General features: G+C 36.3%; 2 protein-coding genes across 2 annotated transcripts; both read right to left on the minus strand.

Annotated features, from left to right (window-relative positions):
- Window positions 1-8,485: 8,485 nt before the first annotated feature.
- Window positions 8,486-15,841, minus strand: LOC113081464 (pannexin-3-like). The gene is made up of 6 exons (XM_026253526.1): window positions 15,421-15,841; window positions 13,526-13,717; window positions 11,635-11,777; window positions 10,634-10,848; window positions 9,740-10,473; window positions 8,486-8,890 (listed from the first exon to the last, which is right to left on the minus strand). Exons 2-6 carry the CDS (start codon window positions 13,707-13,709, stop codon window positions 8,832-8,834), a joined length of 1,335 nt encoding a protein of 444 aa, XP_026109311.1. The 5' UTR covers window positions 13,710-13,717; window positions 15,421-15,841; the 3' UTR covers window positions 8,486-8,831.
- A 1,112-nt stretch (window positions 15,842-16,953) lies between these two features.
- Window positions 16,954-39,555, minus strand: LOC113081463 (homeobox protein PKNOX2-like). The gene is made up of 10 exons (XM_026253525.1): window positions 39,315-39,555; window positions 37,347-37,483; window positions 25,605-25,776; window positions 23,845-24,030; window positions 22,293-22,428; window positions 21,795-21,892; window positions 19,804-19,923; window positions 19,539-19,615; window positions 19,200-19,378; window positions 16,954-18,268 (listed from the first exon to the last, which is right to left on the minus strand). Exons 1-10 carry the CDS (start codon window positions 39,399-39,401, stop codon window positions 18,027-18,029), a joined length of 1,434 nt encoding a protein of 477 aa, XP_026109310.1. The 5' UTR covers window positions 39,402-39,555; the 3' UTR covers window positions 16,954-18,026.
- Window positions 39,556-59,509: the final 19,954 nt, after the last annotated feature.

Here is a 59,509-nt window from a genome sequence, read left to right on the forward strand (position 1 = left end):
AAAAACAAGATTCACAACGCATCTTCTTACAAAGATTGACAGATAGACTTGTCATGTAAATTCCATAACTACATGTAATCTGCAATATAGCTTTATATATTACATTGACACTGACTGGAATGGCTGAGACAAACTGATTAGATGAATAAAAAGGAAGAAAAACACTGTAAGGTTTATTAAGAAGTGCAAATGAAATGGTCTGCCTATGCACATATGCTCCTCTACAAGTGTGATCCTGACTTCCGAAACCCAACACTTACATATCTTATTTACTTTGTTTTTTTTTTAGAAATGAATTGAATGTGTTAACCTGAATGTGTAAATTGGGATATTTTAAATCTTATATAGAGAGATATTCCATATCCAGTACATCTGTATGTTTTTCTATTTTACAGGTTTATAAAATAAAATCACTCCTGTTGTGAATCACGGTCATGACAGGCCCCACAATTTCATTTTAATACTGACACAATAGTAAAAAAAAAAAAAGCTGCCTTGTGACTCTGACATCATTTATGAATAATCTGAATTGTCATACAATAACTGACCCAGCCTTGCAGTTTCCTCTCTTTTTTCCCTGTTTTCCTAGTATGGATCTCAGGTCCTCATCTAGAACGTCTGCACACTTGTTACCAAGGAGACTGCACACCCACATCCTATTGTATTTTTGGGAGCAATTAACGTACCAAAGACTTGTTATCCTGTTTCTTTTTTTTTCTTTCCTCTCTCGTCTTTTTTTTCTACATTATTTTATGTATTAAACTGTGGGAGCAAAAGTCTCAAACAATGAAAATTAAATGAGACACAATTCTTTATCTACAAATTAAATAATCTATACATGTTTTCCCACTGTCTATGCCAAAAAAAAGCATGACGTCTTTAGCAAAGACACCTTAATTTGAGCAACTGCTCTGTCTGGTGGTTATTTTAAGTACTACAAGTGAAGATCAGCCTGTTAGGCTATTTAAAGAGTGAGATGATCTATTGTTTTAGTAAGGTGGACAGAGTTTATCTATCTTTATTCTTTATCTGCATTAAATCAAGAAAACACACTCTAAGATATCCACACACAGCTCCACAGGCACCAGAAGTATATGCCAAGCCTTATCTAACATGAGTGTGACACGTTTGACCTGCTTGACTGCGTCTGGCCGGCCTGGATTACTGCTTCCAGCAAAAACTCAAATTTATATTTATGAATGCGTGTAGATAGTCAGTAAACAGTTTAAGGCCATAATAATGGAATCCTTTAAATGCATTCACTTCTTCTTGATATACTGAATTTCATGACATTATCCGAAACCATTTCCGACTCTCGAGAAGAAGAGAAAAAAAAAATCTATCTTTTTGGCCTCATTTAAAATGCCACTTCAGGGAACTATTATTATCAAAGGACATCAAAGCATGACATGCAGGTGCTTCTCTGCACTTGCTGTGGTCGACTGGCCAACACTTTAGAAGCGGAACTGCTTCAAGGGCTGCTTCATGCTGGTATTGTAGATTCAATCCTTAAAGGGTTAGTTCACCTAAACATGTCATGTTACTCATCCTGATGTTGTTCCAAACGTATATGCTGTGGTCACACTTTATTTTAAGGTCCAATTCTCACTATTAACAACCATTGACTATGACTTTTGACTCAATAAACTCCTAATTTGTTGCTTATTAATAGTTAGTAAGGTAGTTGTTAAGTTTAGGTATTTGGTAGGATTAGTAATGTAGAATACTGTCTAATAATATTAATTAAAATAAGTACTAATAAAACACGTTAATAAGCATGCAAATAAGAAACTATAGTTAATTCTGAGAACTTGTCCCTATACTAAAGTATTATGTGTTTATTTTTTGTAGAACATAAAATTAACCTTTATTTTTAATTATTTATATATATGTGTGTGTATATTTATATACACACACACACAATTAGTTGAAAGTAACCATGTAACCAAAACATAAAAGTTGTCTGTTTTACTTGTGCAGTATATTGCAAGTCTTCAAGTCACAAAACATTGTTAATACTACATTTGAAGCTGTTACAAATCATTAAAGTCAAAAGTCATTAATTGTTTCATTCGGTCATTAAATGTATGCATTTTATTTTATTGATATATTTATTAAGAAAGGTCACATTAAAATTATATAAAGACAATTTACATTACTCATTACAAAATATTTCTATTTCAAATAAATGCTTATCTTTTGACCTTTTCCACTCATAAAATAATCATAAAATATTAGACCGCACCAAAGTTATCATTAATATTAATGAGAAATGTTTCTTGAGCAGCAAATCAGCATATTAGAATGAAAAGACCATCAGACACTAAAGACGGCTGCTAAAAATCTTTTTCACCATCAAAGGAGTAAATTACATGTAAACTAAATCAATTTTGTGTTAACATAGAAAACGGCTATTTTAAAATTTTAATAATTTCACAATATTATGTTTTTAGTATTTTCATGGTCATATAAATGCAGCCATGGTGAACTTCAGTGATGTCTTTCAAAACATTCAAAACATCTTACTTTTGAAAGGTAGTGTATTTTAACAGAAATGTTCTTTTCTGTTACACAGGACAGTATTATTTGATCCTTATTATTATTATTATAAGCAACTAGAATAAGAACAATCTTGTTTTGTACGAAATAAAATATGTCATGACTGCATTTTAACCCTGAAAACCTTCTAGACAAAAAGAGGACATGATTTAAATTCAGTGTAATTTCAGAATTAGTGCTTTGGTGATGACAGCTGTTCACCACTTGTTGGTTTCTCCCCAGCTGTACAGCGCAAGGCTTTGCAGACGTGTTTTGTAAATCACAAGTGTACACCTCTAAGCCCTGAGCAGCTGCTTTCTTCCAGGTGTCAGCGGGACACAACAACAACATAAATATTCGATATATATATATATATATATATATATTATATATATATATATATTTATATTTACGCTCATAAGTACACGTCGCTGTAGTGTTACTCATCGCTGACAGATAACATCTAAAAACTTGCTAAAGTCTAACATCAGTGGCACGCTATACTTGGCTCAATGAATTTTGCAACAATGTTCTGTGTGTTCATATTGTTTCATTAAACAGTTAACTGGAAACAGTTTGTAAAGCATTTATTCATCTTAGTTAATGTAACTTTAAAAAAAAGGGTACTTTAGATATAAATTTAAATTAACAAAGATTAGCCCATGATGTACCAGAGCTATTAAAGTTAAACAAAACTAAAATTGAAACAAAAACTAAAACCATAACCAAACTTAAATAAAACATTAAATAAAATGCTAAGTCAAATACACTTTATAAAATACAGAAAAGCTTTTTATTTCAGCATTTCTTATTTTAATTTAGTTTACTTGATGTACAAATTACTAAAATTGGAAAAGAAAATTCAAAATATTATTTGAAATAGTAATAAAACTAAATTATAGTAGAAATAAAGATACTTGAGTGTATTATCTTCCAGAATATCAGGTGTGTTTTTTTTTTATTTATTACTCACATTAAATATCAAATATATTTTGGTTTAATAAATAAATATTTGAATAGTTTAATAAATATCATTCAATATATACTTAATTACTTTACGCTCCATAAAAATATCCACATTTTAATAAAAATAAAATAAAAACAATTCAAATTTAAAACGTTCATTATAGAAATCAATTTTTTTTTATTATTATTATTATTATTATTATTATTATTATTATTAATTAGTATATCTGGACACCAAAAATGAGCATCATATCATTAACTCTAAACCTGGATGGTACACTGACACCTTATTATTTTGTAGATAGAATATGGTCTGTTGGGATCCGATTATGCATTTTCAGCGGTTCTCAGTGATTACCAGTTATGACATTGGACCCAACCTTGCTCCTTCCTCTAGCTCTCAAACATAAGTCATGTGAGCAGGTGTTCCTCTTCCCTGCCTATTATCAGCCTCCACGCAGATGTGAAGCCGCTGGGAATAAACAGGGAATATCTTCACTTCGTACACCACTCTAAGCAGCCTGTCATTCACCTTTATTTCTGCTTTGTTGAATGACTGCAAGGTCAGCTTCTCCCCCCATACAGGTTGACATTACACCGCTCAGATAACACGCATTCTCTGCGCTGTCACAGCTCAGAGGCAGGAATTACAAAGTTAATGCGCTCAGACTAAAAAAACTGCACTGTGTTTGAATCAAACTGGCATTTCCTTTTAAGCTTTGACGAGGCCATCTGAACAGCGATGCCTGAAAAGATACTTTGTACTTATAGAGTGTTTTCTTTAATCTGTGCAACCTTAAAGCAGCAGTTCCTTAAAAACGAGGTCTGAGATATCGATCTTGTCATCAGCTCATGCGGAGACCCAATAATGTACATTGTGCCACGGTCTAGATACTTTTCACCTTCTATTTCAGCTGTGGCGAGCAGCTTTTAACAACAGTAATCAAGGTTTCCCAGGCAGCAGCAGAGCATGACAGAGGTCCTTGCTTATTGTTTTCCTCTCTGCTTCTTTTTCCCCCCAGCTCTCCTCTCTCAACAAGATTAGAGATCCATTACTGAATCATGTTGGGCCTAAGCAAACAGTCCCGCTTTGTCCCACTCATCCCACTTGGCACATTCAGCATCCATCATCACACCAGTTCACTTCCCTTGATATCGGTACAAAAAGCCCACATCCGTCTTAATTGGACATTAGCTGAAAATCACTGAAAATCAACCTTTGCTTCAGTACGACAACAACAGATAAGAAAGGTAACAAACAAGTTGACGAGAGGAATAATTGGCTGTCGTTTTCCATCCCACCGTTTGTTCTCACCAAGCTCTCTAGACAGGAGGAAAAAACACAGGAACTAATGTCAGTAGACCACAAATGCAAAGAGCGAGAAAGATGGGAATCTGAAAGCAGCATCAGGGCTTATAGGGAACTTATATATGATTATATTCTATTTTAATGGAAGTTTTAATATGCTTCTAATCATTCATCATTAAGTGCAAGCATTACATTTCTGCACCACCAAACACATCTGAAAATCGAAGGCTGAATCCAAAATCACACCCTATACCCATTCACTATTTCCTACATTACTCAAGTTCAAAACTTTTTTAGCATGTTTAAAAAACAGCCACACAACTTACCAAAGTGCTACAAAGGTTCAAGAAAATCTGAAGATAAACTAAATTAAACCATTAGGCAGGCTACATGGGTCAAGCTTACATCATCTGACTCTCAGCTGATCACATCTACCTATAAAAAAATGACATCCATCACGGCATTCCTATATAAGCTCTATTCAGTTTTATTCAGCATTTTTTTTTTTTTTTTTTTTTTGCTTTTTCAGGAGCAAATAACCCCCTCGATCCCCATCTCCTCTTTTCGCCAAAGTCAGGACTTCGCTTTCTGGTATTCCTTGTTGAATCAGACTCCTTTTATCTTGAATAATGTTGTTTCACTTAACTATTAATAAGTACATTAATGATATCTGCTTTGTTCACCATTTTCAACAATTCAACAGTAAGCCAACAGTAAGAATCCAACAACAGAATTCAACAGTAAGCCAAAATAGGTTTGTTCAACTTGTGGTAAATTTAGTATGGTGATGTTTGAACTAGCATATTCTTTCATGCTACTATGAGGAAAATTAAGAATGCAAAAAAACATCTATGAGCACAAACTGAACTGCAACTAAATTAAAAAAAATGTATCTCAGTTATTTCCCTGTCATACCCTGGAAGTCACCCAACATTCATGGGTTAAGTTTACTGATACAATCCAATGGAAACCACCAGTATTGCTCAATGGATAGGCCCTCTTTTACATTCTACATTAGGACATCCAGTATTGAAGTAACTCAGCATATTAATAAGTATATTGATTGCTTTTATGACCATGCATAATATTTTAAGTAAGATAATATCATATTGAGTAAATAGCATAATATAAAGTAAAATAACACAATAATACTTATACATGTTATGTTAATTGTTTATTATAGATAGCACGTAGCCCTATAATGAGCCATTCAAGCAGACGCGACAAATCTGGCTGTGTATTTGCATCTTGTGTCAAGAGCCCTGCGTTTTAAAGACTTTGTATCAAATGAAAACGGTTGGAACTTTTAAAAATTCTGCCTTACCTTAAAGCCGACGATGATTTGCGGTTCGCGCGTGCAGGCCTTCGCTGGTCTTTAACAAACAAACTTACTCTAACACTAGACACATGAAGCTCCTAGCGGGTCAAAACTAGAATTTCGACTAGAATCGGTTCTCATTAATTAGAACAGAGTATAGACCCTACAATTTAAACAAAAATACAAATAGGCCTAGCACAGACTAAACAAAAAATGCCAGTGTGTACAACAACCATTGACGTAATTAGTTAGTCACGTGGCCCTTACCAAGCCTGGCATAACATCTAATAAATTAATTCAGATAATAAAATTATTAGGGTAAATTCAGGTTATTCAGTCATCTCAGTGGTGTCCCAGTTTATTTACCTGAATTTACCCAAACGTCCTTTAAAACTGCATTTATTTATCCAACACTTTTTGTCTTTGAATGCTAATAGACCTACAGGCATGTTCTAAAATACGATTTATTAAGTTCTGTCGAGCTGAAGTAAATTTAATATATATAACTAAATCCTGCCCTCATGTGGACATAGTCTGTAATTTTATTTTTTTAATTTCTTTTTAAGTTGTCGCTTAAAATCCCATTTAGAACGGACCAAATACATTATATCAACACAAGGTCTGAGGAATCAAGGTATTTTATGCTTTCCAGTCCTATCTGTTTCATATTCAAGAGTGGGCCACATATCTGTAGCATAAAGACCAAAGGCCTAATAACTTTCCAATTAGCGTTTCTGGTTTTGCCCTTTCAGTCTTCTCTTCTCTAGAGCTGATTTACTAGTTGCTGTTCTGGTCTCACCTCTGAGAAGACCATTATAAAATCCTCTGGGCAGATCTCTGCTTCAGTACTCCATCAAACTAATTGAGTTTCTCCTGGCTTTTAGCAGGCTCATTAACTCAACTCTGATCACAGGGCAAACCGGTGTGTGTCACCAAAGATGGTATTAATGTTGTTTTACTCAAGCGACCCCTTCCCTCCATCGGTGTTACAGTAAATAACACCACCTCAAATTGTTATCCTTGTATATGACGCTGCAAGAAGGTGTTTCAGTGTAGATCTTTGAAGAGTGTGGCTCTTGTTTAAGCTACTGAATGTAAGGCGAATATGCACAGCTGTGACCCCCTTTCATGCCTGATTTGAAATTGTTTATTAGATTCAAACCACTAGCATCTAATTTACACTTGCTCAATAAGATCCAGACTGTTTTGCCCATTGCCCTCCTCGGGTTCTGTCTGTGGCCATACTGTGAGAGTAAAGTGTCTTTGAGATCAAACATTGGTGCTGAGCAAATGGATCTCACGCAGAGAGGGCAGCAGATGGACTGGGCATGGAAACAAGTTAGCATCTCTCCAAACAGACTTTCAATGAGCCATGGCAAAAACAGGAAGAGGCCGATGATAGTAAATGATGTAAGGGACACTGGGCTTTTACTCCACTGAATACTTACGGCTATTTTTGAAAGTTAATGTCTGTTCCTTAAAGTGTGATAACTTGCCGCAGCCTGATAGGCAAGTGTGTTACCTGTAGTGAAAAATATGATACTGGAATTTATTTTGGAAGAAAGAATTCACTCAATTGATCCAAAATATTTCACGTTTTGTGACAGGAATGTCTTGCAAACTTATTGTCTTTTAGATGGATGTACTGTATTTTCAGTTTAGCGTTCCCAATACGTCAAACCCACATTTTTAGAGCTTGGATGTGTGAACCTTTAAGCATATACAGTAAAGCTTCACATTGAAGAAGGGGGAAAGTAACATCTTTAAAACATAAGATAAGGAGCCATGGTCTACTGAAAGTTCTCATGGGAATAGAAACTTGAGAAAGTCTGGCAATTATGGGACAAGTTATTTCTCATAGGAGACAGTGATATTTCTCTCTAAGGTATGGGAGAAGAGTGCACAAGTCATGCTATAGAAATAAAAACGGGAAATATGCTCCGTTTATGTTTAGGTCTGATATTCAATTTAATGAAAAATATTTTATATGGAAAATGTCTCTTATGCTCACTATTTATTTGGTCAAAGTTACAGTGAAACTTAATATTGTTATTACAATTTAAAATAACTATTTTATATTGTAATATGTTTTGATATGTAATGTATTCCTGTGATGGCAAAGGTGAATTTTCAGCAGCCATTACTGCAGTCACATGATCTTTATATGCCGATTTGGTGCCCAAGAAATGATTATATACAAAAACGAATACCTTCTATTATTATCAGTGCTTTTTTGGAAAGCACGATATTCTTCTGGATTCTTTGAAAAATTATTTTTCTTCTGACTTCGAGTTTTTGAACAGTAACGTGGAAATGAACAAACAAAGCACAAATACAAAAACATTTTATTTCACTATACTTACAAAAGAGAACAAAAGGTCAAGTAAAGCATCCAGTTTTCAAAGAGGCATGGAATCCACAAACATCAGATAATAAGAATGAAAAGAATAAATAAAGATATAAAAATGCTCAAGTTTAAGAAGGCTAACTATTGGAGGCTTTTCAAATTGTCATGTTCTTATTCCTGAGGTGCTTTCTGTAAAAAAAAATCCAGATTTGTTTGATTCTGGACTATAATAGAGGAGTTTGAGCTATTGGATGTTCTCGTCTGTCTTCATCTTTATTTCATCTCAGAGGTTTAGCTGTTCTACGGGGCCCTCTAGAGTCTGACAGTGCTGCTTCAGTCCATTGGCTGGTGCTTTAGGCAAAACAACATGTTGTAGTCTCCTTCAACTCATGGTACCCCTGGTGGTTATGCTCTGTAAAGAGACAGAGAGTGCTGTTAGGGGCATATATTTTGGGTGGAAACCTGATGTTAAGTGTGAAAAATAAAGTGCACAATGCAGCTGTGAAGAATTATGAAGAATTATTATTTTTTTAAAGCCTCCATTAGAGCAGATACAATTGTTTCATATGTGACCCTGGACCACAAAACTTAAGTTGTTGGGGTGTATTTGTAGCAATAGCCAAAAATACATTGTGCATTGTATACATTTTCATCAGAATATTAATCATTAGGATATTAAGTAAAAATCATGTTCCATAAAGATATTGTACTGTAAATGTCCTACTGTAAATATATAAAAACTTAATTTTTGATTGATAATATGCATTGCTAAGAACTTTATTTGGACTTGGTGATTTAAAGGTGATTTTCTCAATATTTAGTTTTTTTGCATCCTCAGATTCCAGATTTTCAAATAGTTGTATCTCGGCCAAATACTAACAAACCATATATCAATGGAAAGCTTGTTTATTTTATATATTATTTCAAGTTTCAGGTGATGATCGAAAAATTTACCCTTATGACTGGTTTTGTGGTCCAGGGTCACATATGTACATTTTTTATAATATATATTAGATATGTGTGTTGAGAAGCAGACTCATATTTAATCATATTTACTCATATTTGCTATATATGGCTCATTTTTTTGCATATGATCTCTTTTGCATATGTTTTTACACATTCAGTCAGGCCACAAATGATTTCCAACACCATATATCATAAATTTAAGTCACTTTGATGATTTTCTGAACATCCCATATGACAACCACAAAAACACCAATGAGCAAGATACGTTTAAGTATATAGATGAGAGTGACTGTACCGAGCGTCATGTCTTGTTCCACAAGAGGGCGCTGCTCTGGACAGTTCACTGCGTTTCCTCTGGCTGCTCCCAGCACAGTCATGATGTCTACTAGATTTAGTTTGCCCTCCTCTCTGGCCTCTCTAATCTCCTCCTCGAGCTCCTCTGCGGCCTCCGCAGCCTCCTCGGCCTGCTCGCCCATCAGCACACCCTTAGCACCCTTCAGTCGAGGAGGTGCGAGGGAGCAAACAGCCCTCAGGCGGCTATACGATCGCAGCTGTGCTACGTTGGCACGCAGGAAGAGAAGCAGCACGTTGAGATCATTAAGCGGGCAGCCCAGTTTCTGACCGCTCATGAGCCCCAATCCGGGCAGCACCTCGTAAAGGGAGAGGAAGGTTGTGTCCCAACAGAACAAACGCAGCAGGCTAAAGAGAACAATAGGAGCTAGCAGAACATAGACGGCACCGTTAGCTACGCTAATGACCTGGAACACAAGTAGGCCAGTCATTTTACACTGAACTAGCTCAGGCACCCAGGGCTGTTCACGGAGGAGGCCGCTGCGCACAAAGCAGCTGAATTCATCTTGTAGAAAGGCGGAGAGGTGGAAGTAGATCAGGTAGAGGCACGAGGCGGACATGAAGGTCAGGAGCAGGAAGCCTCGCAGGAAGAGCATGCTGACCAGGAAGTAGGAGCCATGCTTGCACTGCATGTATCTCTCCAGCAGGGGGTACTCAAAGTAACGCTTGCGCTTGGCTCTAAAAAGAGAAAGAGAAAAGGAGTTCATTTTTAATATCTGAAAAAAAAAAAAAAAAAAAAAAAAAAATATATATATATATATATATATATATATATATATATATATATATATATATATATTTGAAAATAAGATGTACAAATTTTCAGATTTGCAGATACCTCTCAAGCTCAGCCTGAAACTGCAGTGGGCTTTCTGAGTGCTGTTTTAGGTCCAGGATGCTTTGAGCTAGGCGGACAGAGCGGTTGTAAGACTTGTCCAGCTCGTCAATGATGAAGAACAGGTCAGAGGTCAGGCTGGGCACAGCCAGATAGCGCCAGATCAGACCTGGCAGGTACATCATCATGGCCATGACCAATAAGGAGTATGGAAACATCTGCACAAGCAAAACCATAACCAGTTCTATCATTAGAAAAGCATTTAATGTAGATTTTACCATTGAGTTACCAAGTATTTATTTATATGAATTAGCTTGTTAAACATTACTTAGAATATTTGTATTAATATATGTATTTTTCATTTATTTAGAATATTATATATATATATATATATATATATATATATATATATATATATATATATATATATATATATATATATTAAATTGCATGTTAATTTTTATATTTTACTCAGTTATTTATTTATACTATTAATATTTATTTACTAATTCAGTAATAATAATATATATTATGTATTCATTTATTTACTACATAAATATTTATACATTTACTTATAATTTGTATTATACTACATTGTTTATCTATGATAAACAATGATAACATTTTTATTTGCTTTTGAAATAATATATTTAGTAATAATATAATATATAATATAACTTATTAGAAGTATCAATCTCTCAAATTTGTCTCAAATGTATTAAATAATTAAAATGGACACAAATTAGATAATTGCTGTAAAAGTCAAATTCAGGTTATATTTAAACTTGTGACTCTAGACTGCGGACTACAATAGATTTAGCTTCAGATATCTTCTAAAACTCCATGTAAAATCACATTTATTTATTTTTTTTCTTGAAAATCAAGAGGAGAGAAAAAAAACAATGCTTCCAATTGCTTTTTATTTTATGACGTTAAAAAATAATTATATATATATATATATATATATAAAATTTGTGATGCATTTTCTGAATGTTTTTACTCACTTTATGTACCCAGAGTGAACGTTCCTCTAAGTTCCCATCTGTGTCAAACTCATGGTGCATGAGAGAGTCCCAGCAGTACGTATCCACATATGCTGCCTGCTTTACTGTGAAGTTGTTGGGTGGAAAGCAGCTAATCTGTGGGCCTGGGAGGAAAAACAGAGAAAATGAACATGCTGAGACAAAATCACAGTATTCTAGCATCACTTGATGCTGTATAAGTGGAGAATCTGGGTGGCATGTCTATAATAGCACTAGATCTTTTCCAGGGATACAGATGGTGAAACCACCAAGGCAGGCAGGAAACACCCTTCTGTGGAGAGTTTTGTTGCCTGGGCGAGAGGGTGTGACCCAGCTGCCGAGAGGAGCCCAAGCCCTACTTTATATGAACCACTTAAACATCTGTGTCACCCTCCAAACCTACGGTCAGCCTCCAATTTACTGACTGAACATAACATGCCCCAACCCATGGCTATTATGGATAACTGAGCTCCACCGAACATCTGCAAATTACATGATACCAAACCAGGAGAGATATTCATAGACATCTGAGCTTCCTATAAGCTTCCATCTTAATCTATTTATGCCAGTAAATATACAGTGGGCTCTATCTATAAATATACAGATATATCTATCTATCTGCATGTTATACATATACAGCTAAATTATACAGTATATATATATATATATATATATATATATATATATATATATATAAACATGTATAATTATTATTATTATTATTATTACATATTATATCATATTAAATGAATACATTAACTATTAATACATTTACATTACATTTAGTAGACACTTTTATCCAAAGCAACTTACAGTGCACTTAGGATATACATTTTTTACTAGTATGTGGGTTCCCTGGGAATTGAACCCATGACCTTTTGCGCTGCTAATGCAATGCTCTACCACTGAGTAAATATAAAATCTAAATGATATCTAAATATATACATTTGTGACACTGGTCATGTAATCATGTGAACTACACTGGTAGTAATGTCTTTTGGATCATACTCAAGTCTTGCTAGATAACAAGATCATCAGGTTTTCATAAGGTTGATAATACAAAAAATTTGTATAAAAAAAAAGAAGAAAAAAAAAGAAGGTTCACTAGTGGACTTTTTGATCCTAATGTATTTATTCTTTTTTTGTTGTTGTAGTTTTTTTTTTGGCACAAACTGCATTAGCATGTGATTTTCCTTCCACTGTAAAGTTTGTGTTGATGTATCCTATCAATAACCTGAGTGTTGTCAGACCACTATCAGAAGCAGGGAGAATCAGTCTGCTTGCCTCGCACGTCTCACGTTAATTAGCATATCTTCTCGTTAGTCTGGAATAGAGAGCTGGGAAAGAGCAGACTGACTGTAATTACAGACCCTTGTCATCTCTACACGTCTCTCTTAATCATCCTCATGCCAATTAACATCTGTGTGAGCTGATTGCAGACCAGCTCCAGAGGAACTGATTGCAACCTCAAAGTCAACTGCCTACACAAAACAGACAGTTCTCTCCAATGCACTGTTGGCAGGAAAGCTTAAGTTAGTGCCATTTATAGCCAGCAACTGGCACCCATACCAGTCACTAAAGATTTCTCCCCTGAAAGCGACCCCAGTTGGTTTGAGATGTCCTATAAACTGCTAATAATCATTAGCAGATGCTTAATTCTCATATTGCACCACGGCTTTCCTTCTTAAGCAGTGCAGATAGCGTCATCACATCAGATGAACACTAATTACATCCAGCGTTCCATCAGCCCCAGCCCTCAAGCTAATGGTCAGTCAATTAACTCAAGGGTTTGCGAAATTACTGCAGTGCCAGTGCTGCTCTGGTGTCCTGTGATTCTCACACAGACACTCGGGAGAAGAAAAGAGCTGCTAACCGATAGAAATCTCTCTGGCAAAGGCCATGGATACCAGGAGGAGCGGCAGGCCCACAGAAATGAACTTGATGACTTTATCCAATGGCAAATCCAGCTCCAGGTATCGAATGCGATTGTCCCCATTACTGTCCCTCAGCAGGGCATCAGAGAGCATCGCCTGGGCGGCTGTGTTGGCGATGGACATGCTGGCAACTGTGGATGGCAACAGAAAAACCAAAAATATTATTCTGGTTAAAAGTCTCTTGGTTTAACCATCTGTGCATTCATATGGACATTTTTGCATAAAATATGTACATTAACAAAAATATGAATGTATAAGGGACATCTTATCAAATAGCACTTTGATGATATGGTTTAATAGCAAGAGATACAAGCAGACATAAAATGAATGATTAGTCTTACTTACAAGATAAAGTATCAAATTATGCCTTCCATGAAATTATTCCATTAAACAGTAATTATGTCTTCCATTAAATACGTCAGCAGCTGAGTTCGCATTAACCAAACCATTGATGTAGGCCTACTGCCACTTTAATTAACACACAAGTGCTTGATTATTATATATATCACAATACTGTGCTTTTTACACACTGTGTATGAATCAGAATGATCGTCTTTTTAACTCGTTTTAACCTCGGATTAAGAGGGAAATAAATACTTTTGTAATTATTTACCCAGCCGTGAATAGAGAAGGGGCGGGACAAATTCCTAAACATCCAACTTGTACACTGACTGCCTTACAACGATTGAAAAGTACTATTACTGCTTACTACTTTATTATATTTAGTAAAATTCTTAGATACTAGTAGGCTAATACGTTGCCGCTGTTAATATTCCATACCACAGCAAATACAGCGTCTATTATCTTAAAATCACTGTCAATAAAACGTTCTCAAGCGCCACCAGCTGGTCAATTTAAGAAGAGCGGTAGACATTTTTTTTTTAGTTGGCTAAAAACATTTTGGAATGAATGGAATTCATTAACATACACATTTAACAATCAAATTGGACGTTTACAAAGAGTTTGTGAATCCGGAGGACAGTTTTCATGAAGGTCTGGTTTAACGCTTAAATTACTCCGAATTTTCTCATATATTTACGCAAGGTTCATAAATGAGGCTTGTTGTCTCTCAAAAGAAGTCCACTCTGAATCATTGAAACGTTTCGCTTTTTTAAAATGAATCCCAAGCCGTTTCATGTTGAAGACAACATGAAACACGGTCTGAATGAAAATGCAAATTCTTTCTTTGCCACTAGGTGCCGCTTTTGAAACGGTAAAATCATAATGTTGTGCCTACTTATGCTGCGTTCACACCAAATGCAGATTAGCGTCACCCAAAGGAGGGGTTTGGATAGATGAATCGTTTGGGAGTCGTTGAGCAAGTAAGGTAAGAATAAAATGCATATTATAAGACAATGAAAGTGTTTTTTTTTTTTTTTTTTTTTTTTTTTTTTTGACATTGCATGCATGTCAACCTGTTGTTGGGGACTCCCAGAACCAAAATATGAACCGTTAATTATTACTCATTATAGGGGCACTTTAAACCCAAAAATAGCGATGCATGCCGTTGATGTATTTGTCAACAATAGGCAAATAAGAATTAATAAATTAATTCGGATGTTAAAAAAACTAGCGTCCTGTAATCGTCCAATTCAATGCTACTGACGCGGAAAATATAATACTAAGTGCAAAACATACAAATAAAAAAGGTTAACCTGTTGTTTTCAAATGTACGAAACCCGGAATATTCTGGATTCATTTCTAACCCCAGGTTTAAGGCTGTAAAGTATGAAACCTTTTCATTTTAATCTATGGTTTAGAACGATGCAGGATTAGTAGGCCTATATTAAGTGTGAAAAGAAGAAGAAGAAACAACACTTAGCAATTACAGTACCTTATGAACTGCTTGTCCAGAAGAGGAATGGATTGTGGATCAATCCAGCAGTAAACTGGTCCTGAGGCTGGAGAGGAGAGGGATGCTGACGTGGATCTTAAGTACTGGAGGAGGTCTAAGTGAAACGAGAGGCTGTACTGGGCTGGTTTATAGGGTAATTAAAAGAGTTAGAGGACTTTTAAGCCTGCTGGGGCAAAAGCAGAGAGAGGGAGAGGGTGGAGATGAACTGCAGATCTTCTGAATTCCCTAACATGCTCATCAGCTCTGTGGCACCAATCCACTTCAAATGTACCAGTTATGTGGCCTTTCTTGCCTCTGTCATTTCTCACGTTATTTATATTCTCCAGCCCTGAACAGCCCTGCCTGAGAGTGCATGTACTAGAATCCACAAACACTGTTATTTCAGATGCATACAGACCTTCCCAAGTATAGAGCTACTTAGATTGTTAACCCATTCATGTCCAGAAGACATTTATTTGAATGTACTCTGCAGCTTTTAAGCATATCATTTATAGAAACCTATGCAAACATTCAGATAGAGGAGTTTGCAATCTAAGTAAACATCCAGAATTGGCCACATGAATTAAACGCCTACACATGACACCATTTCCAGCGAGCTGTCTGCTCACATGAAGGTGATTTATAACATCTAAAGTCACCCAAAAATATTGTCCACAGATAGAAAAACAGTGGAGACTTTGGCAGTTGCCAGTGGCCTTGAATAGGTTTTTTAAAAAATCCTTGCAGGAAATCATGAGGTTTTCTTTTTATTCACAGCTGGAGCGTGAGGTTATAGTTATTTAGGTTACAAAAATTATGACCAGAGTAACATTGTGGTTTAAATCATTGTACAGGCCTTGGGTCTATAGAGATTGATACTGCAATTGTTGTTGATTCTGGACAACTAAATCTAAAAGTTATAAAAATAAATAAATAACATAAGACAATATTCATGCACTATAAGCTCTAGTTATAGAAGATATATATATATATATATATATATATATATATATATATATATATATATATATATATATATATACATATATATATATATATATATATACACATATATATATATATATACACATATATATATATATATATATATATACAGTATATATACACACACACACACACACACACACACATATATATATATATATATATATATATATATATACATACATATACACACATATATATATATACATATATATATATATATATATATATATATATATATATATATATATATATATATATATATATATCAGCAGTTATTTTTACCATGTTTTTTTATTAGTATTATTATTAATATCTTTAATTATTGGGTTTTATTATTGCTATTTTATTTCATTAGTTTGGTGTTTTACCTTTACCTTTTTGTCATCTAATATTAGTTTTCATGATTTGATTATATCCTAATTTCAGTGAAGATGGTGATCATTTGATCATTTAGCGACAAATATACATGTATTCATTTGTAGAAGCTATACTGTATATTCGTTTGCAAAATGACACCCACGTCCATTAGAGTCATAGTTTTTAATTATCAAAAATGATCTACTGAAACACAATAGATTATGACAACAATGTATACAAACAAATAATTCAAAAGCTCCCCTATCATCACTTGCTCTGGAAGAACCATTAAAAAAAAACAACCAAGAAAAGGAGAATGAGAAACATGTACTTCACAAAGACCAACTGCAATAACATTCAGAAACATCCTGTCTTTTCTAAACATCACATCAGAAACAGACGATTAAATCTGTAGACACAGTAAGCCGAAAAGCTGAGAAATCTCTTCACAGTTTTTGTTTCGTCCTCCACATAAAATAAAGAGGGGCGTTTCAGGGTGTGATACGCACCTGTAAATATGTCTCTGTTTTTGTTTTTTTCTGCAGTGTTCTTCAGTAAACGTCATTTGTAGGTCCTGCGGTTTCAGAAGGGCACGAGAGATTTGTTCCGTACGTGTAAGAGATGCTTGGCACTCTGCTTCCAGTCTCCCAACATGCGTTGGTTTTGAACGAGGCCGATATTTTTTGCACCGGACGGCATCCTTGTTGATTGTGCCACTGCCTTTCAACAGTTTGGAAAATAAATAGGAAGTGTCTGGGTAAAATGCATCACTATCAAATGTACATACATTGTGCTGTCAGGCATTTCTTTTTTAATCTTCGAAGACTGAATATTTCGTTAACTACAAAAATTAAAAAAGAAAGAAAGCAACATGCCTAAAACATCCACTCGTTGCATGGTTATTAATATGACTGTAAGAGGATAGACATTATGTCATGCTAAGACACCTGAGAACCGAAGAGACATTAAACAAAGTAAGGCTTAAATGGATTATATGCATGAGTAGCATGAGCACTTGGCTAACGGCCCAATGTACAGTACAATGTTCTTCTGTCCTCCTTCAAATTCTCACTTTAACATGAATTTGATTCATTCATCGAGTCCATAACAGCCCCCTCCTCTTCATTCTAATTTGGATGTTCCTAAGTGTCACTAAGTGTCCTCTGGAAACCTTCTGGCGGTGTTGAGATGTGGATGAGTAAGAGTTAAGTCAGTTTTGACATTTTCATCTTTCTGATCCTTTATTCAAGTCCTTCGTTGTGGTTGAGGCCCAGATCTCTCCGAGCCATCTGTCTGCCTCCCTCGATGTCTTCATCTTCTTCTTCGTCTTCCTCCTCGTCGAGTCCCTCCTCTTCCTCCTCTTCGTCGTCCTCCTCCTCTGTGCCGTCCATGGAGTCCTCGGTTCCTCCCAGCATGGCTTGCTGCATGGCCAGTGTGGCGGAGTCTGAGGACAGAGACTGCAGGCCGTCCATGCCAAGAGAATCTGACAAACATACACACACAAACACAATTACGTCTGTTTTGAACTACTGTAACAGGTATTACTGTGAACTGTCAGAAACACGCATCCATTTCAAATAAAATTGGAAAAAATTGCTTTATGTTATTGCTCACCAAGGCTGTTTTTGTTTAATCCAAAGGAAACCGTTTTCTATTTTAAACTATATTACAATGTACGTTTTTCTTATTATTTAAAAGCTGTTTTTCAGCGGCCGTTTCTCCAGTCACATGATTCTTCATAAATCATTCTAACATGCTGAACGTTTATTATTATTAGCGATGTTGAAAACATTTGTGCTGCTTTAATACTTTTTCAGGAAACTGGCTTTTCATATTTTTCTGGATTCTTTCGTAAACATGACTTTCAAAAGACAGCGTTTACTTGAAATACAAATCTTGTAATAAATGTAAATACAATATTTCTTTAATATTTTCACATCAATGCACAAATCACTTAAATGTATCCTTGCTGCATAAAAGCACTAATTTTTAATTTTATTTAAATCTACAAACTCTGCTTTTTGAATGGTAGTGTATATTTATATACCGGTATATGATAAATATTATGTATTGTCTTTAATGTGTTCAAAACATAAACTATCATTTCCATTCCATATCAAGCCTGAAAAAGTGACAGAAATAATTACATAATTTCTGGGAAAAGTCACAAAAATATATAAAGTGGATTTTATATATTTAACTTTGACAGAAGAGTAATTGATTGTTTAAAACCCCTAAGTTAATTCTTTAATAATTAATATTTAGCATACTATCTGCCATTAAAGAACTGAATTGAACTGAACTGAAACAACTGCCACTATTGTCTTCTGCAGAACGGTTTATTTCCCTGCGAAACAATCGGTGTTATATAAAGCACAAGAAACCTGACTAGAGAATGTGTTCATATTACACACTGTCTGAATTGTTTGAGGAGTGGGATCCGTGTGTCTGCAGGACTCCAGCTACGATGGAGTCGGGCCAGAAGCGCTGCGTGGGTCTGTGCTGAGATTTCATCTTCTTGGCTTTGGGAGCGGGGTCAGGATTACTGGCATCCAGCATGGGCTGCAGTATACGCCTGCGGGCATTGATAAACCTTTCAAAAGACAAGAGACAGACAAAGATACGGATAAGACACATGCCAGGATTTCTGCTAGATAGGCTTCCACTGCGTGTAAATCACAAACAAGGTTCATCATTTAGTTTGTGGCCATTAGATGGCGCTATTTTGCTGTGAAGTACACTACGGCTCTTACCAGTTGTTCACCTGTAATAAGGTAAGATTTGTTTGTGCTGCGATCTGTCTTTTCTCGTCTTCTGTAGGATAAGGATGCTGGAAACCAAAAGTAAATGATAAGGTATTATTTAAATAATTTTTTGTCTTTATAAGTAAATGTACATGTTTGGGTTTATGTAAGTTCTAACCAGATATGATTGAAATGAAGTGCATTTTAAACTCCCCAAGCCTCTCTATGGTTTGTAGGGCAATCATGTAAGAAGAAATCCCTTCCTTTTTCTCACCATGAGATGCTGGAAGAGCCAGGAACGCATGATGTTTGTGGCATGTTTGGGAAGGACACCTCTTTTGTTTTTCGATTTCTTGTCATCGCCGTCCAAGAGTGAGCACAAGTCCAGGTTCACCTTGGAAGGAAGAGGGAGAAGAGACGAAAGTGAGCGGGGGAGAGGGGGGGGGAGTTGCCACGGAAACAAAGAGAGTCGCCAGTCACCATTTCTTTGGCAGGGGCAGGAATGCCTTCAGTCACCATAGCAACGCAATGGGAGTAATGATACCTAAAATTAAAGCCAAGGAGGCTACATTTACTGAGGGCTTTCATCAAGTAAAAGAGCTGCGGAAAATGCTGTCAATTTTTCTCCTTTCATCAAACTTGTTATTCGCTCAGAAGGACGATTAATGTAAGGCGAGCGGAAATGCAAAAGTGTTTTAATGGATGCATGCTAAATTACCTATTTATTTTCTTTGGGTTCACGCCACTCTGAGACTGGCATATTAACATTTCAGAGAAGTTTAAGACGCATAATCTGCAAGAGCTCCGTGTGCGAATAAATACATTAATAAAAGAAAAAGAAGAGGAAAAATTAACATTTCCACTTTGAAAATAAGGATAATTAATTTCATGCTACCATTGCCACTGAAAGCCGTAAAAAGCAGCAGCTCCCCACTGATTTTAAATTTTTTAAATAAATAAATAATAATCAAGCTCTAAAAACAACCTCCTCATTACATTTGCAGCTGGGTGTCATGTGGCTCTTTCCTCATTCCTCCACACACACACACACACACACACACACACACACACACACACAGTGTGTAAGTGTGTGGTTCAGGAAGCAGGGTGAATTAATTGGAGGCTTCATGCAGGGGTATTATTACTGAAAGCTTGTCGGAGATGTAGCTATGGGCGGAACTCTATTCCCAGCCTGCGTGTAGTGAAGCGCCTCGGCCCAAAGTTGGGTATCCACACAGACTCCAGCTGTCTATCAAACCCCAACTCACCTGACTCATAGTTGAGGCATTAAAATACAAACTAACAGTTCTAGAAGTACCCATCAGCTTGAACTTTAACTTCGTCAATAAAAAAGTGAGTAATAAAAGAGGAGCAAAATCAGAAGAGTATATATGCGCATACAGAAATTGTCAGCTGAACAAAAACAATTCATAGTATTTGTTGAAATATATATATATGTATATTAAATATTTTATTTATTTATTTAATAATAAAGAAAATATAACAAAAGTATAAATAATTAATTTAATGTAAAAGAAATTGATTTTCAAAAAAAAAAAAAACTAGTAATGACACAGGAACAAATGCAATTTTATATAATATATATATATTCATGATAATTTATAAATTTTATTATGATTTATTTATTTTCCAAATTTTAGGCTTTAATGAAACGAATGGATAAAAAAAAAAAGCTTTTTACTGGATGCATGCTACATTAACAATTTTGGGGGGGGGGGTTATCACCATTCTGAGATTTAAGATGCTTAATCTGCAATAAGCTCAATATGCGAATAAATAAATAAATATATTAATTAAATTAATATAAAGTCATTAAAAATCAACTTAAATAAATGTGTAAAATCATTCTTACATGAATGTTGCATACACTTAATGGGACAATTAATGCATGAATGGACTTATTAATTATTTACACAGAAATCTGTTCTGCTTGTGTTTCTTGCTCTAAATTAATAGGCCTCAAAGAGTCTGCATTAGCAGGCATCACAATATATAAAACATGTATTAAAGTGTCTGAAGCCATGTAAATGCACAACAAATAATATTTATATAATATGTATATCTATCATTTTAAATATTTTATATTGACAGAAAATATGTAAATATATGTTTTGCTTCTTTGTAACAGCAGCGATTCAGTGTTGTAGACATGGTGCTGCAGTTTAGAAATAACTCAACAGATTTCTAGTGTTGAAGTAGTTGATTAGAAGATACAGCCCTGCGAGCATGAGCGGTTACCCTCACCTGATTGTTTTGGATTTGGATGGTTCCATGTGGTAACCCCTGGGTCAACACCTGCCCCTGTGAGGTAACCATTGCCACCGGCTGATACAGTGTCCCACCTGTGGGAATCAGTCACAGACACAGGAGCGTGGTTATCACACACTTTACCTGCCTGTTGAAAACATCCTCTAATTACCCTGCAACACAAAAACAAACCCTTTCACTGCGCCAAAATAAAACAAAAGGGTGTTCGGAGGGGCTCAAGAGGAGAACAAAGAGTTCTTGTTTTGACACTAATTAGCTTGATTTCACAGTAATTAGACATTCTTTATTCACAATGTGAAAGTATTGTTCTGTGTAAAGACAGAAAATGAGTAAAGAGAGAGTTGATAAATAATGTACATGGAAGTCTGCATTAGCTTCCACCAGATGACTGAAATTTGGAAAGAAAAGCGTCTCTGGAAGCTGAGATCTCTGACGTTATAGCAAGTGAAAGGGACTGGTGATCGGCCTCCTCACCTGAGACCACCTGAGAGTTGATAGTGGTCATGGCTACGTTGTTCTGTTGCAGCGAACCGGCAGGGACCACGATCCCAGAGGGGTTTACTGTGCTGGAGACAGAGGTGAGGGACGGGGATGAGTTCTGAAGCAGGTCCTGAGAGGAGGACGAAATGCTGGTTAGTGTCCACGGCTCAGTTAGTTAGGAAAAGAAATAAGAGCTGCCAATTTAACATCTTTGTTTAGTGTTATAAAAATAAAAAATAGCTAAATAACTATTTAAAAATATATATAATTAACACAATCAATTATGACTGTGGTAGACATTATGGCTTCCAATTTAACATTTTATTTAAGTGTGATTAAAAGACAATTAATAGTTCAAAAAGCTATATGTGTGTGTATATATATATATATATATATATATATATATATATATATATATATATATAAGAATAAATAAAATTATAAAAATTTGCACAATTAATTATGTCTGTTGTACAAATTTGGGTATGTGAATTAACTAGTTTAGTTTGAGTAAAAATAATAATAATAATAATACAGACATAATTAATTGTGCAAATTTTTATAATTTTATTTATTCTTATATATATATATATATATATATATATATATATATATAAGAATAAATAAAATTATAAAAATTTGCACAATTAATTATGTCTGTTGTACAAATTTGGGTATGTGTATTAACTAGTTTAGTTTGAGTAAAAATAATAATAATAATAATCACACACACAAAAAAAAATTATATTTATATATACTTCATATTTAGAGGTCAATAAATAAAAACTAAAATTTACCCTTTACATCATACATTATATGTATATATTATATTTACCGATAAATAAATAAATAATAAAAGATTAAATGATCTTATTTTTTTCTTTGCAACAAATTCACTAACGTTAACAATTTTTGTGTCTGTAAGATTTAGCAGTTTCAGAAGGAAATCTTTCTAATTATTCTAATAATTAAATTTTAAATTATTCAAATTTTATGCTTAAGATACATTTATTATTACTATTATTAATAAAAACATTTGTGCTGCTTTATATTTTTGCAATACATTCGTTCAGGATTCTATGATGGAGAGAATGTAAAAAAAAATATTTATTTGAAAGAAATCTTTTGTAACATTATGAATATCTTTAATATTACTGTTTTAATTTCAAGCATCCTTACTGAATTAAAAAATAAAATCTTATTAAAATAAAAATTTTGAAGAGGTAAAGTATATGTGATTTATTCTGATTAATCCGATCATTTAATGGCCATTTGAATTGAATTATAATCGATTGACTGTTCTACATGAAATGTTCAAAAGTGTGTACTTTAAGTCTTCTCACGCAGAGGTCAGCAAAGTTCAGCAGGAACAGCGAGGGCAAGCCAGATGTGACCTTTTGCATCCCCGAGAGAGGAGCTTGTGTTCATGCAAGTGTAAATGTTACTGGTGTGAGAGTTTGTGCATTCATATGACACTGTGTTTATGTGTTAGAAACAACCTTTAGCCTGTAGACTGAAGGTCTAGGGAGATGTGTTTGTGAGTGACCTGCTGCAGGCCGAGGTTGGTCTGTGATGGTGAATACGGGCCGCCCAGGTCGTTCCGGAGCAGATTGTCACTGTGCATCTTGGTCTTGAGGCAGGTGATGTAACGGTTGCAGAAGTCTTTACAGAGCTCGTTCACCTTCTCCAGCTCCAGCAGGTGAATCCGCAACACCTGGATCGCCTTCACCATCTACATCAACAGAGAAGTAGATACAGGAATGAGTTTATGAAGAATTCTTGCATTAGAGTGGTCTTTTTCAGCATTATTCATATTATTATAGTATTTATTCCTATTTTGAATCAGCTTTTATTTTTATATTTCTTTCAGTTTTTAAGTGCTTATGTCTTGCTAATATGTATATATAGTATATTAAGTACTTCAACTTTTTTTCAGGTAGTTGCCAAGGCGAGGCAAAGTTGTACATCTAATATTTATATATTTGATTTGATTTCAGCCTTATTTAAATGACCAGAAATTATATTTAGTAGTTTTACTGCTAACTAACAATAACAAGACTGGCCTAAACAAGAATTTTGCAAGATGCCAATAATAAAAATTTAATTTAAATAAAAACATTAAAACTGGCAAAAAGAGCAAAGTGACAAAATAACATTTGGTATTATAAATAAACAAATATAGTAAATAAATAAATGCCATTGTTTTTAAATATAGCATTTTGAATGTATTTATTTATTTATTAAACTACAATATGTATTTTGAAAACCTATATATTATCCACCTTTTATTATATATTCAAGATGTTTTTTTTAATTATTAATTGTATGAAAAGAGCAGCAAGGACATTCTGGGGAATAACTCCAATCATAGAAGAAAGAATATTATATGTATCTGAAACAACATTAGTATGAGTAAATAATAATATGAATAAAATAAATCATTTGTAACTGAATTATTCCTGTAAATAAACTAAAACGAGTTTACTCAAAAGAAAATAATGCAGTGTTTTTCTCACTTTCTTTCCAACGATTATTTGAGGGGACTTCGCCAGCCTTCCCTGCCACTATTTGCCCGGTTGTGTTGTTTAATGCTACAAACACGTCTGAGTTCTGCTGATACAGTTGGACGCGACTGAACTTTCTGTTCCAGCTACCATTCAAACAGTCAAAGTCAGAACTCAAGGACGACCAAATGGGCTAAAAAATGCTTTGCCAAGGAGGAGATAAATCTGCCAATTACTGCAGCTCGTTTAATCAGGGCTCAGTGCCATCTCTCTGAGGCGAGAAGGAAGCGCAGCGCGGGTGCTATAACTGTCGTGGTGAAGAGTTAGAGAACGGAAGACCCGTGCGTGACCAGTGTGTCGTAAAGCACACAGATGCAGAGTTAATTGACTGAGCAGCGCTAGTCGGCCGAGCGCCCCGGTAATGATGAACAGTGACCTTTTTCCTCCTACTTCCCTTAATTTCTAATTACTGTTAACTGTCTTGCAGGGCACAGAAGAGGAGAGATGATGAATATGAGGAGGAGAGTTAAAGGAAACGAGAACAATAGAGGAAAAAAAGAGCTAGAGTGTGGACAAGAGGTGGCCAAGTGTCATTGTGACTAACACTACTGACTTTCTATCTGCAATAAAATGTCACTTAGTGTCATGTTTCCATGCTGTTTGATAGTTAAAGTATCTCAAAAGATGTTTAAAGTGCAAATATGCCAGTAGAGGGCAGTGCAGATGTGACATTTCGATATAAAGGAAGTAAACAGGTTTTTAGCAGCTGAAACTAGAAGAGTCAAAGCGAATGAGCGTTTACCAGGTTGTCTAGTTCAGGGTCCTCGCTGAAGAAAGGCTTGTGGTCCTGTTCTTGCTGGTGGACGAAGTTCTCGATGTCGACGTCGAAGCTGGCGGAGGTGATGCATTCTGATCCCTGCGTGGCTTGTTCACACTTCTCAAACAGCAATGCCAGAAGAGGAAAAAGAGGATGCCTGCAGGACACAGACGGCTATTATTACTATTTTTAAACTATGCAGTATGTACAGTATACTGTGGTCAGTATGCAAATGTAAAAAAAAAAGTCCATAGTTTCAACAAACATATTAAGAGGCATAACTTTTTCAACACTGATATAAGAAGATCTGAAGGATCACGTGACCGTGAAGACTGAATAATAAATTACATTAAAATATATTGCATTTTTTTTACTGTATTTTTGATCAAATAAATGCAGTGTTGGTGAGCATAAGAAACCCTTTCAAAAACATTTGTAAAAATCTTACCAACTCCAAACTTTTAAACGATAATGTATGTTCCACATATTGTGTAGGAGGTTCAGAGGATATACTGTGCAGTATGCAATAAGCAGTGTTTAATAAGTTAACCAGAAAATAACCAGTCTCTTAGCTTCAGGCAGGATGGATGACAGCTGAATATAAAAGCTTTGTCATCTTCATCTGATTGTAGGCATAAGCTCCGTCTAAAGGTTTCTTCTAGCAAGTTGACATTTGTCGTGTTAACAGCATTAACATTTCCTGTATCATCAGAGAATGAATATGTTTGCACTGGTTTAAGTCTGTCTAGAGAGAGGCTTCTGCTGAAGAGCAAACCTAATGAAAGCTAAGATTCACTCAGATTAGCCTCTTGAAAGCTAAGCCTAGCCCGACATGCTGAACTCTGATTAAATTAATAAGAAAACAACATCACCACAAATGATTAAGGGTCATGCTTTTTCAATGAGGACTATCATAATGCATCATATCCAGACTATAAAAAAAATTCATGTGCAGTAAGATCATAATAATAATATAGTATGTTTCTTTAGTCATAATTAACAATTCCTGGTTAGTTTTGAATCTGTTCAACGAGGAATCATGACATTCACTGAACGAATGAATCTTTTTATTCACTCAATAAAAAGATCCTGTTCATAACAGTCATATGTTCCCAGATCGGACATATTTGCTTGTGCTGTTTTTGTTGCATGCAAGAAGCACTATGTCAAAATAGTAATCAAAAAAATGCTCCATACTATCCTATCCTATGTGATTTCCTGTGTGTATATGTATTGTTTTTTTCCTTGCAGAGTCTGTTTGAGAGACTGAAAAGGCTGTGGACTGGGTGAAGGGCCCAGGCTCCGGCTGTAACCCACCACTCTCATTTGCAGCCTTTAATAGCTGGCTATATTAGACTCTAATCTGCCTGATCCCAATTTAATGCCGCTCCCTCTAGCTGACGTGACAGGAATACTAAACAGGCTTGCAGTGCTGAGCAGCGAGGCGATCTGCGCACCCTCCAGGCTCGTCCCGCTCCCCTCCGCCGTGCCAGCCCCTCTTCCTCTCTCCCCTCCCCAGTCACACTAAATCCTGGAGGGCATGGCTGGGTTATCTCTCCCCTTCTCTCTCTTCACAGGCCTGGATCATAACCCGGACACAGCCCTAAAGGCCCAAAGCCAAAGGGTGCTATCAATTTAGCTCTCCGAGGATTTGGCAAGTAGGCTGAGGAACAAACTACCCAGAAATTAGAGCATAAAATCAAATTGGAAAGTTAAGCCACAAGGTACAGGTTGATCCGAACACACACATTCCCTGGAGTGAGTCTAATAATCCTGCATTATCTTCATTAGGAGGTTTTATTTCATAACTATCATCTGCAGTAGAAACTCCATGCGGTTTTTGGAAACTTCAGTCATGCCTTGCATACAGATGCGATGATGGACATGAAGCAGCTCCATTCTGAACATTATCTCAGACGACATAACAATCGCAGTAAAATCTTTGATACTAAAGATGGCCAGAACACTTACAGCAGTTACTCTGTAAACTGATTGCCTCGGTTGTTTCAAAGGCTAAATGAGGTTGGGAAAACTCTTAAATGTAATCTGATCTCTCCGAGCAACTCCAGACTTTTAAATCTCTTCATCTATGCGTTCTGGATGAGGCCGTGTGCCGCAAAGTGCCGAGCTAATCGGTAAATCTTTCAAAATGTGCCGGTTAAAATGAAACACTTAATGCTATTTGTCTTTAACCTTTAGTTATCATCTCTCAACTCTTGCGGGAAAGACCGTCCAGACTGCCATCCCTCAAACGTGAAAGAGTCGGCTCGTATAATTGTAAGCAGAGGGGCCATTAGAAGGACTTTTACATTTTATGATAAGAATGTTGTTAGACTTCTAAGCAGTTGTTAGAATAGAATAGAATAGAATAGAATAGAATAGAATAGAATAGAATAGAACAGAGCAAAAACTTTTTTTTGCTGGCTTAACATAAAAACGAACTACTGTTATTCAATTCACAAACAAATTATTTGTATGAGTAAGTACTTTAATGAAATTAATTCTTCAAAAAGATTTCACTCACAGAACTGCAATTGGGCATCAAAACAAACAGAACTGTGTACTTCATGTTTTAAAAAAATATGAAATGTTAATTATGTATGAACATTTTTCTAAAACAATCACACTAGTTTGTGACTTAAAATAACCAATTGTGTACTTAAGGTTAATAATAATAATAATAATGATAACAATAAAAAAATCTAGAAAATTAAAAATAATAATTAATCCTGCACTTTATTTTGATACAGTCATCTCATAGCACTGCGTCTGTGCGCTCCTGAAGCTACATGAGGTACCTATCTGCAGTGCAGAGGTCTCAGGACAGAGGGAGCAGGGGAACTATTAACCCATAAAAGTGTCATTTACTGAGATAAGAGTCAGCAGAACGGATCCAGCGAACTGACGGATAAGGTCAGACATGGCGTTTTTATTTCCATTCGACCAATACTCGGTTTCATCATCTTAGCTAATGAAAAACTTAAAGCTTACCCTAATTGGGTTTACCTGTTTTTTAATTTCAAGCTGAATTTGTCATGAATATTTCAGTGTAGAGGTCTTCAAGTTAGAAACCAAATCCCTCGAAGATTAAAAAAAGGAGTAAACAGCCAATAAATAAATCTTTTCTAAGAAAACGAAAAGCACATCAAAGCAATTCTGGGTCCAAAAATAAAGCTGGATGTATTTTCATGCTAGCTCGAGCTGCATTTGTTTTGGTAGCGCGGTGGGCCACCCACAGGCTGCTGGGGAGATGGGGGTGTGTGCTCTGTGTGCTCACCCGGTATGTTTGCCATCCTAATCAGGGCGAGCCAGTGGCTGCTGCCTTTATTAAACCCAGTCTGGGGTGCCCTCATGCTGAGAACACTCACACACACACACACACGTTCACACTCACACACACTCCCTCCTCACGGCTACATGTCTGGAGCTCAACCTGTATGGGGGTTGGCGAGCACACACACACACACACACACACACACACACGCACACACCACTCGCCATCAGGGTTTATATGGGACCCCTACTGCTGCATTTCAATGAGTGGCGGTGCTCTTTTTCAATGCTGATTTTACCGCTCTCTCCTTCACCTGCGGGGTAAAGGCTAGCTGTGGCCTGTTGTGATACACAGCCGGCTCTTATCATTGAACCACAGGTGTGAATTTAGAAGTTAAATACTAGGGGTGTATCGATACATATATTCGTATAGAAAATTTTCAGCTGTTTCGGTACAGTGCACATCAATACCAAACAAATACAGCATTGTTTTAACCACTGCATAAGCGGAACTTCATTAGAAACTTACAGTTTTATATATTGCTACTTTAGTTTAGAAACAATGTCTTATCTTTCAAATTATGTCAGTCTTTTTCAGGAAATGTAAAGAATAAATGGCGTTTGGTTGCTCTTTGATGCGGCGTGACAGATCGCTGTATAAACGCCTCAGTTCAAATGGCATCCCTTCATCTGTACTAGTGTTTTTATATGAAATAAACATGAACGAACATCTCATGCCTCACGTAATCGCTCAATCAGTGTTTCAACCATGGACAGGTGCCAATAAGCCTATGACATGCTATGTAGTTGCTAAGGTGTTCAGATTGGTTTGTGTTGCCATATAGATGCTATGGTTTTCCTGGTAGTTTCTAGGGTGTCAGTATATGGTTGCCAGGGTGTTGTCATACAGATGCTATGGTTCTCAGTATTTTTGTGGTTGTTAGGGTATTTTGTGTGGTTTCCAGGGCACTGCTACTGTATGAAGTTGCTAGGCTGGTCAGGGTGTTTTTAAGATCAATGCTATGTGGTTGCTAAGGCGTTCTGGGTGGTTGCTAAGTCTCTATAAAATAATGTTCAAAAGAAACAGAGATTTGAGCAGCCCTGAGCAATACAATTGACTAACGAGTATTAGATTCATTCACATCCCGCTAACACGAGCACACACGTTCAGACATCTTCAGACAGTCAGTCTGTGAAGTTCAGAACACTCTGCACCCTGGAGACACAAGACAGGATGAAACGGAATGAAACTCGAAATCTACAGTTTGAAATTGAGGAACAAAATCTTACTCAGATATAAATGAGCCCTCAGAGATTTCCTTTGAGTACTACTTACCAAAACCTGCCAGTAACGGTCTCAAATATACATCCTTGTGATCAGGACCGACTCGCTATCAAAATGAATCTATGGCTCAGATAAGACGACGACTTCTGCTATAGAAACCATTACTAAGAGAGAGAGTCGTTAAGATGTTGGGCACCAAATGACTGCGACAGCTTCCCTACAGTGAATGTAAACAGAATTTATGGTGCATTACAGCGGCTGGGGAGAACTGGCTCACCATTTCCTCTCTGGCTGTCAAATTAAAAGCATTCCTGTTGGGACTGATATGCGCTGCTGCTACTGCTGGGTCTACTAAAGCTCTTCTCGAACTCTTTCCTTTTCCTTTTCTTCTTTTCTGTTTGGTATTTCCCTCTATCTCTCTCTCTCTCTCTTACGTTGGTCCAAGATACTCCTGATCCACTGGAGCTCAATGAAGACAGCATGACTGTGCACCATGAGACCGAAATCCAGTATCAATGCAAATCCACTCAGCACCCGCCAATCTGAGTCACGGCGAGAAGGGAAAAACACATATAAACCCATTCAGACATTTCAATACCTTAAAACAGGCACACCTTCGGGGGTCTGAATGCTACACATAAACACAAATACATCAAAAGACGGAGTCTGAGAGGATACAATTCTGTACACACAAAACCCCTTTGTCTAAATTTGAAGGATTTATTATGGATTATAATGGATACAAATTACAAATATATTGGCTACATTGGATTTGCTTGTAGAAAGAGTCTAATTTATTTAAATTTGATATTATAATAAATCAGAGATTTGCCTTAAGAATGAAGGATTGAAAAACATTTTAAAAGCTTGACTTTGCTAGGTTTCTCATCAAACTCTTCCCATCTGAGTTTCCTTTCCGTTTCACTCTTATCATTGTGGAAGAGCACTGAATTTTACACCCTCAGGAACTACTTTGGATACATATAACAATTTAATCTCCTGGATGCGGGATTTTATTGGACCTAATTTTGGATATGTCGCAAGTACCCCACAGGAAAGAGACCCCCTGCCATGTTTCTAATAAGAAGAGAAGGTCTCAGATGCTTTAAAAGAGAGTGCAGTAACTCGTTAAGATAATTACTGTATTCCACTGTTAATAATTAAGCAATGCACGCCAGAGCATAGACTCCACAACTCAAACTTGCAATACTGGCAATTAGAGAAACGAGAGGTGCAGAAATGAACACCAACCAGCCAAATTGAATCCAAACAATAGATGAGGATACACTATAAACAAACAGATACACACAAAAATCTGCTCTGTAAATACCCACAATAGTTTTGGAGGTGAGATACCATGTTGCTCTTTAATCTACATAACAAATGCAGAACAAATCTACTGTGAAAAAAATAAAATAAAATAAAAATATGCCACTAATGTTTAAGGTTGGAAAGATATTTTAATGCTCACCAAGGATGCATTTATGCTGTATGATCAAGAAAAACAGGAGTGGAAAACAGTCATGTTGTGTAATATTACAATTTAAAATAACTGTTTCTATTTAAACATGTTTTAAAATGATCCATTTATTTCTGGGACAGCAAAGGTGAATTTTAGTGAACTTTTTTTTGTAATCAGTGTCACATGATCCTTCAGAAATCATTGTAATATGCATTTTCAAGAACTCAAGAATCCTTATTATCAATACTGAAGATAGATGTGTAGTAGAATGTATAATAGAAAGAAAAAACAAAATAAATTTTTTATGTTATAATGTAAATAATTTATTGCCAATTCTGATCAATTTAAAGCTGCGGTAGGGAACTTTTGACGCTCTAGCGGTTAATAAACAGAACTGCTTGCGTCTTGCGGAAGAACATCGTAGCCGGAACTACTTCTCTCTGTTTATGTCTATGAAGAATCACAAAGGTACTGGGTTACTCCGCCGCGGTACCCCCGAAGCAATCTAAAATAGTCCGAATATAAACACTTATTATAGGTGTACCCTTGTGATTCAGGACAAGCTAAAAACACGGTTTGGAAAATGGATTCATGGTGTACTTGCTTATTTTATATATTTTTCTACATTTTGAAAACAAACAAAGTTACGGACCGCAGCTCTGATTGGTTGTTTTCTTACCGGGAGCGGATGACTTTCTGCAAATGGCAATAGGACCACTGGAAGGAGCCATAGGAGCTTGATTTTTTCACAGATTATCTGTCTCATATTCTACTGTCAGGACATAATGACAGGTTTAACAAATATGTAAAAAATGGTCCCACTTTATATTAGGTGGCCTTAACTACTATGTACTTACATAAAAAAATAAGTACAATGTACTTATTGTGTTCATATTGTATTGTAAAACACTTTTGCTGCTATTGAGGTGGGATGGGGTAAGGTTAGGGAGAGGGTTGGAGGTATGGGTAAGTTTAAGAGTGGGTTAAGGTGTAAAAGTATGGGTCAACAGTGTAATTATAAATGTAATTACAGGAATTAAATACAGATGTAATTACATGTCGGTTTATTTTTAAATATAAGTACAATGTAAAAACATGTATGTACACAATAAGTACATTGTACTAAATGATTAATTACAATGTAAGTACATAGTAGTTAAGGCCACTTAATATAAAGTGGGTCCTAAAAAATATATATTTACAAAAGTTACTTACTGCAGCTTTAATGCATTTAATGAAAATATAAAAAAGTGAAATAAATAAATTTTCCCCAAACTTTTGAATAGAAGTCTATAATGCAAAATCAGCTTCATGCTCTCCATTTATTTAGCTAAAAAAATATTAATATATAAACTAGGGCCGGGACTTTAACTCGTTAATTGAGATTAATTAATTACACAAAAAATACCCGCGTTAATTAAGATTAATTAGTAACAGAAAAAAAATTCCCGCATTTTTAATAACTTATTTTTGCACTGCGGAACGTTTCTCACTGGATGAGTTTCGGCGGACCGATTATACTGAAGCACCAACTAGCGTTCGCATATCACAGCAGCACATGATCGAACCTCAAGTATCACCTCAACGCAAAACATATAGCAGCTAGCGTGGACTTTACACTTTATGTTGAACTATGTATTATTTTGTTGGTGCAACAGTTAATGTTGAGCTCTTTATTGTTTTGGCAAAGGTTATTGAGAGTTGGACTTAGTATGTTATGGCCTCTGAAGCAACAGAGAGATGTTTTCTAATAGTCAGGGTTTCCAATGTTCTGAATCTAATTGACAGTATTGTGTTTTACTTAAAAAAACACTTTACAGAAGGTTCCAGCACCTATAAGCTTCCTGAATTTCTGAAATGTACTATTTCTAAATTGTTTCTAAATATGCTATTGCTACACTTCATGGCAAAAATTGCACTGGTCTGCTAGACTTGGTTGAACAAAAATAAAAAATATTTTGTTGCTTAAGCTTATGTATTCAATCATTATTCAGTGGTATACTATAAATCCATGTGAAAAAAAATTACTTCGCACTGTTCTCAGATCAAATATTTATATGCGATTAAAATGCGATTAATTTCGAATAATTAATTACAAAGCCTCTAATTAATTAGATTAATTTTTTTAATCGAGGCCCGGCCCTATTATAAACAGTTTTGTCACCCTTTTTTCTTGTGTCTGTAATAGACTCAACATGTACATGGTTGCTTTGCCAATATAACACTGACTCTGCAATCATGAGAAATTCTAATGCATATTTTTGCATATATTATGAACTTAAAATACTTATTATTTAAGTAGAAACACTTACATTTAATATACAATACTTTTCTGTTTTATTTACAATACACTTAAATGACATTAATTTGTGTTATTGAATATTTGCGCTTTAACTGCTTTAGACACCTGACAGCACGAGATGTCACATCTAACGCAATCCTCCATTGGTTCTACCTCACCTGTGTGTGTTTGGATGAGAATCAGAACAAGTTATGAGTGAAGGCTCTCTGCTGAGCCTTTGAATATTTAGAACACTTAAGATGTGTCATGTAGGATGAAACCAGAAATCTGTGTGTGTGTGTGTCATGAGAGAGAGAGAGAAGGTGGTGAGTTATATAAGCCGAGTGAGAAGCCAAGTCTGTACTTGAGTATATGTGACTAGGAATGAGGGGGAAGTAGGAGCAGACACTCTGTGTGTGTGTGTGTGTGTGTGTAGAATGAGTCTAGGCTTTTTTTCACACCGCCTGCAGGCCGCCTCCGGCTGGCTGCTCACATCAAAGGCAGCTTTCTCTCTCTGAGGAGCTGAGAGACTGAGCCCCAGGCCTGCCCAGGCCTTCACAGACCTGCCTCAGGGGTTAGCGTCAAACCACGGGTCTCTGCCACGCCGCCGCGAGACACCGCTAATCATAGCCAGCACTGCAGCCGGTTGAACGAGCGCTCGCGGCTGCCTTCAGATAGGAACCGACGTCGCTTCGATATGCATGCGGCTCGCAAACAGCCGCGCTGTAATCAGCCGGGGAGGGGAGGTTTGGGAATGAGGCTTTAAGTATTTAAAGTGTCAGTGTGCCATGTATTATTTACTTCATGAATAAACGAGGAAAATTTGACTTATTCAGGCATGTTGCTATCCAAATCAAGCTTCTAGTCTGTATGCTTGCATTTAGATCAATATGTTATGAGGGTTTGAAATAACTATAAAACTGCATTATTTATTTCTGATGGAACAATGGTGTACAGGTACCTACTGTACATAATATTCACTGGGAAAATATGAAGGAACACAAAACTTTCATACTTTGGCATATATATATATATATATATATATATATATATATATTAGAGTTGGGTCCGAGTCCACCTTTGTCGAGTACGAGTCAAGACCAAGTCCACAAACATCGAGTCCAAGTCCGAGTCCGAGTCCAAAAGGGGCCGAGTTGGACTCAAGTCCGAGTTCTTAAAGGCCGAGTCCGAGTCGAGTCCGCCCGAGTCCATGAATTAATTAAATTAAAAAAGATTATAAATTGGTATTGTACATTTTTACATTCTATTAATATTTTAACCTTTCAACCCATTAAACCAATGGCAATATAAAAATGTAATAAAAAAAATACCACTGTTACATCTAGTCATTGCCATTGAACATTTTTATTTTATGTCAACAGAACTAGTTTCCTATCAAAAAAGTTTTCAAAGGTTTTATTGTATTACAAGTGCATGAAAATACAAATGAACCTATTTTATTATTGTATCACACTATATTGTCCTCCAGTTAAAGATGACATTTCAGTTATTTAATGCCTCTCCCCCACATTTGACAGAGGTAAAGTGCAGCCAATGAGGAGATCCTTAATGATGACATTATGAATTTCTTGTTGTCTTGGAGAACTTGCATCATAAAGTTGCATTGCTTGTTTGGTCAGTTCTGGTCTTGCAAATCCTGCAATGCTGAGCTGTGCAGCATCTGTTGGTTGCTGCTGCTGTCTTTGGTACTTGGTTGCATCGGTTTTCGGATCACCAGTACACTGAACCGAAAACCGTTTCTTTCGGAGGCGTCCGATTTGAGAACCGATGAACTGATGATACTGCGCATGCGTGTAATTTTTCAAGTATTTTGTTAAACATCGGAAAGTGTGATAAAACTATATATATACATAAAAAAAAAAAAAAAAAATATATATATATATATATATATATATATATATATATATATATATATATATATATATATATATATATATATATATATATATATAGATAGGGGCTACATGTTTCTAATCTGTATATTGTAGATTATGTATGGGCCAAAGGGGTTTTCAGGGACTCTAAAGACTCTAAAGTTTAATATGAATAAGGGATGATTTATGAAATATCTGTACTGTATTTATAGTTAATGATGACAGATTCGCAAACTGAGTTTGTAGTAAACAGAACATGAACACGAGTAGAGCAGCTGATGATACTGCAGCACGTGCCGGTGTCCTGACATTTTATCCTACCCTGTCAGATTTTCCTACCCGGGTTTTGAGCGATTCGCGTTCTCGAGTCAAGAACCGGTTGTATCAGTTTTCAGATCATCAGTAAACTGAACCGAAAACCGTTTCTTTCGGACGCGTCCGATTCGAGAACCGAGGAGCTGATGATACTGCGCATTCGTGATTCAGCATGAAGCCGAATGACTCACAGCGCGTCTGACCCGAACTGATTCTTTTGGTGATTTATTCTGAACTGATTTTGTGCTAATGTAATGAGTGCGGGTAAACCGAGGGCTTGAATGAAGGGCAATCTGACGAAACGTAAGTTCATTTAATAACAAATACATCGCTATGGATTATGTATCCGGTGAACTGTTTTTTTTTTCAACCGGTTTATTGAATCAAACCGTCCGAAAGAACCGGTTCGCGGAAAATAATCGAACTTCCCATCACTAATCCACATTGATATCCAGTGAGTGGTGCGTGTGTTTCGTCTGCAAGCAGGAGACTTCTGCCTGCCAGTGTGGTGCAGTAAAATGACAGAAGGGGAGACATTCATTAATTTATCATTTCAATTTAATGCTGGTTTTATTGTTACACGTGACGCGGACTCGACTGTACTCGGAATATTTTCCGAGTCCAAAATGTTCAAGTCCGTGTCAAGTCCGAGTACAAATTCACCCGAGTGCGTGACAAGTCCGAGTTCATTCAAAATTGGACTCGAGTGAGTCCAAGTTCGAGTACCCCAACTCTAATATATATATATATATATATATATATATATATATATATATATATATATATATATATATATATATATATATATATATATATATATATATATACACTTTTTTATATATAATTTTACTTTCCATTCACCAATTAATCCTGCATGTAAAAAAATAAAAAATAAATATTTCCACTTTCCACTGTTAAGCAATACAATTCTTTTCAACACTGATAACACAGCACAAGATAATTCTTTCAAACATTAAACATTAAAAAACTAAATCTTACAGAGACCATAAACTTTTGAATGGCAATGTATATTTGTTTATAGATTTTTACTTTTCCAGTAGGCAACAACCAGAACACCTTAGCAACCACACAGCATCCTTGCATAATTTTTAGCATTTTTAAGCACTGCACACATTTTCTTCAGAGAAAGTAAAAATCTAGATTTACTTAAAAATGATGTCCTTAATAAGAAGCTTCATTAGTGCATAATACTCACCTGTAAACGGCACGTTTGTCTGACTCCAGTTGGGCTTGGGGGTCAAGGGTCACGCTGACCTGTGTGGCCCCTGCCGCTGAGGCTGCAGAGAGGTGGACATGCTGGGCCTTTGAGTTTTGCTGCGTAGTGCCTGTCATCTGAAGAAATACAAAATAACTATAGATCTGCACACTAGACCATATTACAAAAAATATTTAAATAGACTACTTTTACAATACTTTTTTTTGTCCATTTTGTAGACTAGCTTGATTTATCCATCTACTAGAATTAATTGCTTATATATTAAATATCAATCACGGATAATCCAATGATCCCAATAATCTAGAAAATAAAGGTGCTTTATCATAATCATTTGTGATGATTTTTTGCTTTATTTGAAACTTGATTGGACAATAGCCAAAATAAGAACCAGGCGTTGCTTGAAACGTGTTTTTCAAGACCAATGCTTACACCGATTACTACAGATCAAGTTGAGCAATAACTGATATTTTGACCGCTGTATATGTCGTGTAAAAATGAAAATATTTGTCTAACAAGAGAATAACAAGGGCTCTAACAATATTTTCCTTAAATGCTTTTAAATTATCGCTCATTTCAAAGCGGTGAAAATGAAAAAAAAAAAACTAACATAGGTTTGCTAGATCATATGAGTAAATGAAGATCATTTTCCTATTTAAAATTATTAAACTATTATTTTCAGATCAGAATGAACAAAGTTGAACACAAATTAGATTGGCTCTTTTTTAAATCAAATGAATTGTGTCCTTTCCATAATAAAAAAATTATAATAATTAAATTTTGAAACAGCTAATAATTGCTAACAGATAACTGAAGCTAAAAAATGTTTGGAGACAGTGCAACCCATCCTGCTTTTAACCCTCTGCACCAATGGGCCAAAGATGCAGTTCAAGATCATCTTGCTCAAGTGCATGTTATGGATGGCTCACAGCCAGGCACTGTCGTCTTATCAGATTTAGTTTATTAACACTTCACTTTTGTGTTCTGTAATGGGTTACGATGCTTTTTTAAAGAGCTATAAAAGCGGAAATGTGTGCATAGTAATCTGGTTTGTTATCTTTTCCACGACAGAGGGAAAACGGCACACCTCCAGATAAAGTTCTAGAAAAACTTGAGACAAAAGCTAGCAAGGAAACGTTGTTTTTCCCCCCAGCACATATATTCAGGAAAGCTCTTCCACTGTCTCTGACAATGCAAGACAATGCAGCATATGGTCTCATTATCTGGAATCTAAATCGAGGTACTCGACCCCTAAAATTTTACGTAGGTCACCTTCTGCAGGAAAATGTTCCACCTGGTCATCAAATAAAACTCCAGCAGGCGAGGTGGACAGAGGTCTCACCCTTTAGCAATCGAAACACTGTCAAGATGAACAAATACCCTGTTTAGGATGCATTGGTGGGAGAGAGTACAACTTGTCTGCTGTCTATGCATCCCTGTCTCTGCTGCCCTGTTTTTCTCTCTTGTGATGCTGCTTTGAAAGCAAGCCCCCTCCTGTCTCCCTCCCCAGAACAAAAATGGTTTAAGGGAGGAAGCTGGAAGTCTTAATCCCAGCCTCAAATAGGAAATAAATTAGCTTCTTCACACTTAACTAACTCTCATTTGCATGTCTCCACCAGCGCACTGCTCTTCTCCCCAGCCTCTAATCCTCAGGGCGGAGGGAGACAGCAGCCGGACAGGGAGAGGGGGCTCTGGGACAAAAAACGCTGCTCTGTGCCCCTCTGATTAACTCAGGACAAGCACTATGAAGATATGACATTGTACAGAACTACAGATGTACCTTTCTGACACCCACAATTTGAGACAAAGCTTTTTTTTTATTTTTCTTATTTATTTGTTATGCAACTACTGAGGTAAGTGAATGTGTTTGAATCATTCTAATGAACAGTAATATTACATACAAATCAGTATTATTATCAATAATAAAAAAAAAACTGTTTGTTAACTGACCTGTTGGCTCTCCTGGTATGATGGTGGAGGGACGCTCTGTGTGGCCATCATGGTCAATGCTGGTGCTGGGGACACATGTTGCATCATGGGATAGCTTCACATGGAGATCCTGACAGAAACAAAACAGTTCCACGAAAGATTATTTACAGTACTGTTTGATGACCAAATTCATATCTACTGGCCTACTTACCAGAAGGAAAGTGTTATAGCAGATTGTATAATTTTTATTGATAACACTGGTGAAAATATATAAATAAATACATCCTTGAAGCTTTCCTGAGTTCTTCACTGAAACAATTCCAAAATACACCACTAGGTGATGCTGTGCTTAAACTCACGAAACAAAAACTTTCATACAATGCTGTAGTTAAAATAAAATAAAATAAATTATGTGGGGTTTTTTTTTATTATTATCAAGTTCTGCATACCAAGGCAATTTGAAAGTTGTAGTCCTATGTATTACAAACCTTAAGGCAAAAATGTTTAAATGTGCTATAAAATACCCAGAGTGTCCATTTAATGCAATTCTGTATACAAGAGATCATACATAACATTAGAATTGACAAATAATGTCACTAAATCCAATACATTAGTAACAAGTTCTAGCAAGACAATCTAACACACTGCCAACAACCCAGTAACAACTGTTAGCAGTACTTCTGTCCACAAAACCAAAGAAGCACCTTGAGGTGCAGGTACATGATGAGTTAATGTTTTCTAAGGTAAACATGACAACCCCAGCAGGCCAATCAGGGGCTCATTAGTTCTGTTGTCAGAAGAGTAACTGACACTGGGCAAGGGAAGGGTGGACTCCAGAGACGGTGCACTGTGGGAAACCCTGACTACAGATAATTGGCCCCATGTTACTGCACATGGACCCCTGAACCCCATTTCTAAGTGAAGCTTTATCAAGTACAAATGTTATTTATTCTTTGCTCACATTTTGAAATGTCATAAATTTGCAACAAATATTTCTAATACTTGTTTCAAATTTTAAATACATAAATGCAACTTTTCAAGTTATACATAAATATGCTCTTACCAAGTCTATTACCATTAACATCTTTGAATGTTTGGACATTGTCTCTCCCATACTGATTTTCCAATGAGTCTGAGTGCATGCAAAATAAGATTTAGTGCCAACCAAACACAAGAAGAGAGCTGAAAGCATATAAAACTATATTCAACGTGCTTTTATAACATTTTCATTACAGAACCTCATTGAAATCATATTAAAATGATCATTTCAGACAGTTTGACCCCCGAAAACACATTCTCCAGTCCAACACTGAGCTTCAGGCTTTTAGTAGCAGCCCACAGATGTAAGAAGCAGAAGCTAACAATCGTAAAGAATACTAAAAATACATAAGCAATCATTTACAATTACTCTGAAAGCACAGTACAATCACATCTGCCGAGTTAATGTGGGTGGGACCTCTGCTCTGCTCGGTAATTACACCAGACATAAATCACTCATTTAAAACGTGACCTATAAAGTTTTTTCTGTGCTTTAGTAGTAGTAATTTGCTCTCTCGAGAACAGCTTGTTAGCTCAGTCTATATCTTAACAGCTTGGAATCAGGCATAGAATCATATTTATGCACATTTCCCAATTGTTTGCATCAATCAAAGTTGGCAGCAATAATTCTGTGGACAGCAGAACAAAAGAATTGTCGAGAGGATTGTGGGAAAAACAAGGAGACACAGAGCAGAATCCAGATCAGAAGCCAAGTCTCTCAGACAGCGGACAGGATGTAACCTTCCTCAGACAGCAGACAGACAACAGTTCGAGCGGGAAAACAGGAAAGATCATTTTTTTCCCTCGCAGCTCATCTTCAGGTTGGCAGGAGTGTGTGGAAAATGATTGAAGGGGCCAAGACAAACCAAACAGCTATTTTAAGGAGATCTCGCACACACAGTTTTGGGTTATCATGATCATAAACACCATCAGCACCTCCGCGTGTTTCATGTTGGACTTCGTGGAAACGTGAAGAATTTCCAAGCACAAATTAGATTCTGGCTTGGCGTTGCATATTTTATGAAGCTCGTCCAAATCATACAAATTGAGAACGTTGTGTGTGTGTGATGTGTATACTGATTACACACAACGTCTGTGTTCTCATTCCAAGAGCTATCAGCCGAAAGGCATCTTCGCTGTTATCTCGCCTCATTTTAATTGCAAATTTTGTGAGCGAGTTGGTAATTAAATGGAAAATTGCACATTAATTGATGAGACTAAAGATAAAGCAATTCCAATTATTGTGTGGTATTTTAAGGGGGCCTCTCAAGTCTCGGTCCCTGGAGTGGCGTGGTACCCACAGCAGCATCATAATAATAATGCATACACACCGTGTACACTGGGTAACAGCTCTATCCACAAACCTGTGTTAACATACATGGACACACACATACTTTATAATAAGCAAAGAAACCTCCAAAGTCTCGGCGGGTGAAAGTTGTGCACTGATTAAGCCTTCCGGCTTGCTCTTTTAAAACACATCATCACACCTTCTGACTTAACATACCAGGGATTGATTTTAAAGCACCGGTCGATGCAAACACATCGATCCGTTCATTGATATACAGTCAGAAATTCTTTCTCTGTCATGATGGCCTAAACAGCTATGTTAGGACATGCACTCTTACAGTAAGAAAGGAAAGTAATAAGAAAGGAATGAAACCGTATACGATATTAAGAAACTTGGGAAGCAACAAAATTTTTAGTCAAAAATGGAAATCAATTTATCAATCAATCATTGAAATATTGATATAAGAAAAACAGTCACATTCCAAGACTTGTAAACAAAAATCTAATCACTAGATGAAGATATTAAAGTAAACTATAGGTCAAATTTGAAGTCAATTGCAAAACAAGTTTATGCATTTACAAAATGTTTTTTTTTTTGACTATTTTCTCATTTTAAATGTAAATGTATTTTAAAATGTGAAACTTCAGTCTCCAGTGTCACATGATCCTTCAGAAATCATTCTAATATGGTAAGTCGGTGCTCAAGAAACATTATAAATGCTGGAAATTATAGTGCTGCTTTATAATTTTTTGGTCACAATTTTATTTTGGATTATTTCATGAATAGAAAATTCAAAAGAACAGCATGCAATTTTAATTGTCATTTTTGATCATTTTAATGCATCCTCGCTGAATACAATAATAAATTTCCCTCTTTAAAAAAATGCATGTATGTATTGCATTGATTGTATGTATTGCATTTAAACCAGTAAACCAGTAGCTATAGCTCCTTTGGGTATCAGTGTACTCATAAATCAGATTTTTTTCCCCCCATTAAATAATACATAAAAAAAAGAACCAAAAACTGTGTAAATAACTTTAAAATGTATAGCTTTAATCACAGAATGTATAGCTAATAAATTATTAGATTTTTTTTAAATAAAATATATTTTCAGAAGTGCATGAATACTGAAAAAGATTAGAGACAATTAGCTTTTAATATGACAATATTCTTCATAAAACAGTAAATAAATAGAACAAACTTCATTGCCAAATAGTAAATAGTATAAAGTTATTTAATTATGGTGTTTCATGAGATACAGTAATAGATTCATGTGTAAACTAGACTGCAGCCTGTTACTTCATGGCTTGAGCTCATAATTACAGCTGGCAGGGAGAGCGTTTTAAAGGCTGGGGAAATGGAAGGTAAAGTGGGGATGTATTGAACATGTCTGGTGTGTGTCTGGGAAAAAGGCAGAGTTCGAATGTTAGCCCTCTTCCCATCAATACTGCGCCGCCAGACCCTCACCCATAATCTTTTGACTGTTTGATCACAGTCGATAATTAACACAGCCACCTGACGGAAAGCTGCTACTGACAAGGCTAATAGAACTATGTCAGAGATGTTGTTTAGTAATGACAAAGCCTGCATGCTAATCTGGAAACTGATAGTATATACTCCACTGATGATGAAGACATTACAACAGTATTGAGACTTTGTAGGCATTAATGTCATTTTGTCACAAACTCTTCGTATTTGCATTTAGCAGAGTTTAAGACTTTAACTTTATAGTATGAATACGATAATGTTAAGGTTTAGTAATTCATTATAACTTAACTTCAAGGATTATATGTTTAAATACTGCCGCTTTTTACTGTGCATTCACAATTTTGACGTGGCATTTAGTGAAACATCTGCAACTACTCTCGCTATCAGCTACAAACAAATGATGGAGAATGGCCAAGTATTGAATCTCTCAGTCTGAGACACGCATCCTTGTGCACAATGCCGAAGGATCAAAGATGTGTGTGCGGGCAATGACTTCCTGTTAGTTAGTTGGAAACATCCTTTGTGGACGGAGCGCAGAGAACTCAGCGTGAGAGCCGGTGCTGAAAAAGAGCAGCAGGTTTTTTCCCCGTTAAGCAGAAACAGGTGAGCTCTGAAGTACAGGAGGAAGTGGTTCGTGGTTTATAGACCCCATTCATCATCATCCACATAGTCTCCCTCTGCGTCTCACAGCTAGCCCTCACATCTGGGAAGAGGGTGTTTTATATATCTGTTTACCAGGCAAGCTGGCAGGCTGAAGAAACAACAGACCTTCATCTTCTCTTGAGACACTTCCAACGTGGCACACCGCTGGACGTTATTTCAAAAACTGAAAACAACTAAATAAATCGTATTATTTATAGGTAAAATGTGTCACTGATGTCACTAACAAAACATCCTTTAAATTGAATCAATATATCATCAGTTCATATTTATATTTACATTTATTCATTAAGCTGACGCCTTTATCCAAAGCGACTTACAACTGCTATATATGTCAGAGGTTGCATGCCTCTGGAGCAACTAGGGGTTAAATGTCTTGCTCAGGGACACATTGGTGTCTCACAGTGGATTCAAACCCGGGTCTCTCACACCAAAGGCATGTGTCTTATCCACTGCACCAACACCACCCCATATCCCCTCATATCCATAAATTACAGTCAGGTTTACTGACCAGGGGCGCTGGACTAGGGGGAAAACCAGTACTGATTGCCAGGGCCCTAAAGGAAGAAAGGGCCCTTGAAAAGTCTGGAATATATATTTTCAAGGGAAGGGGGGCCCATTAGGACTGCCTATGCATAGGGGCCGGAATCTTGTGCAGCGCCCCTGTTACTGACTAAAGATATACTATTTCTATGTAATAAACTTTCTATGAAAATAACATATTCACAATGTGACTTACAAATTCCCACTAGCATATAACTTTTAAATAATTTTAAAAGTCCTGTATATGCTCACCTAGGATGTAAGTAAAAATCTTAATATCTTAATATATTAAATATATTTGTTTTCAATTTAAGATAGTTTAAAAAGGAAATGTATCACACTCATATTGTTCCAAACCCGTAAGATATTCTTTCATCTTTGGAAAACAAATTAAGATATCTTTTATGAAATCCGAGAGCTTTCTGATCCTGCATAGACAGCAATGCAACTACCATATTCAAAGCCAAGAAAGGTAGTAAGTACATCATTAAAATAGTCCATATGACATCAGTGGATTAAACTTAATTTTATAAAGCTATAAGAATACATTTGTACGCAAAGAAAACAAACATAATGACTTTATTCTACAATTTGTTCTCTTCCATGTCAAAATTTGATGCATGTCCATGACAGTATACCAAATATCTTAATTTGTGTTCCAAAGATGAATGAAGGTCTTACGGGTTTGGAACAACATGGGCAAGTAATTAATGACAGAATAAAAAATTTGGGGTGAACTGTCCCTTTAATATCAGTGTTATGTTTTTCCTGTCCTATTTTCAATAACAGTATTTTATAATTAAAATCGGTTAATGACTGGCACAATGCAGGCTGTTCCCTCTTTAAAAAATAACATTTTCATGAATAATCTTGTCTTTCATTGTGAGAGCCCCACCCCATAATCACACCATTGGCTGAGTCAATATTGCTGTTGTCGGGCAGGTTGGGTTCTAAAACATTGTTTATAATTCTCAGTGGAACCAACATGTGAAATACTTACTTACAGTTGTTTCTGCATATTAAACTGGGATAGAAAGTATTTAACCACCAAAAAAATGACACACTTCAGCTGTAAAATGAATGATTAGTATGAATCAACAGTGAAAGACTTCATGGCAAACTCCAGCACGGTCTTCTGTGCCTAACCTGAGGAATTGTTGATCTTCAAAGCGAGCGTGTGCCGCTGCCAAAAGTGTATCTGATTGTGATTTTCCTGGCTCCTTTTCTATGTATCCTGTGCGGAAGTTTGTCAGTCACAGATGCTGCAGGGAATGCAATGAATAATTTCAAACAGTGAGCGTGTGTCACAAATGCCCAAATATCATGAATCTTAATGTCCTGAGTCAGGGCTTCTCCAAAGTGAATACATAAAACCGGCCCACCTGAATACATTTACTACATTAGAGGTCCTTCCATGGGCAGATTTGCAATGCGTTGCGAGTGCGTCCCGATGCGCACTGGGAGAGAAAAAGCATGGAGATTTGAGGTTTGATTAATGAAGAAGGGAAAAGGGGCAGTATGTCGGAGCAGAACCCCTGCACAGGGACGGAAAAATCCAGACCAGGTTCTCAGGCCAAACACAAGCACATTAAGACGTGCAAACATGCACCCCAGGGCCACACACCTTCAGGCAATACACTGCCTTCACATACAAACACACACGCTCTCACACAGCAGTGTAAAACAGCTTGGGAGACTCAGCGTCCCAGCACTGCTCATTAACCTGTAGGAACCGCAGGTGGAGGATTAATCTCTGATATTCATGAGCTCAAATTTCCTTCTCTGTGTGTCTCTCTCTCTCTCAACTACATGTTCAAATTATGGCTTTTCATTTGGTTTAAAAAGATAGTTCACCCAAAAATTATTTACAGAACTTGATTTTCTTTCTTCTGCAAAACACAAAAGAAGATATTTTGAAAAAATCTCTTAGTGGTTTTTCTATCCATACAATTTTTGTTTGAACCATATTAAGAAAAAAAGTCTCTTTAGTTTTCACTTTAATGTAAGGTCAAATTCAGCTCACTGCATTATGGGATACAGTATTCCACTCAGCCTGCGCTGCTTGTACATTTGCAATTTTGCTCAATTTAAAAGGTTATCAGTAGAAATGCTCCAAGAAAATCTGCATTCTGTGCACAGTATGCATACTGTATGTGTCTGAGACATTCAGAATCTTCATTCACCATTTATCCAATCTATCTGCAATTCCACTTGCCTTTGTATTTATGCTAATGATTATTTGGATATGGTAGATCTAGAAATAATTCCAAAGCGTCCTGCTTTTTAAAATTTGATTTAAATCTTCGCTAAAATGGGTGTTGTGGAACCTTACTGTGTGGTGAAGTTTTGATATTCCCAGAGGCCCGATAATTCACATGCAGATGACCTCATTAGCATAGCTAAAAGCTTTTATTATAATTAGCATTTTCTCAATAGACTGCACAAGTATGGAAGGAATGGATCCTAAAAGATTTACAGGTTTACAATTGCACGATTTCTAAATCACAGACATGACTTTTGTATAACTTTGAGAAACCTGTATTAACTGTGGCCTAAAATCAGTGCAATGCTGGAGATACTGTATGGAACTGCAAAGGATATCCTTTGGCTTATTTTCAGTACACTTCCTGGTAAGCAACTGAGATAAAAGAGAGGTGTGCACGTACAACACGTAGACTGGTTCGACTGTATAACAAGCTAAGAGGGCAAAAAGCTAATAGCTCTCTTTAGAACAGAATTCAATGCTGCTTGGCCCCATCCATTAAATGTAATACATTGGCAATCTTTAGAAAATGCACCAAAAGCTTCATTTCAAGTGCCCTGAGATTATTCTAACTTTTATGTGCTTGTGTGGGTGTGTGAACAGTGTGTATCATTCTGTCACCGTGTTGCAATCGCATCTTGATGTCATTAGTGCACACAAGAGCGAGTGGTCGTTCCTGCCGATGACACACCATGGTTTCTTTCCTCACTGCACTGATAAAAATCTGAATATTGAAGGCTGGAATTCTGCCGAAATTGGAACTCCTGAGCTCATAGAGAAGGAAGGTAATCTTCAAGAGCTTGCTGTCAAATCGGTTTGGTTGCTCTCATGTTGAGCAGAGATACGGGTAAGGGGACAGTGTGTGCGTTATCTCGCTTTCCCAATCTGTAGGGCTGTTTAAATGGATACCTCCTAATCTTACCATGAGGCATCCAACTCTGTCGCTTGGTGATACTTTGGGTGGATGCGGCAAAAACCAGAGAACCTGTCTGTGATAAATGTGTCGTGAGATCAGAAAGCAGTTTGTGCTAATACATCATTCTGTAGGAGTCATTTCAGCAGAAGCTTGTTGAGTGATTCTTTGACCGATGGAAAAGGTGGTCACTTACGCCCGTTTTTAACCCATTTAGCATGTCATCCATCAATTTTCACTCAGCTGCTGTTAATGGAATATTGTGAAATGCCTTGGAAACAGAACTGTTTTAGGAAGCTTTCAAGCATAAAATAAAACATTGAAATCTGTAGGCAATAAAAAAATACATGCATACACACACCCACACACACACCATTTACACAAGTGTAAGATCTGTTTATTAATAATAAACATATAACAGTACGGTTCACTTGGACTAAAAAAGTACCAGGTGGAAACCCGTACCGAAGTGAACCATACGGATCCGTACCATGCAGTGGAAAATCGCCATAAGTTTTACAAAATAAACAAGCCTACAATAAAACATGATACATGTTGAGGTGGTCATTAGTAGTTTAAAAATATTTTAATAAATGTTAGGGCTGGTTCAAGACTGTTTTCTTATTCTTTCATTAATCATTTTAGTTTTGTGAACTGCGCTTATGACTGCTCCGTTTGGTTCGTAAGTAAACTTTGCACCTATAAAAGTGCAAAATAATTCATTAATAGCCTGATTCGAGGTTTCCATAAACAATAGTATAAAATAACGTGGGAGGGGGGCGTTACTTGCTAGTTTTGGTTATTGTGGGGGTTATATGCCCCAAATACCCCCCCCCCCCCACACACACACACACTAATTATAGATAGATAGATAGATAGATAGATAGATAGATAGATAGATAGATAGATAGATAGATAGATAGATAGATAGATAGATAGATAGATAGATAGATAGATAGATAGATAGATAGATAGATAGATAGATAGATAGATAGATAGATAGATGAAAGAGACAGAGATCATGAGAAGGCACTGCCAGGAATGTGGCAGTAGGATTAGGGCAAGTGTGATCAGTATCCAGAGGGTTCTGAAAAAAATCCTCAAAAAATGGAGTAAAAAACCTCTGGAGCAAGTGTGTGTGCTCTCACAGAGAGAGCCACGGGGGGTTAATGAGAGGGGGGATTATCACACACTCTCCGACTGCTCTGATTGTCAGCAGATTCCTAATGAAGAGTACAAGTTTCAGAAGAGGCTGCAAGGAGACTCTGCAGCAGGCACGTATGTTCGGACTGGCCAACAGAGCCCGGCAGGGAGGGTCAAATGATCAGCGCACACTTGACACTGATGAGGCATATGGCTAAACTGTTAGAGTCATAATCTATCGGCTCCGGTGAAATTTCACAGTATCTCACTGAACACGGAGGTTCATGAGCGGAGAGCAGCTGTTTAAAATCTGCACAATTCATACAGGATCTGTAAGTGCGAGGTAAAGACAAGCCACTGAGGTAATGTTAACCCAATAACAAGATGTTTTACTTGGCAAGGGGATGCTGAAGAGAGTGTAGGTCAATAAAAGCCATAATGGAGGGAGAGAAAGATACTAGGTATTTTTTATCTTTCTTATATGATCTCTCTATCGGTCTATCATCTATCCATCACTCTATCTATTAGGGGTCGACCGATATGCGTTTTTCAGATACCGATTATTAAAGATCAAGTAGACAGACAACCGATATTTTGAACCGATATATATGTCTGGTGTAAAAATGAAAATTAATATCAAAATTAAGAATAACAAGGGCTCTGACAAAAACTGCCTTTTCTGGTGTTGTCTGAGTGTAGTATTCTCACACTGCACTTCTTACTCTTGTCTTCCTCTGTGCATCCATCTGCAACAGGGGTAATATAAAGAGAGAGTTAAAACTGGGCCACTGTGTGCTTGCTTCATGATTAAGTCTATGAATACTGTACCACAGCTAAACAGCTTGGGGAAATGTAAATATTTGGCGTCAATAATTTACAAGTTAGAAATGTATGTGTAATAGCATAACCTCTCATAATTCCAAATAAATTATTTTCTGATGGCTGAAACATAACCTACAATAGTAGAGGTGACCATTCAATTCATAATCTTATTCACATTAATGGATTAATGTATAATTATATATATTAAAAAAGTAAATAATAAATAAAAAAAATAATAATAATTAAAAATAATTTTTATTAAACTTAAAGGATTGTTTCTTGTAGTCTATGTAAATGATATGACGATTAGGGCTGTGAAGGTAGCAGATTTTGGTGGTTGATATACAGGTGCCTCTCAGTAAATTATAATGTCATGGAAAAGTTCATTTATTTCAGTAATTCAACTCAAATTGTGAAACTTGTTTATTAAATAAATTCAATGCACACAGACTGAAGTAGTTTAAGCATTTGGTTCTTTTAATTGTGATGATTTGGGCTCACATTTAACAAAAACCCACTTTTTTCATATTTTGCCTGTATTTCATGCCATACACTTCTTCCTGGAAAAAAAAAAAAAAAAGTTACCAGAGGATCGGAACACAAGGAGAGCAAGTTGCCCATGGAGAATTTATAATGTGAAAAGTTCCAGATACCAACCAAAAACAGTTCTTAACATTTCATACACTGCATAACACGATTCTTTAAAATGTTTATAATACTTTCTACACTGATCTGATTTTGACAGGAGCAGAGACGTCCTGAAGAGCAGGTTTAACAGAGAGAAAGAATCGCTTAGAAGAGAGCATGAGACAAGACCAGTGGAGCAAAAATGAGCATGGTGGGATAATGAGGCGATGTTTGCTGCTCTTGGCCTCAACAGCTGATGTTTGTCTTTGCGTAGTGCCTGGAGCTACGCCGAATGGAATCCTTGAAAACTCCAAACAATCCAATATTAAATTTCCTCTGCAATGCCACAGGGAGAGAGAATCATGAGTGGGGGGAAAGAAAGGCAGCAGTGAGACAAGAGGAGTGAGAGAAAGAGCGTCAGGGAAAGAGAGAGCAAGACAAAATACACTCATAGACGGTGAGAAGATGAGATGTCAGGGGGGTACCGAGAATGAACAAGAGAGACCAAGAATATTCAGGGATAACATGACAGGCTGTACTGAATGGAAAGTCTCTCTCTGGCCATCTTCAGGTCTGAGCCAAGTTTCGAACCCGGAGGTGCATTAACAACTGTGGCAAACCGATGGCTTCCATCAGATATAGTGTTACCATGAAAGCTTCCATGTGCGCCTCGGGGAGACAGACACATTCCTTGGTGTATCTATAACATTTCAAATAACCCTCAGTCCCATTCCTGACTGTTTATTTTACTAAAATGATAGCGTTCTTCCATCTAAAGGGGCCATTATCTAAATCAATGGTGCTGGTATGCCATGACTAGATCCACATGGAATCTGCAAGAAACTACATTTTTCTTTAGTGAAAGTGAAAAAAAGTGACGTGACATTCAGTCAAGTATGGAGAATCATACTCAGAATTTGTGCTCTGCATTTAACCCATCCGAAGTGCACACACACAGAGCAGTGAACACACACGCGCACACACACACACACAAGGAGCAGTGGGCAGCCATTAATGCTGCAGCACCCGGGGAGCAGTTGTGGGTTCTATGCCTTGCTCAAGGGCACCTAAGTCGTGGTATTGAAGGTTGAGAGAGAACTGTACATGCACTCCCCCCACCCACAATTCCTGCCGGCCCAAGATTCGAACTCACAACCCTTCGATTTGGAGTCTGACTCTCTAACCATTAGGCCACGACTTCCTTTAAATTCAGAACCCCAATTCATGAAGTTGTTTTAATCCATCATTCCAAATTTAGTATAAATTTTACTGTATTAAAATCCACCCCCTGAAGAATGGGTGTGAGAGTCCTTAAAAAACTTCTACTTCCTATTCTACTTCCTTTATGTGGGAATTTTCCTAAAGTAAAAAATCTAACAAAAAAACAAACAAACAGATGAGATATATACTACATGTGTGGTCATATTTACCTTTGCTCTTTGAAATCCAGTCATTTAATAGGAATTCACGCAGCTAGGCATGTGAAAATGGTTTAGTGTATACATGGCTGTGTATACATTGCTTCCCCTTAGCACACTGAGTTTTAATACTCCCTAAAGCCTGCAATGGGTTTGGTGGGGAGTAACTGAGAATGACTGGGGAAAAAAGTGCCTCCATTGCAATATGACTGTATATGACTGCTTATGTTCAGCAGTGATAGATTCATGCAATAAATCCCACCTCTGACCACTTTGTTAAATCAAAATAAACTTAAAACGGCCTGAAAACATGATCTGTGGGAATTTTTATTGAGTAATTATTTATATATGCATTAGCTATAGCATTACATTAGCATAAAATAATAATAGCCAATACTGTTATTATTATTATTATGGCTATTTTATCAAAACATTCAAGTAGGCTATTATTGATAACAGCCAGGCTATAGTCTTCCAGCCTAACATAGCCTACCTGGAACCTGGCTTTTTTACGAACAGGAGTTTTAGCTTAGCAATAGAATACAAAAACTTCTAGAACAAAAGTTGCTAGGCAACACTGACATGCATCTTCAACCACAGGAAAAAGTCGCAAAAGCAGAAATTATACGCCGTCTGTAATGTGAACGGTCAAGTTATTACATTTTAAAATTTAAAAACGGTCAAAATGACTGCCTTGGTAGTTCTAGTGGTAATGCAACGCTTGTAAAATCATACCTCTAGAGCAACCCCTGTGGACATGTTGAATCCTTTTGAACCTCTACTATACTTCTATATGAGGCTCATGAAGGTGTTTTGTATGACACATAGTAAGAGAATGTGTGTGTGCATATACGGCAAGCTCAGCAAACACACTTCAGTGGAACCCCACGGTCAGGACGTCTCCTCTCTAAAGTACACACACTGCAGCTATGCAGACAGATCGCCCTGCGCTCTCGCTCCCAGTCTCTCTGGAGGTGTACTGAGAGGCCCTGCTTGCCCCAGTGCTCTGCCCTGGCCATCTGGAGTACATTAGAGCTGGGGGGATATTGGATCCCCCTGCCGTGGCCGGCTGGATGGGTGGCCTGGCCCAGTGCAACCCTTTTCAGCAGCCCAGCATGATTGATAGGAGGCCTCACTCACGGACTCCCGCTACAGTCACCACACACTATGACCAGAACACACACGCTACTACAAGCACAAGCTCAAAAACTATGACACGTGTACGCCAAACTGTGACACGCTGATGCCTGAGGAGATCGGCATGAGCAGACACGGTATAATGGGTGGTACTGTATAAAGTTTTATACCACTTGATTACATAACAGCACTACATAACACCAGACCTGGGCTGTGAAACACAACAGATGTCGTCAATAAAACATGAAAGTACATCACACGCAATAAATCAGATTTCTGGCTACAAAACTAGGGATTAACCTGACAAATTGGCAGCAAAGTGAGCTGTAGTACATTTATATTCTGCTTGTATAGCTTGGCTATACTCATAAAAGCAAATAATCTCTCTGAAAGCAAAGAGTACTTCCTAAGGAATGATAAAAAAATAAAAAAAATTGAGAAAGATCAACGCAACAAAATGTTTCCAAAACAAGTAAATTAATTAATTATATTTCTTCGAAATAATCTCTCTGAAAGCAAAGAGTACTTCCTAAGGAATGATATAAAAAAAAAAAAAAAAGTTGAGAAAGATCAGCGCAACAAGAATTTTCCAAAACAAGTAAATTAATTAATTATATTTGTTAACCCCACTATTATTATTAAAAATTTTTTTTTTTGACATGGTAGATGTTTGACCGACATGAGTGTTTTGGTGCCATGTTTAAATAAAAGCAAATCTCAAATTTCTTACCCTGACAATAATGATATTGTAATAATATTTGAATTATTCTGATTAAGTGTTACGTTAAAATAGAAATAAAAAAATAGAATAAAGTTGGAACATTAGGAGAATAAAGATGTAAGCGTAACAAGCTTAGTCACTTTTTTTATGAAAAAAATCTATGAATAATGTTAAATAAACATAAAAATAAACATTTAATTGAAGTTACAGTAAAGTTAATATTGTGTGAATAAAGCTTCCTATTTTGAGCGTGGAAAACAACATTATGCAGAGAAATGTGATCATCACAATAGAGACAGGTTGTATAATATTTTCAAAATATTACAAATCTCATAAAAAAACGATTTTAATATTATTTTAAAAACATTTTAACTTATTTCATGACTTTTTATGACTGACTGAATTTTTTAAATATTACAAATGTATTTCTGTAAACGTTATGAGATTACGGTAACACTTTAGATTAATGAACACATATTAACTATTAATTAAGAGGTTTTGCTAAATAAACTCCTAGTTTGCTGCTTATTAATAGTTATTAAGGTAGTTGTTAAGTTTAGGCATCGGGTTTGGTCAAGGTATCTAGATCATGGCCATTCAATATGACATTAATAGGTCAACTATAAGTTTAACTATAAGGCAACTAATAAGTACTAATAAACAGCCAATAGGCCATTAATATGCATGCTAATAAGCAACTACAGTAGTTGGTGAGAAAGACTTTAAAATAAAGTGTTACAGGGATTACTTAAAAAACATTAGCTATGTTTCCATTCAAAGATTCAAACGTAACAAAATTGGAATATCGTATAAAACATTTACGAATAAAGCACCGTTTTCTATCCAGCGAGTCAAAGAGAACAAAATTGTTTCTTCCTGGTAAACTGACACTAAATATCTTTAAGAAAACTAGAAGCCACTGAATATAAAAATGTTCATATGTAATAAATTACTTTGCCTCAGAGAGAGCAGATGTAACACAATAAATGCAGTCATTGCTTTTAGAGGTGGGTGCTGCTGTTTGGGAATGCATTCATGTAAGACAATAAATATACAGAAATACTTTGATGAAAGACTTTCCTCAGGCATTTCAGATTGACCAAATACAACATACAGATTCTGTTAACTAGATCAGTTCACTGGTTAGTCAAGTTATCCCATCTCATAGCGCAAAGTCACATCACTTTTTCAATGGGCATGGTTGAATTTATTCAGTAAACTTTGTCCGACTGAAACTTTATAACCTATTAATCTAAAGCATCTATGTACTTGTCTGCAACCAACCTGCACAAACTTTAACTTCATGCAGCAATGCAAGAACCTGTGATGAAATATCTAGAATCTCTAAAGACCCATATGATCACCATATGAAAACTGATCAATAAATACACTATATATATTTTTGGAGGAAGATTTTACTGAACTCAAAATAGATAATAATTTAGGGGTGAAGAAAAAAATGGTTAGTATAAGAAAATGTTAATTATGTTTGCATGACTAATTGCCTGAGATTATACATACATAGCATATAATAAAAGTTCCTTCAAGTGCTCCAAAAATATCGCAAGAACTATTCCTAAAAGCAAGTTAAAGGAACGTAATCTTCGCCCACAAAGTTGGCTAATAAATTGTCTTACGTCTGTGATGCATACCTGCATGGCACACACCTCAGGTTAATCCCTATCTCATAAACGACAAGAAGAGAGGAAGTAAATTAGTGAACGTGGCAGAGACGAGGAAATAAAAAAAAAAAGAAAGAAACAGGCGACATTTCGAGTAAATGGCATCCAAAACCCACTCCAATTATCTTTGGCAGCCATGCCAGGGAGGCTGACTTAATTAAAGTGAGTGGAAAGGGAAGGGGGGAGGAAGGAGAGAGAGAGGGAAGAAGTGATTGAGGGGGCAGAAGAGTGCGTATCAGCACCAAGCACAAAGCAGAGCACCACCGTCGTCCACAACTCTTTCTCTTTTCAATTTCACTTCAAAGGACCAAGGCAAGGAATCATATAAAGGGAGAGCGAGACGTTTTTTAAGCAATATAATTGCACTATTCATATCCAGTGTTTTTATCGTCATTCAGATAGGACAAAAAAATACATAAAAAGAGAATAAAAAATGATTTTACTCGCCGCTAAATCCCCAATAATCCTCTTGTGCTTTTCCAAGTCTGCCTTCGACGTTGACCTTTTCGCAGGAATCCTGTTGCCATGGAAACTCTCGCTGTGCTCCCCCGAACGCACATCATTCTGTACATATTTCCATCATCGCTCTGACAGAATACTCACGGTTGTTTAAGCGCAAATGTAGCTTGTTTTGCCCCCTAAACTCTTGGCTAATCATATTAGTGTTCATAGAGACTAACTGACCGCGTTTTGCGTACGTGATTAACAGCGCACGCTAACTCACGAGTGATGTTTACAAAATCTAACTTCTATTAGCACTCAAATTAATTAATTAATACACTAACTTCTGCTGTCAATCTGATGCTAGCTGAACGTTTTCATGCCTGGTTAGCGTGATATGCCGTATCTCTCCTTAGTTCATCAACACTTCGTCAGCTCCTCATGTAAATGAAATCTTGAGTATGAAATATATAGACAATGCCAAACAAGAGGCAGCTGGTCGCTGAGGGCCGTCCAGAAGGACTGTGGGTGGCAGATTTATAAATTCAGCTATAATGTGTGACTTCAAAAATAAACTGCTTTTAACAGAGGACAATGGCTGTTTCATAACTGCAAGATGATGTGAGATGCTGTGATTTCAAAGCAACTTTTTATTGCTATGAAGATGCTATAGAGTACTTCATGTATACAAAGGAAAAATACACAATTTATACTACCAGGATACCACAATACACTATAAATTAGGGCACACATCTTCACTATTAACTAAGAAGTTTCCCTCAGTAAACTCCTAATTTGATGCTTATTGATATGTAAGTAAGGTGGATGTAGTAGTAGTTATGCTTAGGTATACTGGGTAGGGTTATGGGATCTAGAATATTACCAGGCAAAATAAGGCTTTATGAGATGATATGTGCTTTGAAGTACTACTAAAAAACAGCCAATGTGCTAGTAGTATGCATGCTAATAAGTAACTAGTAAAAAGGATACTCCACTCCAGAATGAAAATGTTGTCATTAATTACTTACCCCCATGTCGTTCCAAAACCATTAAAGCTTCATTTGTCTCCGGAACATAATTTAAGATATTTTGGATGAAAACTGGGAGGCTTGTGGCTGTCCCACAGACTGCCAAGTAAAATACAATGCCAAGGTCCAGAAAAGTATGAAAGACATTGTCAGAATAGTCCAGTGGTTCAACTGTAACATCATGAAGCGACGAGAATACTTATTGTATAAGAAGAAAACAAAAATAACAACTTCATTCAACAATTCATCATCTCTGTGTCTCCCACATCAACGTAGCAACAATTTTGGAGAATATGCAGGCAGTGTACGCTATTCTGTGTCCATTTTCTATGTGCATTTATGCTTTGATTTGAAAGAAAACAGCACATCCTTGTGGCACAGCTGACACAGAAGAGTGCACGGCTGTACGCTGCCTGTGTATCCCTCCAAAACGGCGCTACGGTGATGTGGGGAGTCTCCCAGTTTTAATACAAAATATCTTAAATTGTCTTCCCGAAGACGAACAAAGCTTTCATGGGTTTTGAACAATATGGGGGTAAGTGATTAATGATTAATGGTGGAGTATCGCTTTAATAATCAATAGCGCTCACTAATCTAAAGTGTTTCCCAAATTTCTATAAAACACAAAAACAGAAAACAGCTGTAGATACATATTTCACTGCAACCTCTGACTGATACAGATTTTTATGAAAAATAATAATAATAAATAAATAAAAGTTAATAGCAGATCCCTTATTATATTTTTTCTAAAAAATATATATATATATATATATATAATATATATAATAGTAATTATTATAATAATAATAATAAATCTTAATAATTAATTTTAAGTGAATTTAGGCATCAATATTGTAATGTACAGTATAAAATATTTATATAAATTTTAATATTGGCTAAAGATTACATTAATAGTATTATTATCAAAAAAAAAAATAAAAAAAATAAGCAAAGTAAATTTAAATTTTCAAGCAATTGAAAATTTCAAAGGTAATATTATTCTAAAAAGGGGGAAATCAGCGCCCAATTGAATATACAAAATCAAATCATATTAACAACAAATAATAATAATAACAATAACAATAATAATAATAAAAACACTGCACAGTGCTATTTCAGTACATTAAGTAAGTGATTATGCAGAAATCTTTTCACTGAAATTTTGTGTGCTAAAGTGCCACAACTGTTCGCCCCATTGTGCTTGTCAAAAAGAGCATTGCAGGTTTTGTGCCAGTTTGGATACCTGTTTAATATATTAATATCATGTGGATGCTGCAGGGATGATTTTTTAATGAAGCTTCAGATTTAAAACGATATTTGCAGGCTGCATGCTGAGAGAAGCTCAATGGGCCAGACTGCTGTGGGCCGGAGCTGGAGCCAGAAGATAAGACCGACTCCATCCGGCTTGCTTTAGGGGACTGCAAAAGACCTGGTAACTTGACATCCACTATTCTGTTTGGCTAAGACCATATTTGTCTATTTTTTTCTTTGTCTTTCTCAGACCAGACCACTTTTTTTAGTCTTACTTCCAAAAATGTACCCCTTAAGTGTCTGACTTTTCACTTCTACTTTTGTGTCTTCTCATGTTCTATCCTTTTTTCCTCTTTTATTATAAATGTAATCAGAAGGATTGCCATGGTAATGGTCTTGGCAGAACAGATCTGCTATGCTGCTACCGCAGAGAAAAATAACTTGACTTGCTACTGCCCATACATCCACATGATGATGGTGCACACATTAACATGAATAACCCCCATATAACATAAGCTACATGACCACCCTGTAGCAGATCTATACAGGTGGAGCTGGGGAAGGTGGAGGGTTTTCACACTGCAACTGCTACAGCAACTGCTATTTGAATGTTGAGCAGTGAGCTCACTGGCTATTGATACAGTAGAGAACCAATCAGCTGTGCCATGTAATAATTGATGTCAATATGTCAGATTAAGTTAGTGCCATCTAGAGTTTCATGCCAGAATTGGTGTGTGTGTGTTGTGTGGTGTATATGCCTATATATTAGGGGTGGAATGGTACAGAGATGTCATGGTTCGGTACATACCTCGGTTCGGGTTTCACAGTTCGATGCGATTTCGGTACATTTCGAAAAAAAAAAAACTACTATGATCAGTTTCTTTTCATTTATTCTGAACAGACGAGTAGGATAAAGTACAGCTTTTTTCCCACCTAGATGTGAAAATACTAAATATTATTCCATTATGTTAATACATATAATCTGCAGTAACATTATACATACAAGGAATAAACTCTTTAAAAAATATTTGATTTAGTTTACAAGACAAACAAGGGGAAAAATCAGTGCGACATAACGTAGCTTATATATGCTGAGCTTATACAGTGATGCATTATTAATAAGATAATTAGTGTTTAACAGTTGATTCTGTTGGTATAAGGAAACACACACGCGCACAAACACACACATACACAAACACACACAAAACATATCAGTTCCAGCATTGCTAACTTGACAGCCACAGTTGGTACTTTTAACAAAATAAAATAACAGTGAACCAAAACATCAGCGTGCCTGCCTCTGTGTCACCGTTGGAACTGAAGTACAAAGCCTATAATTTACATTATAAATAATAGTTTAGCATTCACACACGTTACATCACAAATATGGAAATATTATGAAATATTTGGATTTGTGCCGAATGAGAGAGGTAGAACACAAGAGCACAAAGCTCAATTTAGGCCTGTCGCAATAATCAATTAATCAAATTATCACACAATATTTGTACATGACCTCAATCATTTTTGGTGACACAATATATGGGCCATTATATTTACTTAAGAATTAATGTCACTATGTTTTGTATATTCCACTTGCACCTGTGTCTTTTGCATCTTCTCGTACATAACGTGGTGCAGTATGAGGTGCTAGTTCAAATAAAAAAAAATGCTTCTACAAAAAAAAAAAAAGTTGAATCTGCAGATATGGCCTTGTTTAGGCATCTGTGCCTTTGTGCATATGGATATCTGA

The sequence above is a fragment of the Carassius auratus genome, unplaced genomic scaffold (assembly GCF_003368295.1).
Source record: "Carassius auratus strain Wakin unplaced genomic scaffold, ASM336829v1 scaf_tig00034436, whole genome shotgun sequence".
Taxonomy (NCBI): Eukaryota; Metazoa; Chordata; class Actinopteri; order Cypriniformes; family Cyprinidae; genus Carassius; species Carassius auratus.

Coding starts and splice junctions, on each gene's coding strand:
- LOC113081463 (XM_026253525.1), bottom strand. CDS start 39,401: ATGATGCAACATGTGTCCCCAGCACCAGCATTGACCATGATGGCCACA. Junction 22,429..23,844: donor CCAACCTCGGCCTGCAGCAG/GTCACTCACAAA, acceptor TCCTCCTCTCAG/GACCTGCTTCAGAACTCATC. Junction 19,924..21,794: donor TCCAAATCCAAAACAATCAG/GTGAGGGTAACC, acceptor CTTCCTTCCAAG/GTGAACCTGGACTTGTGCTC.
- LOC113081464 (XM_026253526.1), bottom strand. CDS start 13,709: ATGTCCATCGCCAACACAGCCGCCCAGGCGATGCTCTCTGATGCCCTG. Junction 10,849..11,634: donor GTTCACTCTGGGTACATAAA/GTGAGTAAAAAC, acceptor TTGCTTGTGCAG/ATGTTTCCATACTCCTTATT. Junction 10,474..10,633: donor TTTCAGGCTGAGCTTGAGAG/GTATCTGCAAAT, acceptor TTCTCTTTTTAG/AGCCAAGCGCAAGCGTTACT.